The following is a 72,089-nucleotide window of genomic DNA, read 5'->3' as shown; positions in this document are numbered from 1 at the left end:
CACACAAATAATTCCTTCAAAATAATCAGAGTCAACAGAGCATTTGCAAGTGATTAAGGAGAATTTAATTTGATTGTATGCTGCAGTCCTAAACAAATTTCATACTCACCTGAGTTTGTTTCACAGCAAATCAATAATACTAAAGACTTTATTTGAACAGGCAATATATAGTTTCCTTTTCCTGTTCAGTGTGCATATGAAACTATCAACTTCAGTTAATGAGAAATTTTTCCATAAACATTGATGGGTGGAAATGTTTTCTTTGCTTTAAAAGACTTTTCCATTTTGTGCCTGGCATCAACTAGCAGCCTTGAATATCAAGAGGCACTGTCCAACTCCAAAGAACAGTTTTCATGCTTTTCAATAGTTTTTGTATTCAATTATTCAGGTATTCAGTGATTCAGTACAAAGTAAATTATTGCTAGTCTGTTTTCAGGTTTCATTGCACAGCTATCTGTAGGATTAAAATTTAAGAAAAAAAACCCAAAACACCACTATAGGCATTAAATATCCTTGTAATGCCAAGGCTGAATCAAGTAAAATAATGAAATGTACTGCAAATGTAATAGCATATGACTACCACACTCTACTTGGGCACAAACATGGCTACAGCTTGTGTCTTTTTTTATCTCAGGGTGCCATTAATTCCTGCACATCAAGAAGTCCTCAGAAAGCATCAATATTTTAAAAGACTTTCTTAAGGAGTAAAAGAAGCAAAATAATTTCTGAAAGGTGCACCTATGTCATTGGCTAAAAATAGTCGAAGAGGGAATGCTGGAACATTCTAAAAATTCCTGTCTCATTGTCAGGGAATGATTTGAGTTGATGAACTATTTTGCACTTATGCCTTCGAGAACAACGTTTTCAAATGGTAGCAAGTAACTCACAGAAAGATGGACAAATAGACATACATTCAAATATTTATACAGATGTAACAGAGGTTTAAATTATTAAAAATATTTGGAACAAACATTTCATTCGTGATAAATTGGAATGTGATTGTCCATCAGCTAAATAAAACACTTTGAGAGTGCAAGGAGGAGCAATGTGAGCCACTGCCTGAGTCTTGTTTTGTCCACTGCCTCTGGCCCTGCACCATGCACCTGTGTGTTTTTCCTGGACCCCTGGAAGATAAGCTGTCAGCATCCCTGTCTCCTGGATGGACTCATTCTGCAGCTTTGTCTTTGGCTGTGTGCCTGTCCCTATCTGCTTTTCCTCCAGGCTGGGTTTCTGGGGATGACCCCAGAGCATCCCACACCCCCTTGTCTGTGCCTCCTGGTGGATCCATGGCCAGCAGCCAGCTCTGCCTGCAGGGCTGGGCTCTGTGGGACCTCATCCCATGGGGAGGACACGGTCCCAGCCAGAGCCACCCGGGGATCCTATCTGCTCTTGAGGAGCAGCTCTTCTTGCTGCTCCCTGATGCACATATTAAAGTTGCTCTTCCTGAATCTGTTAGAGCTCTTGCAAAGAGTGATGAGTATTTTTATCATTATGCACCAGCAAGTACAGGATTCATGAGAAGATTTAAGCACAGAGAAGTCATGTAGCACTCTAAGCAAAAAGGTAATTTGTATATCCAGAGTGGAAAAATGAAGCATCCATATTTTATGTCAACTGATGAACAACAGTATAGGCAAACAATTTTAAAAGTGATATAACCGGTGAATTTCACCTTGTGCATATGACTAGAGCTTGAGTTTGTACTTCTTGAAAAAGAAAGGGGGATCTCAGTAAAGAGCCTCTCATGTATTATTTATGCATTCTAGAAGCACTGAGAATCTGGAAAATATTTTTAATTGTAATAATTTATGAGATTAGTAGGAAGAAAACCTGAGTGTGAAAAATTAATTTTTTAATGTTTTGTTTTCACTCATTTCGTGTTAACTGATCCAGATTGGCTATTATAAACATAAGCTTGGGTTTATAAATATATAACAAAATGAAGTTATCTTCAGAAGAATTCCTTTTAATCTGCATGTGTATGCTTTTTAATGGGTAAATACCCAGTGTGTTCTAAACAAACACGATTCAGCTAATGCCACTCACTTTCCCTCCCTTAATAAAATCCTTATGCACCAGCACCTGCTTCTGACAATGCAAGCATGATGAAGCACAGCTGGAATTCACAGGTTAGTGAATTAAAAAAAAGAAATGCCCTAAATGAAATGGAGTGAGTGTTCAGTGTGGCTGCAAAGGGGATACTATCCTGCAGTTTATTGCATTTCGAGCTGGGGAACACGGCCTTTATAGCACTATTACCAATGAATTTTAAATCACTCTAAAGTTCAAACTTCACTGAAGCATCACATTGTATGTTGAAATCAGATGACCATTTTGCCTGGCAAATGCCATCTATATTTCAGAAAAACATCCATGTTCTAATAAAAAATGAATTAAAAGACATGGAAACTTCAAGCACCATTTGTCATCTGAAACTTATGCTCATTAATATGCCTCAAATCTCTAACTCTGAGAAAAGCTAAGTCAATTCCCAAATTACCATAACATTCAAAACTAAACAGTAATGCATTTTAAAATGAGTGTATTGAAAATTGAATGCCAACTGAAAATAAATGATGGTACCTTTTAAAATTAAATTACAACAGACTTTTTTCTTTGTTCTTTCCCCTGTTGTCATTTTCAGTTAGTCTAGCTGTCCAATTCTTACCATATTTACCACATGACAAGAAAGGCCTAGAATATAAAGACAAAAAATGACATAATTTTTCATAATTAAATACTTCATAACAATCTTAACTTGGCATTAAAAAAATCAATTAAATAAAAAGGAGTTTCTTAATTTTTTGTTAGTTCTTCCACTACATCTACCCCAATGAAATTGCACACATATAGCTGTTTTTTCATTTGACCTTGTACATAAATATTTTTACTTAATATTTCTCTGTGGACTATTTAGAAGGTGTTCACAGCAAAATGTATAAATTTTTTGTAATCTTAGTATACATTCAAAACCAAACTCAGAAAACATATTTCCAGACAGCAAATTGGCAGAACAAGAGTTTTTCACTATAAAATTTTGGTGTGGACAGGGAAAAGTAACTAACTATGGAAAATAAAATTTAGTAAAATGAGAATGAGATCATAAATTTCAGGAAAGTGGACAGGTTCTTAAACTCTAAATGGGAGAAAGTTACATAACAGATCCATGAAGTTCCACAAATATTTTCTGCATTTTTAGTTGTTTACATTTTCTAAACTTCCTCAGCATTTATACTTCTTGCTTGCATAGAGCATAGCTCTCACTACATTTCACATGCATAAAGCAGTAGTCTGCAAAGTATTCCAAGAATGAAAATAAACTTTTTTGATTACTATTTATAAAAACTGCTTTGGTCAACCTTGTTCTTCCTGTGTTCTTTAGACACCAGTTCTACCTAATGGATTGAATCTGCTATGCAACTGCCAGTTGCTGTTTCCTTGGTGTCATAGTTGAACAATAACCATTTTAGTCTATTTTGACACCTTAGCCTATAATATCTTTATTTGGCATCCTTTTTTTTTTTTTTTTTGTTGTTGTGTCCACATTTTTAAATGCAGCTTCTAATTTCACACTGGCAATTTATTAAAGGTGTAAATAATTGGAGGATTTATATGTCCAAATACCTGATTGAAAGAAACAAATCATGTAGTTAAACCCCAAATACTATTGATTGTGACTACAAAATGAGTGATTTAGTTGAATTCCCTTTTACTTTTTTGACTCAGAAAATCAAGATGGTATTTTAAATAAACAGAACATGATTTTTGATGTTTAGAGCTTATGCTTCCACATCAGAAGTGTCTTTTTTTTTTTTTTGGCCATTCTTAAAAAATGCATATTTGGTCTGTCTTTGTGATAATTGTGCCCCCCACACTCTTAATAACAGAGAATTTCTGAGATTTTAATGGCTGTACAAATATGATGATAGCACTTTCTTCACTTTAGCCACAAGTCACAAAAAATACAGGCACAGTCAGGCAAAGTTGTCTCCTGGTAAAACTCTCTTTTTTTCTTTATGGGAATTTTCCCAGAAAAAGTCCTGTGAAGTTGAGATCCTGTAATAAAATTTAATTAAGTAAAGTATATTTTAATTAGAAAATGTCTTTCTATTTATTTTTTTTTCTCCCATTGTCCTTCCTGTGATCACCTGTGGTGCTTCAGCTAGGATCTGAACTGTATCTTGTTACTTTGTATCTAAGACTGCTTTTCTGAGCAGAGTTTATTAATCATGCTGAATTATGGAGATGATTGTTGTGTACAAACATCGGGTATGAAATATTTTGAGGCCAACCCATTTCCCTTGTCAACTCATACAAACAGCTTGAATCCAGGTCCCCAGAAGTAAAAGGATTTGAGTGCAATGATCCTCTGGGTTACTCGGAGGCTGAAGTAGATAACAGCTGAAAGACATTTATAACCATAAGAAATGGTAGACAGACCATTTTCCTGCATGTGTAGTGATCACTGTGAAATAAATATGCACAGGCCATTTGGTAAATATAAGGTTAATGGGAGACAAGTCCCAGAGTCAGCATTTACTGGTTGAAAAAAGGTAATTGTCCAGTTACAGAATTACTGAAATGGCTTTGGCCTTACAGGGCATGCCCTGGGGAAAGGTCACAGGATTGCCACAATAGATTAGCTTAGAATTTGGCTTTCTATATATTATTTTGACAAGAAATAGGCATTGGAAATTTCATTGCTCTCCCGGTGACTTGCCATATATTCACAAATTCTGAGAAAGTATTCTGGCTTGGCTCTCCTAGGAATACTTACTCCAGGTTGCCAGTGCAAAAGTAGGGCTTCAAACATTACAGATAAATTTTAGTCTCTGTCCCATACCTTCACCAAATTTCTGGGATTGTAGAATTTGAACTGTGGATCTTACCCCTTCCTAAAAAATTTCTTACAGGAAGTAAACATAAAGGATTTTTTTTATTTTAAGAACAGTAAAATGCAACACGGGGCAAGAGACATTCTTCTTCTATTTTTTTGCAGTAAGTATTACTGAGGAGATACATCAACAAACCATAATAAAAGTATATAGACCTCACAGCAAAGATGATAATATCATTATTCATACATCTTTCAAAATTCTACATCTTGAGGATACAGGTTTTAATTAATCATCCTTCAAAGGTGTCTTTAATTGATGAAAATGCAGAAAAATATTTTCACAACTATTAAAATGCAGATAAATCACATTCATTATTTTAATTTCAATTGCTGCAGAAGGGCCTGCCTACTATCTGGAATAGTCTGACATTGAGATGAAAATTCTCTTTCTAAACTAGAAATCTCATAGTGAGGGCAACAAAATCTAAAAAGCAACATGTACAAGATGACATGTACAAGGAATATTACTGGGTTGAAATGAAGACACTTTTCCCCTCCATGTCCTTCCACAATTTCATATATAATTAAAGCTGATGTAGGGAACACATCATGGCATTTTTAAACTAAGCCCCGTACAATCATGGGAAAAGAGCTTAAATTATTATTAATTCTTTGCTAAAACTTTCAGCTTAAGATCTCAGCTCTCCAAAATGTACATGCATATTTAATTTCATGCACATTCTGTTTTGTAGGTTTCTTCCAAAAAAGCCACATCTGTTAACAGGTAGGCCATGTTTCCCTTTCATTTCTAGACATAAGAACAGCTCTTAAATTTTATCACACAGGTAGACAAGCAGTGCTACAGAGCTGTTGCCAGTCCATAGGATTTCAGTCCTAAATACATTTAATCACAGAAGAATTTCAAGGAAGCCAGTTGGTAACTCAGTCTTGGACTTCAACCACACTAATGTTCACATGTCTCCAATATTGTATCATTTGTTTACAGCACTGCCAGTCAAATTAAAGACATAATGTATTAGTTCCATGTGACTCAAGCCGCTTAAACCAGGAGCAAACATTGAGCTGGTCATTGCACAGGAAGGAAGGTGGTCCCTCTGCTGATGTGTGTTTGGTCTCAGACACCTTGCTGCTGCAAGGTCCCTATGATAGGAGGAGGCATCTACCCCTCCAGGAGAGAAATATTGCATTCCAGCTATAGCTCAAATAAACAACTTCTGACCTATTCTCATGCAAGAATTTAAAACAAAGGGTTAAATTGTTGTTTAGAATTATCCAGAGGACTTTTCCTCTAAAACAGCACATTCACTCTGATCCACAACTAAAACAAACTTTCTTTGAATAACCTTAAGCTAAATTTTTTATTCTGTCTAATTGTGATTAACAGATACCTTCTGTTTCCTAAGTGTTTCTCTGCAGTTGCACTTCCTTGTGCTCCAATTAAAGCACTGCCCATTTTTCTTTCAGAAACAGGTAATGAAGATCAACTTCAGATGGAAAGAAAAGATCATACTTCATAAAAATATGATAGTCCCTGACTGTGTGTTTTTTATCCATTTAAGATGTCAAGTAATTGGAAGAGAAATCTTTAAAAGACTGAATTTTAATAGATTCACAAAACTGTGAGCAAAAATAAAATGAAAATATTGAAAAAAAGTGGAAATTAATTCTAAAGCATGTATTATTTGATAATCACATGAAAATTCAAATATATTAATTTTTAAATATATTCAATAACAATTTTTTGTTTTACTACACTTTTTATTTACCATGTACTGAAGTGTTACTCCAGAGTACAACATAGAGAGGAAAATAAAAAATAAAATAAAAATAGACAAAAGAGAAAACCTCTTGATTGCAATGATATCCCAGGCCTTCCACACACTTCTTTTTCAAACTCTGACCAGAAAAATGTCAAAGTTAATGTTCAATTTTGTCAAGAAGTAAATTCCATTATTTGGCTATTGAAGAAGGCTACTTAAGTAGGTAATCAGAATAATTAAATTATCTTCCCAATATTGCCTGTGCTATACAATGTTCAGTAGTATTCACTTAGGTCAGATTATCTACATGGACATCATTGTGCAGGTCTACTAAATATCTTTTGTTTGTTTGTTTGTTCTAATAGAAAGAAGGCATCCATTGGTTACAAACTGCAATGGGCTGTGAAAACTTTTATGCCTACAAGGTGTTGAATATTCACTTAGCTATAGACATCAGTGAAACTCTTAAGAGAAATTTAGAATGCATAATAGGTAGCAGCCTCCAAGCTGTGTTCTGTGCCTGCAGCTGCAGTGCTTTCCTGAACTGTGTCATTTTGCTCTGCATGATGGTGTTAGTCCAAAATAATGTGGAAGAAGAGTTTATCAGAAAATACAATTTCCATGAGCAATCATTTTGTTCCTACTTTTTCACAAAGACAAAGAACATCCATGGATGTAGTGGCATTATCAATGAACTTGCCAACTGGAACTTAAGGATTCACAGTTTATTCCACATGAAAGGAGTAAAATAAAACAGTCTGTAAATATAAAACAAGCAAGAACTGAAAATGGATTTCCCATATCAGAACTCTGCATGAACATAAAGACATTTCTTTTTTTTTGCAGTGCCTGAAAACCTACAAATTCACTCAGGAAAATACTGCCCTTCATCCATAACATGCTTTATAATTAGTAGTAGGAGTTAGGATTTAAATTTTAGTTTCAAGATGTAGCCAATACAACTAAGAAAAGTTATTAAGTAATCTGGCTTCTGATAAACTGGATGATTTGGATCAGCCACTTAGTGTAGCAGAAAACCACATTACTTCCCTGCAGCTTCTCTAGCGGCACTGCTGCTGCAAGTTCAAGCACTATACATGGAAATTATAGAAATGACAAATGTTAAAGCACTAAAAGATTACTTTTACATTATATGGGACAGATTACTTAAATATTACATAGAAAAGGTGAGACAATTATCAAATTTCACAAGATTAAATGGAAATTTCCAAATTCCAGCTTTGAAATCACATCATTCTTAAGCTAATTTCCATTGTTTTACAATAAGTAATTGTATTTATTGTTATTATCAGGTGTTTTACATTTCAGAGTGCATAACACATCTGAGAGTTATGGCTTCCAGCTTTACATGGATTCCAATTTATCATCTCCTAATTGCCTGCTTGGAACAAAATCAAGGCAATTTCCCATCCCATCTGACCGAAATAGCTTTCGTCGGCCTTGATGTTCAGGGTCCGGTGTTTGAAAGAAACATATTGTCAGTCAAAGAGCTCAGCACAACAACTCTGCAAGGTACATGAAAAATGGCACTTTGAGCCAGTTGGTCTTCAATTAAAAAAAGAAAAAAATGGGTAAGTGAAAGACAGAATAGAAAGTGAAAAATCATTTTTAGAATAAACGAAAGTGTCTTCTTAAGAAGAAGTACATGGAAATATCTTCATAATAGATATTTGATGTTTTTAGAAATGTAGTCTTTCAAAGCAGTGAGTAAAATTTCTTTTGGAAAAAAAATATAATGCAATGCAATTAATATTATTTTTGTACAAAAAAAGAGAAATAGGAGAAACCCCAGTAATTTTAAGGAAAGAGGAATAAGTATCCATTATCTCCTTTCAGGGAAGAGCAATAGTAAAAAGAAAATTTAAGGAAACAGAGTGTTTCCCAAGCAAAATGGGTAACTCTTGAAAAGGACACATCAAAAGAATTAAAATCAGTTGAGGAAGACTAATTCTTTAAGAAACTGCACGAGGATATCCACATCAAAAGCAATTCTCAGTTGCTTAATGTTAAGCACGTAGCAAAGGGATGTGCTGCGTTAGAGCTTTGAATGTCCATGCCATCCCAAAATCATAACACAGGAGAGATACAGTGCAGTTGCTTGTGATAAAGATCATGTTTTACAATGCAGGGGTGCATTCCAAATTGCTTTATGATTCAGGGGAAAACAGTGAATCTGAATGTCGTATCAACACACCAGGCAGCTTTCAGATGAAATGCTCTCAGCCTCTTACAGCTTAAAACTGTCAAGATTAAATAAGCAGCATTAACAGCAATTTTCCAGTGCTGGGGAATACTGGTCTCATTAACATGATAGCAGTAACTTGAGAAGATTAATTATAAAAAGCCATTCACATAAAGGATTTTTTAATGGCATACAAATGAATTTATACAAATAAAAAGCAAAACTGTTGCTCCTTTGTGAATTGCCTTTTGGAGAGCAGACGTGCCAATGGGGTATATAAACACTGCATATACTCATAAAAATAACTTCCAGTAGTGTTGTGTTGACAGGGAACCTTTGGAAACCATGGCTACCAGGCTTACTGAAGACAAACAGCAGAAGGCAGATTGAAACTGTTTGGAAATAGCAATCTCACCAACTGCAGAATAAAGTACACATTTCTGCCACAGTTGCTGTCTGTGCAATGTGACTATCGGTGCATGTGCTCGGTGCCTGGCAAGCAAACTCTTTAGGGTCCAGAATGAGTGGAGAAGTCCAGAACAGAACTACAAAAACAGCTTTTTCTTTTTAAGTGTGATAATCATCATCTCTTTTTCCATATCTTTCCTGAGTTTGTCCAAACTTTAACATTTTTTCTTATCCTTCGGTAATCCTGATGCTTAAGCCTGGCAAAGAATTCTTTTTAGGAAAGGACATACCTTCCACTTTGTTTTCCTTTGTTTGGTTCATTGTTTTTGTTCTTGTGTGGTGTGTGTTTGAGCTTGTAGGTGGTAAGGTTTTCTCTCCCTTTTTTTTTTTTTTTTTTTTTTTACTTTACTACCAGATTCATTATTCTGCATTAAGCTGCACTGAACTACATTTGTCATCTATTAGTCCTGTTACTGTCTGCATTGTTCCTCATTAATTATTATTCTTCCTAATTTAGAATCACATGAAAATCTTGCTTTCAGAGACATTATCCAATTCATTTATATGAATAAAATTAGTAGAGGACAGATCACTACTGCTTGCAATGCCAACTCACTAATAACTTCTGTCTGATTTAGGAAGGAACATCTTCGACTTCTTCTTTTGTCCTCATGGAGAAATTCACTTTACTGAGTTTCCATGCTGTATTTCTAGTGTATTTTAGAGGTTAACCTTTGAAAGAGAACTTACTCAATAGGTCCAAAGCTGGGTCCTGTCACTCAAACATACCTGCTGCACTACACCCTTTCCTTTGTTAAAAAAAAGCAAGAATTTTCAGAATGCAGAAGTTGAAGTAAAGAGAAAAGGAATTTCACAGAGTTAGTGAACAGAGGAGTCTTAATTTCCTTGGGATCATAAGTTCCATTCATAACATCAAACATCATACTTGTAATTCAAAAACCAGCATTTCCCATCAGTTACTTTAACTTACTTTACCTGTATTAATCATGTGAAATAATCATTTTTCAGCATGGCAAAGTTGGTAAACTTGATATACTGACTTGTTTCACAGGCTTTGAAACCAGACATATTTTGGTCCTGCTTTCCTTTGATGCCACGCTGTGTTTTAATTAACTTAGTCACCAAACTTACAATTTCCTTCTGTTTTCTTTAAAGAAGAAAGATGTTTACAGATTTTAAATAGCATAAGTCTTCTTGTGAGTTTGCCTTATGGTTTGCTCTTCTAGAAGTACAGATAAAATGGAGCTCCTACAGAAAGAGGCTTCCTCTCCTCCTTTGTTAGGTTAGGTCCTCATTCAGAGTCAAATAAATTTTAAATGCAAATATGAAGAAGTATTCTACAGTGTTGCAAAATGCTATAGGTTTTAAAGCTGATCTATATTTTGAGGGCAGTTTTTATCCTACATTTTGCATGAGATGAAAAACAAATTAATATTAAAAAAAGAATTTCTTGCTCTTTCTAGGAATTTTTTAATACGAATAAAAAAAAAACAAAACAAAACAACCCAACAGATTATAAAAGTCTCAAAATTTTGCCTTTTGCCTAGATATTTTTATTTCAGTTATTATCTACTGCAAACCCTGGAGTCTGTGTGCTTCATGAACACTACAGGCAGCTGTGAAGACACAATACAGGGAATATAAAGAGTACATGAATCTTATTGTAAAGCAGATATAACAATGTGTTCGTGTAAATATATGTATATGACATGGCTAGCAGGAAAGAAATTAGAAATTACTAAGTTGATGATCAAAGTCAGTAAGGTTCTTTAATAAGTGAAAACCTGAGAGTAAATCATCAAATGATAATTTCTAATCTATATCATAAAAAATTAAGAATTTTTTTTCTGATCACAATGATCTTTGTTTTTTAAAAATACCTTTCTGTTCAGCTTTTACTGAAAGTCAGACTGTAAAACTCTCACTAAGAAGTTCTTCTCCCTTGAGCTCATTTAAGTTATGTGGAATTCACCATCCTTTAAAAAATCTTGAGCTGTATTAGAAAGAGAGGTAGATTTTATAGCTAAATCTTGATTTCTGTGTATTTAATAAAGTTTTTTCCAAAACAGCAAAATAAGATTTTTTAAATTCATTTTAACTTTTATTTACAAGCAATGCAGTGACATAAACAAACAAGATTTATTCATACAAATACTTAAACACAGCTAAAAAATGAAGCAGAATATCAGAAATACAAGAAAAATAAATTCTTAATCTATTAGTAAATTGGCAATTGTGAATTTGATACTCAGGTCAATATTTCATTTTTACTGTTCCCTCTTTGAGCTGAGGGACAGATTAAACCAATCTAAAGATAAAACTCTTGCAGTGGTTAATATCAAGTAATTTCTGAAAATATAGTTGTTCCCAATTCCCAAATTAAGAAGAAAATCTGTTATAAGGGCAGGTACCTCTGAAAAGGTGTCAGTCATCAATAATATTCTTTGTCCTTGAGTATATAAATGAGTGAACCTAAAGGAGATCTGGCTGGAGATGCAAGAAACAGGAAAGAGGAAAAATAAAAAAAAAACAAGGATGGATGTGAGTGGTTTTCAGCTCTAGAAAGCAGCAAATATGAAATCCATGAGAGGATTTCCACAGCCTGCGTTCTCTGAGGCATTAGTAACTTCAGATCAGTGATTTCTCTGCACCTCAGATTCCTTGCTGTGAAATAGGAATGCCAGCGCTTCTCCAGGAATGCCCTAAAAATACTATCCTCATTCTTCAGTCATTGTTTCATCCAGTAAGTGGTTCCACTTGTAGTCTCTGGGCACAAAACCCATTAAAAAATGCCTGCTTTTGTAGGTGCTTTAGAGCCTGTTTTTTACTGAAACTGAAAAGGATTAAAACATTTGTGGCCTTTCTTGGTATTTCTAATGAAGCCAGCTCTGAGAGAGCTGGGCAATGTTGCTTATTTCATGACACAGGTCACTCTTCCTAAGGTGCTTCCTTATTTTGTATATTAAGAAAGCACGCCAAAAACTTGGGATGTGTTTTTGAGGATGCCTGGTAGAATTTTGTGTTTCAATCATAGCCTGGTCACAGTAAGATCTGTCCCCATGTCATGCACTGATTATGTGTTTAATTCAGGTCAAGGAGTTATTATTCTGCTTTTGTTCTGACTAGGTGAGAGCCACTTGTCATTTAGCAGAAGTCAAAGCTGGTGTTCCAAAGTAAAGAGGAACTAGAAGAGATGGAACATTCAGTTCAGTCTAAAAAATGCAAGACAAAATTAAATACTAAAAACGGTATTGGAAAGAGTGTCCATTTATTATATTTTATCTTTTTTATTTGTTTTTTCACTTTAACATTGTCAAAAAATCTCATATCTGAATTTCCTGAGAATAAAGAAACAAAAAAAAAGATTTATCTTCTCTGTGCCTATCCTTTAGGATGGATCTAATGTTGTTGTCTCCCTTTTTAACATTTTACAATCCCATTTTACAATGTTTTCATATAATTTTGATTACTTTTCTCTGAACCCTGATAGAAAGAAAGGCTGATAAATCACCAGTGGTATCGATCACTGTTTTGACATCATCAAAATAGTTATTAACTGCTGCAGGAATAAAATTAATGAAAATATGGAAGTTTTATACTGAAAATGTTTTAGACACTTTGGTCTTTTTCAGAATTATTTGACACTATATGCTCTTTATCATCACCAATAGTTCAGAGAGTAGTAGAGAGGCATCATCATTGGTTCATTGGTAAGTTTTGGTACTCTATCTGATGAGAAAGAATACTCTTCCGGGTTTTTTTCCCTCTGTCTATAAAAATATAATGGTTTCAATTTTGCTTTGAAGGCTGTGTGGATTGTCCTGGTAGTGAGGTCAATTTCAGTTTCCTGAGATCCCTGGAAACATGATGAACATGTCTTTTAAAGGTAGTTAATATAGCTGCTGCTATGCAGTATAGCAATTTATTCACATTAAATTTCATACTTTTGTCAGAATGGCAGTCACTTCAGACACCTTCAATATGAAAACTATTCATTCTCTCCTCTCCTTACTTCAGCTCCTGACAGCCTCATTCTTATTACCTGAAAATATAAAGCAGGGAGGTACTTTTCCAATGGTCTGCTTAGGTGGGTACAAAGAAATGATCAGGCTTCAGCTTGACAATGTCCTTATCTGATGTAACAGCACACTCTATTCTCTGCTGTTGAACCAACACAGCAAATGATTTTTTTGTGTTCTTCTTTCTCCGGTACTTGAGATTTGCTTTTGCTTTTTGAAGCACAAGTCTGAAACTGGTGATCAGATCCTCCCACAAAGCCCCTCTTCTACAGTTTGAATCAGTCCTATTTGGGTGCTGTGCAGTCTGCAAGAATTTTGACCCTACTTGCCCCTAAATATTTGAATCCCTGTTGAAATTAGAATCTGACATATTACTTATGGATGATATAATAAAATGAACAGCCTCTCATTTCTATGGGCAAATAATACTCTCTCCCAGTCTCAATCTAAATCAAACTGCAGAGTCACTAATAAAAGTCATGACTCACAAAGTTAAGTTCTTTTGCATTAATCTTAAACTCTTTAGGAGTTATTGGAGTCTCACATCATTAAAACTAATGTCAGTGGTATAGTCTGCAGTAACTATCAAATTTACAGCTAGAAGATAAGACTCATATAAAAGAAACCTTTCTTTACAACCATATTAAAGATGAAAATATGTAGATACTGTTTACATTGCACAGACGAAGCAGGTTTACAGGGAAACCCTTCATGCTGTAGGAAATCTATTATGTAAATAGTCACTGGGGTTTTGTTGGCATTATTTTGCCAATTCTGAAAGAGACCTAATGATATGAAAAATATCCTCTGTATAGACCTCTGATATTTTTACTCATTTTATTAGCACTTCTTGCAGCAGTTAATAAATACTGCATACTCTGATTCAACAGTGTACAGCATAATTAAATGTGTTCTACTAAAGCAACACAAATAAAATGAAGCCCAATTACAGCAAGTGTAAAATCTGTCCTAGGTCCAGCAACAAAGTATAGGTAACAAGGCATTGTCCGTGAATTTACTGTGGCTTAAGGACTATATCATCCTTAGGAAGGCAAAAAATCCATCTGGGAACATTTGGAGGTTACCATCTGAAACACACTGTAGGAAAGGCTGCCTGGAAACCCTTCATGCCTGTTAGATCTACAGCATGCTTAATTATTCTCTCAGCAACTGAAGAGGCCTTTTTACTGGGAAATAAAAAAAAGATTTTCTTACAATGTAAGAGGCAGAGAGGATTTTAGTCTGGCTCTTGACAAGTGTCCCAGCTCACTTGGGGTGTATGTTCTCCATGCGGGCTGACTGGGAGAAACTGTTCCAAGGGTTTTTCACCTACCTCTTTTAGTTCTTATAGCTCAGGAAAGGCGTAACAGGGGGTGGTGAAAAGAGGCATCTCTCTTTTACACGAATTGTAATGTCTCAACTGCCAGCCAGCAGAGGCTGGACTGTTAAACTTATAAATCAGAGGTAAGATTTTGTGCCTTTCAGTCACTGTCCCAGAAATCTGAGGCTGGATTTCATCTCCTCTTTCACCAAATATTTTGGGGCTTTTTTTTCATTCTAGTGGACTATTTATGAAAACACGCTATTATTTAAAATTTATATTGGTTAGAAATTAGTCTGCATTTGTGAGGTTTAGTGACGATTTTTCAGATTACTAGCACAGTACATATGCTATATATGAAAGAAGTATGTTCAAAACCACTTGGGAGAATTTTTAAGGAAAGTTCTTAATATTTGTAAGTAAAATTTTTCAACTAACATTCAATTATTCATTTTGAGATTCAAAATTTTAAATGCCCACAAAAATTTCATTAAAAATTCTGGATATGATCTGTGTCTAAGCAAAATTCAAACAAACACACACAGCCTGAATAATAGTATTTATTTCAGATTAAACAAATATTTTGTTTAATTGAAACCATTTTAGTTAAAAAAGTCAATTTTCAATCTGCTCAACAAATATAGAATTAGGTTTAAGGAGACTTTGAGGTAGAAAAGTGCTTTAAGGTAGAATAGGAAAACCATTTAAGCTAAAATGGGAAAAGCTTTTATTTGCATAGGATGAATGTTACTTAGTTAAGGAGGCTTTTAAGTTTTGCTCTAGAAGCAGAGAAAATCCAATCTTCTTGATAAGTGCCTTTCCATTTTTATCTAGTGTTTAATGCAAACATCATATCGTCAGCTGCTGTAAACCACCAAAAAGACTACTCTTTTCTTTCTTATAATTGTTTGAAGGCAGCATTTGAAATGAATAACCAAATCACAGATTTTTTTGGGTTGGAAGAGACCTCTGGAAATCGTTCAGGCCAAGCCCTCTGCCCAGGCAGGGTCACCTAGAGCAGGTTACACAGGAACATGTCCAGGTGGGTTTTGAATGTCTACAGAGAGGGAGAGTCCATAACTTCCCTGGATAGCCTGTTCCAGTGCCCTTGGTATAAAGAAGTTCTTCCTCGTGTTGAGGTGGATCTTGTGTTTTAGTTTATGGCCATAGCTCCTCGTCCTCTCATGGGCACCATGAAAAGATTCTGGCACCCTCCTCTTGCACCCACCCTTGAGATATTTATAGTGATGAGATCTCCTCTCAGTCTCTTCCAGACTAAACAGGCTCAGTTCTCTCTGCCTCTCCTCATAAAAGATTCTCCAGTCTCTTAATCATCTTAATCATCTTTGTGCCCTTCACTGGATCCTCTCGAGTGGCTCCCTGTCTCTTTTGTCCTGAGGAGCCAGAACTGGACACAGTTCTCCAGGCAGGGCCTCACCAGGGATGGTTAGAGGGAGAGATCACCACGTTTGACCTGCTGGCCACACTCTTCCTCATGTGCCCCAGGGTAGTGTTGGCCCTCCTGGCTGCATGGGCACATTGCTGGCTCATAGTGTGCTGCAGGCTTGACAAAACATTTATTTTACATCCATATGTTCAGTCTAGGAAACATTCTCTTAAAAGATTCAATTTAGCTGTACAATAGACACCAGTTCTTTTTTATGAATCTGGTGGCACAAAGCGAGTGCAGAAACAAATAAAAAAACTCTTTTAAAGAAGCCTTTACGTTATATAAACATTGGAATGACCAGAAAATCTACCAAATTAAAGCAATTCCTTTTCCTTTTATAGCTTTGCTATTGCAGAAAAAAATAAGTCTACTAAATTGGCAATAATTTATTGAGAATTGCTGCACACAGCAGTGTGTCCTCAGTGAAGTCATTAAAGGAAAGCTAAAACAATTCTTTCTTTTAACTTTCTTGTTTTGAGGCCAAATCATTCCTATTATTCTTTCAATTTTGAGATTTTTTTTTTTACTTGCTTACTTTTACTGGAAAGCTGCCATTAATTTAATTGCTGTTTGAAAAATTACCAGGAGATATAAACTTATGTCTGTTTGTCAAACTCCTTATGCAAAGTATCTATGTGTTTAAGGATCTATGTGTGCAAGTACCAGTGTAACCATATTTACTCCACATTGCATAAAACTCACATTTTCTGATACAAAGATCACTACCACAGTGATGAGTCTTAAGCTTCTGAAGAGAGTGCTAATATTATGTTAAGTTACTCTGAAAAAATGTATTTTCAGGTCAAATGGGCTAAGTTTATCTAAAAATATGGTGGAATACATGGTAGGTCATAGACTGAATTTTAATGGTTGTTATTGTCAGTAGATATGGACTCAGGTCCTGTCTATAAATATGTTATATCAAGTTTAAAAACCAAATGTCTCTATTAATTAAAGTTTTAAATGGTAGTTCTCTTGGTTGGTTATAGATGTAAACATTGAGATCTGACAGAAAAAGATATAATAACAGCATAGATATCTGTTGTTTTATTACTTTTACTTTTATATGAAGGTCATGATCAAGGAGAGAGTACAAGAGAGTACAAGAAGTCAAATACCATATTTGGCTTTCAAAGTCCTGTTAGTTAAAAAAAAAATCCTAATTTTTTCATATTACCTGTCTCATAGATCATATTACTGAAATTTTAATTGGCTCAGTAGGAGTGAGTCTACTTACCCCTACTCCTTGTCTTAAAATGGAATAAAACTGAAAATGATTTTGTGATAAGTGAGTTAAATATTTCATTAGATATTTTAAATGGAAGTATAAAGCTCTTATAAGATTAGCTAGACTCATGTATATATTAAATCCTATACATATGGTTAAGATAACTAGAAGCAGGGAGTATCCCAAAGTAATCACTATCAAATTAGTTAGGGAAGATATTTTGCTTTCTTTGTTGATAGGAATAAAGAATGCAGAGGTCTTTAAAAGACAACTGTTTTTTTATTTACAAAGTAAATTTTTAGGCTTCTTAGATATTAAGAGAGAAGGGAACAAACAGTTATTCAAGACATTATTTTCTCAACCTATTCGTTCATGGAAAGATGTTATTGGAAAAAGCAAACTTTAAGGAGCTAAAGGACACAGAAAAAATGCAAGCCATACAGGACTGCATTTTCCTGAGCTGAGAGGAAACTAAAAAGAACAGAGTACATGGAGCAATGACAGTGTTTGGTACTAGTTGACAATGACATGCAGAGCATCCTAAGCAATAGTGTTTATCTCACAGAGCATCTGAATTATTCATAGATTCCAACAGTAGAATAAATTTATTGTCTCCTATAAGAGATATAAGAGGTTGATAAACTGCTTTCCTGACCTTGAAGAACTTTGTTGGCACATTAAGGGACTTTGATACATAGCAAGGTGCAGACACTCACTATGATTTGTTAGGTGCATTCTGCTGGGACTGCACTATCAGGTGAATTGAAAACAAAAAACCTCTCTCAAGAAAATTGTGGGGAAAAAAATGTGCTTTCCCACTGTCTCTGTGGTACTGATGACCAAAAAATGAACAGGGGGGCATTTTTAAAATTTGGGATTTTTTGACTACTAACCTGTGGAGAAAAGAAGATGGAATATTTTCTTTTTTGTTTTCTGCAGTCTACATACTTTCCACTCTGGTACAAATGGTTATGACCCATCTTGCTTTGCCCACCATTCTTTGTTCTGTGGGGCACACTGGGATTCCAACACATGACAACAAGGCCTCAGAGATTTCAGAACTAAGATCCTACTGGTATGGAATGAAGGACATGCTTCTCTATTGTAGTACAAATAACCTTCAATTGTGGAAAACAGGAAAAAGTTGATTGAGGAAAAAATTGGAGCACAACTGAAATGTTGCTTTCAACGGATAAGGAGAAAGAGTGGCATTAATTACTGGCAACAAAGGTTGTTTCAGAGCATTTATCCTAATATCCTCTCTTCCATCTCTATGTCTTTAGCCCACTAGCTTAATAAGAGAATCCTTTCATTCTCTCCTGCTTGGATAGGCCAATACACCTTGCAGAAGTGGTTAAATTACCTGTTTTTCTCAAGCTCACGGACTCAAAATTTGTACCTGCAGAGGCAGAGGCATCAGCACACAGGGCCTCCAGAGATCAGCAGTTTGCCTCACAAAACTGCCATCTGTAACTCTGAATAATTAAATATAACTGATAATCAATCAGGAGCATATGCTTAGCATAACAGAAATTGAACTGTCGCTGAAGTCAGGGAAAAAGCTGCTTCACTGAGGATTAAGAAGATTGGATTTTGGTTACCTGCACACTATATTGCATGTGAATAAAGAGGATTTTAGTTTCCAGTATAAGTAGTCTATTAATCCTAATAAATGCAACCATTTTTCCTACAGAAACATTTTAACATGAGTTTAGTGCTTTTACCTCATTCTAATACTCCTGTCATAAAATAGCACAAAAATAATGTACCATCTTAAAAGAAAACCACAGGGCTGTCTTGTATAAGCTATTGAGAAAGATTTATTGTTTTCAGCTCAGAAACAGCAAGAAAAACATAAGAAGGTTAAGGGCTGAACTGAGATCACCTAACTCAAGCAAATGAAAGCCAAAACAGGCAAAACAATCCTGCTTCTGTGGCTTGTGAGAAACCAGTTGGATAAACATGAGCAAAACAGTGATGCTTCCTTAAGACAACATATTTTAAATAAGTGACTCTCCCTTCCTTTGCAAGCAGTTGCTTGTAGTTCAAGCAAGCACTGGCAACAGCTGGGACACCTCCACCTCATTGCTGCTAACTCAAAAAAGTGCAGTTTTGTTGTACTTCCATCTTCCTGCTTTCTCTAGGAGGTGCTTACTTGGATTGAAAGAAGTTACTCAAGACCACCATTGTTACTACCTATGGGAATCCATACCTCTAAAAGATGGGAAGAGTACATGGCTGGAAAATTGCCCTGCAGTCAGCTAAGGACCAGTATGTTATTTATGTGCATAAATACACCCCCTACAGACTCTATAAGATGGGGGCTTAGTCAGTTTTGGTAGTTTGTGTTCACAGACACAGTCCTGGTAATACTGCATGCCTGAGCCCATGGTGCCTGGAAATGCCATAGGGCTAGTTATGTATGCCTCTGATGATGAATAATCAGCAAGGGATTGACAGAAAGCATAGGTAATTTTGATTGAGTAGACTCTCTGAGTTCATATGGACAATTCACAAGCCTATTATACTTGTTTAATGAACATGAGTAGAGTAATAGAGATCATTCATTAATTCACTACATTAATTGAAGCCGGTATTGTTACCTTTCGTCTTTGTTTAATTCTGCCATTATCTGACCCAGCTTTATATTGTTGATATATTTAATACTGTGTGAACTGTTTCATGTTGACTTTTTGATGTATTATAAAAAATTCAATGCAATTTTATTAAGAACAGGACTGAAGTGGGATAAACAGTAACTCCATCTCTAGTGCTATCTATATTTTAATTTTCAGTGTAAAATGTTCTGCCTGACCTTTTAGAAAGCTCTTTTACATTAAATTAGGATGCTCTATTTCAAACAGTCAATGTTCATACTGGCATTTCTAATAAACCTTGAAAAAGGAAAATATTTATAATTTAAGCTTTTCCATCATCAGATTCATTCTGCAATTGCAGTCATTCAATGTAAAAGAATAGATATATTCCAAGTAAAAGCAAGAAAAAATGGCTTGTGAAACTTTAAAGTTTTTCATCAGATAAAATGAATGGGAGTTTTGAGCCATTAAGATCTTTCTTAAGTTTCTTTCTTTCTCTGACACTTTCAGTTCCAAACCTGAACTTTGGTGGCTACCAGGATAGTATGTGAATTTGCTCATTTATTCATTTTTGGATAGTCCCAAGCCCTGTCTTTGCTTTGGCGGAAAAGACTGATGGCATGTTAACACTTCTGAGGTTATTTGTTCTTAAGTACATCTTCTAGGTTATATGTCATAATGACAAGCAGCCAGCATTGTAGGTGCCAGAAACATTACAGCCCTGTAGCAGGGTTACAGTTCATAGACTAAATCAGCTCAGAAGATGTATGGGTGGTCCAATGATTGCTGAGTGCTCAGTCCAGGAGTTTAAAAGAAAGAATCAATGAGCCACAACTGTGTAAAATAGGGGTCAAATATGTACAGCTGAGGCTCCACATATATCAGATAGGGCTATGTTTTATCTTGCGGTGTGTAACATTTGTTACTAAAATGTGGCTGAGAAACACTCTATTAAAAATAGATTGGTATTAATTAATTAAGATTACTGTCTTCCCTAGAAGACAGCAGGATAGCAATATCATTCTGATCCACCTTCAGCATATTGCTATCTATCTCAAAATCTAAGTACCAATTCAAAATTACAGAGCAGATATTCGATCAAAACTCTGTCCTCCACTGACTGCCCTTTGGTTTTTTTTCAGTAATTTTCTTGCCAGCACAATCTGCTCCAGCAGTCATAGCTTCCTTGCTCCTCTATATGCATGACTTTGTGTTCCAGTGGACAGTTGAATCTATTCCAGGTCTTTATAACTACTTCTGGATTGATAAATAATATTCTTTCTCTGGTGCTGATTCAGTTTCTTTGATGTGAAAAGAAGGCTTGTACTGAGTTAGCGAAACAAAACCCAAAATTATTGCAGACCAGTGAGAATTCAGAGAGCCTTATCAAGCTCAGCAAATCTAGCTTACCTCCAACACACAAAATAATTTTGGAGAAAAAAAAGTCAGTTAAAACATCAAAATCCCTAATTTTCACATTCTGAAAGATCATGTCTTTATTGGTACAAGTCTATAAACATACTTATGGTGACGCCCTGTAGGTTCCATCCTCCACTTCTGGAGCAGCCTAAACTGCTTCAGTCTTTAACACTGAGTTGCTATTTTTCCTACCCTAGGCTGGGGATGCTTTCAGAGAGGAATTTGATCTCAGATCTACTTTCCAAACAGAGATGCCATAGCTTGTATCATTAATACACTTTTGAGTGTAACACCTGGCCGGGTGGTGGTGAGGGTGCTTTGAGGATACACAACTGCTACAATGAAATTGAGCTTTATGAATCAGTGTTTGGGAAATTGAGATAGGAAGAACTTTAACCTAAGAAATGGAGAGAAAGAAGTTGTGGAATGTTAGTGTGCATCTACTTTGAGTTTTAGCAAGAAAAAGAAAACACAGATAAACATGAATCTAGAACTAAATTTAAGCAATGCTACTGAGGAAGGAAAAAAGCAGCTGGGAGGTACTGATATTAATAAGAACAATAGTAAATATAGAAAGTCTATTTTTGAAAGTTTCATATTTAATCTTGTAAGAGAATTGGGTATGACCATCAGTGCTGCTGTAGCCACTTCAAAATTAGGAAGGCAGAATATATAAAAAAGAGGGTGGCCCTAAACACTTCCAGGGATTGGGCATTCACAGCTTCTCTGGGCAATGTAATTTCATTAAAATAACTTTGTTACATGGTCACTATAAGAAGGAATAGATCCCCAAGTCTTCTAGCTCTATTTGGAAGAGAGATAGCTTACTTGGCATATTAAAGGAATCTAAAGTTCCTTTTGTTTAGTTTATAAGCAGGTCCTATAATCAAAAACATTGCCTACTTTGTTGAAGCTTCATCTTTTTATCCAACTTTTATTTCTTTAAATCCAATTAAATAATTTGTCAGCAACTGGATCTCAAAACATTCAGTATTTTTTTCTTTTCTTTTATAATGGGTGACAAACTTATGTAGGTGGAATAGTTTTTGTTCTGTTTTGTTGTGTTTGTAGAAAAACCAATCAATTCAGCGTACTGCAACATTAAACAATACAAATAGTATTAGGATGTGGGCTTATGCAACCCCTAAAGATTGGGAAAAAAAATCCTTGGTTTTTAAGGATAACAGATGTTATTTAAGACTATTTTGAGTGTACACCTTGTCACCACCAGTACTAGTTCAGTACTCAGTGCTTAAAATCTTTATTCTTATTCACAACATTGAAATGCATGGCAGTAAATGTACCTTTTCCTCTACATTAAATCCTATCTGTTTTAGGATCAGATGGGTATCCAGTTGATGGAGAATACAGAGAAGACACAGCTACTGAATGGCCTCTTTGCTTCAGTCTTTACTGCTAAGATAAATCTGCAGCAATCCCAGGCCCTAGAGACAAGAGAAAGTCTGGAGAAAGGAAGATTTTCCCTTGGTCAAGGAATATCAGTTTAGAAAACATTTAGGCAAACCTGCCATGCACAAAGCCATGGGCTCCAATGAGGTGTACCCATGAGTGCAAAGGGAGCTGGCAAATGGTATGGCTAAGCCAATCTCCATCATCTTTGAAAGGTCATGGAGAACAGGAGATGTGTGTGTGGAGGAAAGCCAGCGTCATTCCAGTCTTCAAAAAGGGCAACACAGAAGAGCCAGAAAACAACCTGCCAGTCAGCCTCATCTCCAACGCTGGAAAGGTGGTCCAACAGGTCATTCTGGGTGTCATCTCTAAGCATAGGGAGCAAAAGCTGTCATCAGGAGTAGATAATGTGGATAAATCAAAAGCAAAATCAGGCTTGACCAGTCTGATAGTCTTCTGTGATGTCAAAACTGGCAGGCAGATGAGGGGGGAACAGAGGATTTTGTCTCCCTTGGTTTTAACAAGACTTTTGACGCTCTCCTACATAACATCCTTATAGATAAGTTCAGGAAAAATGAGCTGAATGAGTGGACAGTGGCATGGATTGGGAACTGGCTCAGAAGCAGAGCTCAGGGGGTTGTGATCCATGGCACAGGGTGTACAGTGGCACAGTGGCACAACTTATCCATCAGTGACCTTGATGAAGGGACAGAGTGCTCCCTCAGCAAGTTTGCTGATGATGGAAAGCTGGAGGAGCGACCCAAAGGCTGTGCTCCTATTCAGGCAGACCTGGAGAGCTCGGATGGAGAGTTGGGCAGAGAGGAACCTCACACAGTTCAACAAAGCAGTCCTGTGCCTGGGGAAGAATAACCCTGGGCACCAATTCAGGCTGGGGCATGACCTGCTGGAGAGCAGGTGGAGAAGGAACTGGAGATCCTGGTGAACATGTAAACCACGAGCCCACAGTGCCCTTGTGGCCAAGGAGGCCAGTGGTGTCCTGGAGTGCATTGGGAAGAGCACTGACAGCAAGTCAAGGGAGATGATCCTGACCCTCTACTCAGCCCTGGGGAGGGCACACCTGGAGCGCTGTGTGCAGCTCTGGACCCCTCAGGACAAGACAGAGAACTATTAGAGTGGATCCATTGGAGGATTTTGAAGATGATGAGGTTTTGGAGCATCTCTCTCTTATGAGGGAAGGTTGAGTGAGCTAGGGCTGTTTAGCCTGGAGATGACTGAGAGGGGGCCTCATTATTGTATACAAATATCTAAAAGTGGGTGTCAAGAGGATGAAGCCCCACTCTTTTCAGTGGTTCCCAGTGACAGGATAAGGGGAAATGGTTACAAACAGAAACACAGAAAGTTCCATCTAAATATGAGGAAAATCTTTACTGTGAGGGTGGCTGGAGAGCATTGGAACAGGCTACTCAGAAAGGCTGTAGAGTCTCATTCCCTGGAGATGTTCAAAACTCACTGAGACATGATCTTGCTCTAGGTGAATCTACTTTCCCAGGGGGTTGGGCTAGATAGTCTTCAGATGTGCCTTCCAATCCCAACCATCTGTGATTGTGACTTCATTCAGGTCTGGAATATAATTTTGAAATATTGGATATAGATTGGATGGGCCTTGAGGCTTAAGAAAAGAAGTGCATAGATAATAACTCTTCCATTAGACTCTTTTATGACTCATTTTGTTACTTTAGCTACTAAGGACATTTTATTAATGTGTAGCTTTCAGTACGACATAGAAAACCACTATGAATTTTACCATGGGGTAAACAGTCTTTCAAGGACAAAAATAAAATAAAAAAGAAAGCTTTTTTATTAAACCAGAAAAGACAGCCAAACAGGTCAACACTGTTATGCTATTACAATGTGATTAGGTCTTCTTCCAAGAAGAAGGAAGTATTCTAATTGACCAGGTGATCAAGCTTTCAACCATGAAAAAAATGCTTTTCCTTTTGCTGGTATATCTCAAAAACATAATCTTTTGTGTGAGATCTTCACAAGAAATATTTTAATTAGTGAGAGATGAATGTTTAATGTTTAGTGAATCCTTTAGTACTGCTCCTATTTGACAAATGGATATTTGGATAGAGCTGGCTTGATTCATCACATATAGCTAAATGTTGAACAGTCAACCCCTGAGTCTATGCTAATAGTTTAGTGTTCCTATGAAGCACATTGAGATAGAAAAACATTCCTTCCAGAGAAAGGTTTTTTTCACTGCTCTAAATACATATTTTTTGATAAAAAGCTTCTGGAAATGCTTTCCTCTTTCTCTCAGTAGACTAGAAGAGAAACAGATCTAAATTACTCAGTTCAGGTTACATGCCTGACAAGATGACTGTCAGTAGGTGGAACTCTCCCAGGAAAGCCAAATCCAAGGTTTATAAGTTTTTTAATTCCACGTAAAATCAATAGATGACAATAAAATAAAATAACCTACAATAGTTTCTTAACAGAGTCCCACCTAGAACAGCAGTGAAGATCCAAGGCTGCTTAGGGATGTGAAAATGGACCTCTTCAGGCCAGAACTGGCAATCTAGTAGCCACAGCATTTGCTCTGTAGACTTTCTAATAGAAATCATACAGATCTATATGAGGAAAACAAAAATTATAGTGTAGCTTTTTCTTTGCACCTGACTGGGAAAGACATCTTTTGAAAGACTGTCAAAAAATAACCTTTCTCCATGGAATTATCTGGATTCGTTGTGGCATTTTAGTGTATGGTGTTTTGAAGTGTACACAAAGATCGTTGTTTCTGACTGAGTATGGACCACAGTGAGCTCCATTCAAATTAACCCTAGTAATGGATTATATTTGTGTATAAGACAATAAAAACAATGCACGAAGAGGTACACAAGTGAAAGTTTGCTTAGGAAAATATTAGATCTTTTCTTACAGCAGGTAAACCAAATTTAGTTGATTAAGCAGGAGAACCAAATACTACTCTTTTCTTTCAGTTGCAGAGAATCTACCATTTCTGCCTTTAGCTGCAGCAGTTGTGTTGCTGTAAGCTGTTAGTTTCTAACAGTTATTCAGTCCTGTTCCCAGCTGAAGCAATTATTTCAGCATGGGAGCAAGACTGAACCCAGCTGCTTAAATTCCTTCAATTTTCACTTGGTCTTAATGCTCACAAATTTCCACTGTTTCAATATAGAAGCACACAATTTATTAATATGTTTTTGAGCTGGGTCTTTGATAAGGACCTTGGAATCTGGCTCAAGGATATTCAAGCTTAATGTAAGGCATCCAGCCCAACAGGCCAGAAGTTAAACAAAGGAGTGAAACTAATTTTAATGAAATCTAACAAAACTTTTCAGATCCCAACCAAAGATACTAATTTAAAGGCGTGCTTTTCTGACAACTCACAGGCACAGTGATCTTGTTCTGCTTTTTCAAAGACACTGAAAATTAAATTGCTTTTGCTCAGTTTAAGTATCAAATCACATTTTATGCTTAGCAGAAGCTAGAACTTGATCACAAGAGCTCATTTAATATAAAAGACATAAGAAAGAGGCATGAGCTCCTATACTCTAAAATGCTTTATAATACAGTCCAATTAAAAAATATTAGGTTTTATGGGACAAAGAAATTTCTTAATGTAAGAGAGTAGGAGTGAGAAAAGATCACTGGACTCTGCATTTCTTCTTACAGCAGCCCTAAAAATCATGCTTTTTAGTTATGCATACTTAAGGTGGGAAATCATATTTCTGACTGATAAGAAAGTTGAGGACTTGAAATTATTCTCACACTTAGTTAAAAAGAGAGATTTAGAGCAAAGAGACTAAGAAATAGCGAGGTCTGAGGGGTGTGATGGAGGGAAGGACAGTTGGTGTGGTTCTGCCAGAGCCCCAGTGGCTTGGGCATTTCAGCAGGCACCTTGTCCTTGACAGAAGGATAACACCAGCAAAATTCACCTAAATCCACTGTCTGCACTCTGGGGCACATCTACTGCGTGAGCCACATTTTGCAGAAAATAGCAAACATGAAGAGTCCTGTGCAGCTTCAATTCCTTTGATTCCCTCAATTTCCACTGCTGCAATTGCTGCATTTACAACTGTACATTCTGGTGTAGCAGTAAACATACTTGCATGCAGCCTTGTAGAAACAACAACTGGGGTAGCACCAGGCAGGCATTCACAAACAATTACACAACAAAGGGAAGGCAATAAGCCAGTCTGAAGACTTGGAATTAAGGAATCACTATCAGAGCATCCCAAGAGGAACTCAGAGAGGTGTCCCTGCTACTCATTTTCTGAAGTAGAAGGAACAAGTCATTTCTAATCCCTCTATTGACTGCCATCTAGGGGCCCTAAGAATTTTATAGTGCATATCTTTTGTGCCATCAGCTGTATTACTTTGTGTGTAGGGAATATAGAGAGGAAATTTTCCTTTTCTGTCACCTTAATGGTCATTGATCCAGCAGATGTCAGAGGCAGAAGCCTTGTAATTGTAAAGGTTACCCTAGATAATAAATTTTAAAAAATAGAAGCTGGAACACTTATTTAGAATTTTCTCTTACTTTGCAACCAGTGTACAAAGTAAAACTATAAAATAGATGTGATAAGTATCACCCATGACTTTATGCAATAAATTTGAACTACTGAGGCATTAACAGTCAAAGAATAGCACAGATTTTCCTGAGCTCTGAACATTCTCAGCTTCCTCTGACATAGCCACAACTTTTGGATAATTTTTACTTCAGAAAATTATTTCTTATATTTTGATGTAGTTTTCATTCACAGGGCTTTGAAACACCACAGCACTCACTCATCAAAAAAAAAAGACTCGGTTGTCATTTCACACTTTTCACATAATTGTAATCAATTTTTTTTTGACTCTTTTGGAAAACAAGAAATTTTGCCTCTTGTTTTCTGAAGACTATTGTGCACAAACTACCCCAGCTCACTGAGCTACTCCAGGAGCAATTTCCCTAGTCATTAAAGAGACAGTACTGCGCAGTTTTACTCAAGACCAGAGGAATTGTTTTATTTTTTGCCTCCAGCGTGATGTGTATATATGTCCACTCACATACATGGGTATCCTGCATGTAGTTTTCTTTCTCTAAGGAAAATATCTGACTTTCTGCTGGAAATGATAAACTTCAAGTTATCAACAAATTGAGGAAGTTACGTTTAAAAAATAGGAACTTAAAAACATCAGAGTAGCCTTTTGTGAGCATTCAGAGGCTCTGTTTGACAGTGTGCAATTATTTTTAGATAAAAAATACAGCTTTACAATGCTAAAAGACTTGTTATATCTAAATATTTCACCTAGTTTTCTTTTTTTTACCTTTTCTTTTATTTTTTTTCAGATGTTGTACAGGATTTAGTTTTAATTGGTTGTTACACTGCAGTTCTACTGTGGTCACCCAGAGATCTTTGTAAACATGTTACAGCACAATGTTGCATTCATTTCAGTCATTAATGGAGGTTGCTTATTTGTTTTGCTACATTTTGAGGGAAAATTAAGTGGGGAAAAAAGTGCAAAGGAAACAGTGATGGCTTTTTAAAGATCTCATTAAAAAATAAGCATCTTATATTCTACCTTCCTCTGTGATGTAGAAGGCAACATATTTTAGGCAAAAGACTTACCTTGACTTCAAGTCCTTCCTTCCCTGACTAATTAAGGCTCCCAACCATGGGGTCCAAATACACATGAAAAAATCAATCAAGATGTATAGGTGCCTCATATATCACCATACTCATAAACAAATTCTGGTGGGTAAAAAAGAGCTTTGTTTTTCTCTTATGGCTCTCTGCTTTGACCCAGACAGGGAAAGATAGAGGGAGAAAAATGGTATCTTCATAATTCCTGGAATTAGTGCCTCCCAGAAGATACCGAACTTAATTCCATTACTTTCAATCTTTTACTTCAAAGCCTGTAAAACCAATGCAGCAATTCATATAGTAAAAGGGAAAATTTACTGTGAATGAAAATGACAGAATCTGGTGCTCAGAACTGAGTAGTTGTTAAGTAAGGCTGTACAAGACACAATGCCCTGCTTGAAGCCTTTCTTCAGTGAGCTTTTAATGCAGGTGCCAAGTGGTACAAAATATTTTCAGTCTGAAGACATGGATTAAGGGTTGTGAAACTTTAAGCCATATTACAATACAGGGACTCTGCACTCAAAATATCCTATGCTGTGAATACAAGCACCAGAATAAAAAGAAAACAGTCACATGTTTTTAACAATTTTTGAGCAACCGCTGACTTTTTTGCTGTCTCAAATTATTGCCTAAAGTCAGATATTTTTCCTAAAGCAGTCACAATGTGGACAAAGGGAAATCTTTCTGTATGGTATTAGAATGGGACGAAAAATGAGGATGTCCTAGTGGGGTTACAACTTGTTATGTTGATTGAGGTGAGACACTGAAGTTTTCCTCTATGGTTTTCTACCCGAAAATGAAAGTTATACTGCTTGACTTTTCAATACTGAAACTACTTTATATTAGGTATTGGTATCTGGATAAGTGAAACTGGCACAGGGAGTACATAAACATATGAGCAAATAAACAATAATAAGTACAGTAATCTTGAAACAGTGTTCAGGACACCACCGAACAAAATTACAAAAGTATGTGGCTACTTGTGCTTCACTTACTTTAAGGGCTGGAGGTGCATGGGTGGCTGTCACAACCATGCCTGTTCTCCCATAACAAACGTGTCTTTGACCAAAATGATAATTTTTTTTTCATGACTTATAAGCCAGTCTATGTGCTTCTGTGTAGGAGGGAAGAATTACTAGGCAACACAAACTTCATTCAGACTTGGTGAAAAGGTATTGCTCATATTCTGGTGAGTTGGGCAAGCAACAAATATCCCTTCCCTTGAGGGCCTGCTGACAAGTTACACTGTGTTTGCTTTTCTGCACCATTTCACTTAAATAAAACTTTAAGCAGGTGATTTAGTTCCTTAAGAGAGTCTCGGAGAGAAAGATTATTCTGGCAGGTGGTCCTTGTTGCCAGCATGCTTGATTGGTACAGTAAACCTATTCACTTATATTTGTGGGTAACTTTCCAGTTTCACCCTCCCTAGAGTACTGCTCTTTCAAGCACCACTTTTACACCCTCTTATGTAGATGGAGTTCAGGCTGGCTAGGACTCCTTTTGCATTCTTGTGTTTAATTTTAACTGTACAGTAAATACATGGATAGAATTCTACCCAATAATGAAAGCAAATATTCCACTCTCAGCTGCCTTAAGTGTTCTTCAACATCAACAAAAGGCAGCAGATGGGCCTGTTTACTTATTTGTTTTAAAGAGAGGGAGAAAGCAAAAGAGATTGTGTGATGTTTTAGCCTGTGTTTTATGGGGCACTGGGGTACAGATGTTGTAGTAAAGATTGCCTCAGATTTCTCTACCACATAAACTGCTTGTTCTTGTTTAAAGCAATACTTCCACATGTGGATTTTTTATTTTCCAGTAGGAAATATTTCCAGATGATTCCTTGCAGTGTTCCTCGGCCAATGTTTCATATGTTTAGAGAAATATCTTGTCTGTGGATTGCTAATCCCTTAAAGCCTCTGATACACATTCTGTGTTTGCCAAAGCTGCTTGTTTCGGGTCAGTGCTCTCTCGCCCATAATTACAATAAAAAACCCCAATCTCTTTGAGGCACCAAGGTTTAGCTAACATTAATAGAGAAATAAAAAAGTTAAAACTCAAATGCGCGACTGAATGCACTGGACTAAGTATGCTGCTCAAAGGCTGTCAAAGATTGGGCTCTGCTCTGGACTTGGCTTCATTTTTGCTGTGTTTTGGTTTATATAGTGACATTAATATTCATGTCTCTAGAATAAAGAAATTATTTGGGATTTACTTTCAGCTAAACTTTAGAACTGCAGTTCTGTTTGCTGGCACAGCAGATGCTTGGAGAAAAAAAATAAAAATGGTATTACTCTGACAAAGAAAATACCAGCTGGTATTTTACTTTGATCCTGGATGTATTTAAATATATAATAACTTTTTTCCTTTTTCTGATATACTCCCTTTTCTCCATCAAGTCCATTATTGAAGATCAAAGGCTAAACAATCAGTAAAGGCAAAAATAGTGGTATCTGTCTGCCTGAACCTAACTGTGTATTTAACTCACAGCCAGATTTTAAGTGAGTTTAAGGGACTTAGACACTTAAAATTAGTAATGTATTCATATATTGTCTTGCACCATCCATTTTGTGCAGAATCTCCTTATCTATAATGTAGCTGTTCTGTCTGAAATTAAGCATGTCTCACTTGATATGGTTAGATATGGTATACAAAGACCTGTGGAGAACTATAAATCAAAGCAAAATTCTGAAGACAGTACATACTCTCTCATCTCTTTCTCTATAAAAATATCACCCTAATATTAATTATCTATTCTTTTTCTTACTCATTTGTGAAAGATGGGAAGTCTTCAGTATCTAAGGGTAGTCAGGAGGCCTGGAGCCTAGAGATCAAAAAAAAAAAGAAGGAAAGATAAAAATGAGGGCAGGGAGAGAAAAACCATGAGATCTGGACCAAAAAAAAGTAATAAAAGAAGGCATTTATTTTATCTAAAATATTTATTTTTACCTTTTTTGTTGATAACATGAGTTTTATGTGATGAAAACAAGGCTTTCTAGATTTCTGTTTTATTAAAGTATACAGATAAGTTTCTCTGGTATGCATAATTTTGTATCTAAATGAAGGATTTTCATTTGAAATCAACTTTGGCATTGCAAAGAATTTTTATACAAACTTTCTATCAGTAATGAATCCTAGATGCACTGTATCTTTCTGCACTATCTGCTCCAAGTTTTTCCCCATGTGGTGAAATATTCATGGCCACCATTGTAGTTGATATCTCAGTGGGTGATTTGCCCAGTGTCAGGCAGGAGACATGAGGCAGAGCCAGCAAGAGCAGGCATTATCCCAGTCCCACATTTGGTAAGTTTATTTTCTTCCCCCTGATTTTATTAACTTAATTTCTTTGGCAATCCTCTCCCGGGTCAGCAATACCGTTAAATGAACAATTGTAACCTCTGAGATCTTTGCCCATACTCCCACAAAAACTTCATGATTACTGTTTCCAGCGGACAAAAACCAATCTCCTGCTTAGCCAGAAGTTAAAGCAGAATCTTGCTTGTCATAAGATAGAGAAGACATCTGAAGAACAGGCTGTTCTCTGGTTGTCAGTGTAAGATGCTTGTGTTTCTGCCTTTCCTCCTTTTCTCTTTATTTAGACCTCATGTATGCACCCATCCAAGCAGAAGATAGAATAGTTATTTACCAGAAAATTGAAAGAAAGGCGTGATGTTACCATAGGAAAATAGGGTTCAATGATTCCACTTAGAGCAGAGTATCAGAGAGAAACAGCAGTCACCAAGGCAAAATCCTCAGCTCTGGTGTGATCTTCTGTAAGCAGTGACAAAGGCAGAAGTAATGGCTGTGTCAGTGGGGAGAGGGAGGAGGCCAACACTTCTCACAGAAGCCTCCTCATGCATCACTGTCAAGCGGGCTGGAGAGAAAAAGAAGCAAATCCTCAGTGTGAAATTGTTTCTCAGACCCAAGCAGGGGCAGCAGCAATGCAGACTGCTGTTCGTGTAGCAAAGGTGGCAGCAAAGGGAGCAAAGGTAACCCCATGGGAACAAGGTCCTGCTGAATCCAGTTAAACCACATCTGGGCAGTGCTGGTAAAAAACTGCACAGCGTGAAGATGGAGGAGAAGGATATTAAGTGAGAGTGGAGGAGAGGTAGGAGGGAGAGGGTAAGGTGGTGCTTTGGGAAAGAAAGCTCTTCATCTAAATAGTCCTGACTGATTGCAATGCCCTGCTCAGCACATGCTGCAGTGTGAGAGGCAGGCATCAGGTGTGGCACTCATCTATTGGTAGGGACCAGATCACATTCTGAGAAATGAGGGATCATGTTGGGACCAGGTCACACGCTGGTACGCTCACACAGTAAATGAGCAGCTGTCAGAACAGCCTAAATTACAAAAATAATCAGGAGTTGGGGTTCCATGAAAAACATTTGTGTTGGTTTTTGTTAGAACTGCCTCTTTGCAAAGCTCTGGACCTCCCAAGCAAGGGGGAATGGGCAAGGTCAGTGTCACACCTGGGATTTCCATAAAGAATGTATGGAATAGCAAGTCTATGAAGGCTTCTGTCTTCTTTAGGCCTGATAACAGAGGCAACTCATGGTCAGAAACATGGGGGCTCAGTGTCACAGAAAATGACAGAATGATCTGGCTTAAGCACATCCATGCAAAAAAAAAAAATCTTTTTTTTCCTAAATTATATAGGCCCTGTCTGCCTTGTAAGTAACAATTTAGAAATGAGGGATGGGTCTGAACCTGCTCCACATCATTTCTATCCAAAAATTCTGACTAAAACAAAAGAAGGGCATAGTTCAATATGGTTTTCTGTGCATATTAAGTGGACTAACACCTTTGAAATGAACAAGGCAGACTGTTCAGTCCATCTCAGCATTTCTCTGCTACGTAAAAGGATCATTCACTCACAACTCTGCAGGTCTTCATTTAACTTTATAGTTTATTGATATTTATCACTATTCAGTAGCCACAATTTTGATGCATACAAATAAAGGCAAGCACATAATACATTGGCTTCAAATAGAATCACTAATGTTATGCAATTTTTACTGCCCTCTGTTTAATACTGGCATCCAATAAATAAGTGTTGCTAATCATAAAAGTAGACCTGTAATTGAAATAAATCTCATTTCCATTGAAATATAAATGATGTATTTATATGAAGACTATGCTGTCCTGTGGGACAAATTATTATATACAGTAGGTTGCAGAGTAAGAGTGTAAGCTCCATGGGGGAAAAGTGTCAGGATGCCTGCCAATTTTAAAATTATGGAAATGTAGGATTTGGCCAGAATTCACTATTAAAATATTTATTGTGCTAGTGTTTTTTAAATATTTTTTCATTTCACACCTCTATATGCCCAGCCCACTTGTTTAATCATGATATTTTTGTTACTTGTATTTCTTGTGGATGGAAAAATCTGAGACATAAATTCATGAAAGCTCCTGCTTTCTTTTTCAACAAATTAGTATTGGTTCTAAAATATAAATATCACTATGTTCAATTACTTCGATAAGCATGAGGAATCTATTCCAAATTAAGTGCCGTGTCCAGATTTAAAAATTTGCGCTTATAAACTTAATTTCTTCCATCAGTTCATAGGCTGACTCTTATTAACTCTCACAACTAAATATGTGAGCCAGCTGACTAGGAGAAATCCTGCTATTACTTTTGTAGGACAGTTATGAATTTGTTTTGCTGGGTGTCTTCTTCCTAAGAGTTATCATCTCTGTTTCAGTAGCACTTTAGATTTTGACTGGGTTACTCATTCTGCCAAATAACTGTAACTGACATTAATGAGTTTTATATACGTTTATGTACACTTTATATACATGAAATAATCAAGTTGTAACTACACTTCATATATTTGCAATTATGCAGTGTTATTATCAAGAACAGAAATTATCTTCCTTAAAAAAGAAACCAAAGAGCAAAACTCTTTTTGCTTTATAAGCCTGAAAAGAGAACAACCATGAATATAAACTAAAAGTATAATAATAATGAATTTTAATACAACACTTAGCATTCTTCTAAAAAACATAATCATAAATCCCATAATAATTTAAGCTATTATCCACCTAATTGCAGGTGAACTAAATGAAAGAAAAAGTAGAAGTATATTCAAAATGTAATAATTTTACATGCTGTGAATTAAAAAAAAATTATGTTTTTATCCTGAATATAAAGGGGAAGCTTTTTTTTCAATTTTATTTTGTACAGTTGTAGATTTGGGGAGTGAATAAGGTTCTATATGTTCAATAATATAATCTTTATTGTATATTGTTAAAAACAAAAAAAATACGATTGACAGGCACAGTTTGACTGTGAGTTAAAAATATTTCCCTTCAAAATATTAAGAATGGCATAAACACACCTTGGTCAGAAATATTTATTTAATAGCATGTTCAGGAGCTGAAAGTCTGGAAACGTAGCATGTGATAAAATGGCAGTTTCCATGGTAACCTTGATTGTTTTTAATAGCAAGGTGCTGAGACATAAAACATGACTTGATTGGCAGCTGCCCTAAGGCATGAACTCCTGTAACATAACTAAGTGCATTTTTGTTTATTAATATTAAGCAGCAAGCGACTTTTTTCTTTGCTGCTGTCACGAACTGTCTTTACAAACGGGTTTCGTGATGGTTGGTTCGTGGATTGACCTCAGGGTGCAAAAAAGAACTGACACGGTGCAAGGGGGTTTGCAATGATCATCAAAACAAATGCACCTTTATTGAATGACCACAGCAAAATGCAATTGAGGGATTAAGGGAGAGAAAGAGAAAGAGAGAGAGAGAGAGGGGGATACAGCTACCAGTCCAGTTGAGGATCCACCTGTTACGTCAGGGAGATCTCAAAATTTCTAGCTAACTCAGAGGTTTTTGTTACGATAACTCTGTTGGAAATTGCGAGGGGGCAGAAACAGGTGCAATAAAGAATAGATGTAACAGGTAGTCCATGTTCTCAGCAGTAAGCGAGAGCCATTGTCTTCTTGGTCCAGTGGTCACAACCTGAAGGCAAACATCTCGGTTTGGTTCCTCCCCCACACACCTCCCCAGGTCAGGGCTTTCAGTCCCAGTCCTTGGAAAGAGCGAGGGGGCCTTTCCACGTGGGGGTTTCATACCTCAGTCCTAGATGGAGAGGCTCCTTACATCTCTGTCTGTCACAATAGTTGCAAACGAGTGCAAGGGGTCTTCGTGGGGGACCACCCAAAAGCTCAGGAGAAGTTCAGCCAGGCCAAAAGGTGGGACAGCTTCCAAGGCTATTGTTGCAAAAAGGGCACAGTGCCCCCTTCTTCTCACTGGGCTCAGTGCAGTATGCAGCAAATACACCTGTGAAAACAAGAGCTTAGCAATGCTCTCAGGGCCCTTGGCGTGTAACTTTCTCCTACAAAGCCAGAGATTTTAGACAGGGAGGTCTTCTCTTCAGTGGTCCCCCAATGATGATTGTGAGGCAGATGAGGGATATTTCAGACAGACTCTCACAGCTGCTAATCCTACCACTAGATTTTCAATGTCTAGAGTTTTGTAATGCACTTTAAACCAAATAATAACCTCTTATAAAGCAAAAATTCGAACTCTCCTGAGATGTGAAAGGTAGCAGTGTTACTGCTTTTGGCCTATGTTTGCAAAGGTTTGGAGAAATGAGAGGCTTGCTATTCTCTGTTAGCAATTAATTTTTTTTGTATTGAGGGTTCCCCAGCTTCAACATCTTTAGACACAGGGGTAAATTTCTCTCTGCTTGCAGAATAACAATAATTTACACTCATCACTTCTTGTTAGTCACTCTCTCTTTCTGTTTGATCCAAATCTCTGTTATCCATATGGTGCTGCTTCATTACAATTTCTTCCCTAGGAACATTCACATCAGAGAGAAATCAGCTGTTTTATAATTGCAATTCTAACATCACATGGCTCAGTACTCTATGTTTTCTCTGCCTGGGTATTGACAACAAGGTATGTGGTGGAAATGGTATCTGCCCTGAAAATGAATTACACACGAGCCACCAATGAAAAAATTTGATAGATGCATTTTATCTGTCCTTACTTGGGATGCTGTGATTATGAGAGTAGACATTTCAAGCCACACCCAGGGAGTGCTATTGAAGTGTCTTACATGTCTTTTGCTAAATGGTTTATACCATTAAGTCATGTTTTTTGCTGAACCTAAAAGCAAAAGGAAGGGAGAGTGGAACGAGCTGTCCCCTCAGCTGTTCCTCAGAAGGCCCTGGATCCTTCCTTGGGCACAAGGTCATCTCCTCTCAAAAAGTGAGCCAGAGGTTCCATTCCTCTTTTTAACTTCAGCTTCAGCCTGAAAGAGCTTAGGGAGGTGATGCTGATTTCTCAGCCTGTGCTCTCTGCTCCTCCACCAGGCTCCTCACTGATGGCTACACATCAGTTTCCTGCTTCAGACTTCCTCTCAGAACTAAGGGTTGACTTGAAGCCTGCTTTGGTACCAGTACTCCAGGCAAATTGCAGTTCAGGCAGCTCAGACACACTCTTCTGTACATGTGCAGCCATACTTCAAACTTATTTCTGCTTCTGCTACTCGAAGCTATCTTTGTGACTACACAGTGAAGGCATTTTTTTATTACTTTCTCTACTATTTCTCAGATAATAATAATAGTTTGTTTCCTTCTTCATTCTTAGGTTACTTTATAGCTCTCGCTTCATGCATCCAAACTCTTTTAAATCAGAGGAACAGCTTTTCTACCTGAGTTAATGACATCATACACTGAGTTAGAAACTGTGATATGAGATCTACACCATCTTGCACTGCCTAATAGGGTGTCATAAAATCATCCTGGTGGGAGCGCTTCTCCAGTTAAGTTTCACTGCTTACTTTATTATATCACCAATCTGAACAGGTCCACTCCTGCAAAGTCATTGCATAAACTCTCCAGATGAAGGATCCTGGAATGAAACTTCAGAGCTGAATACGTCCAGCATAGTCCTTATGTTCTTTTCACACTTTGCTTGGCTTTTCTTAATGAAGTCAGATACAGCTGTAGTTCACAACTTCTGTCCATTTCATGATCACTGAGAGAATAATGTATTTTTTCATTGATGTCACCAAACCCTAAAGAAAATCTATGCTTTATACTCAGTAAATATAATCCTGAGTAAAGAAAAGCCAATATAATGGTAATAAGAAAAATACACCAAATGCTGAGAGTAAGGAAGAGAGGTCACAAGAAAAATAACATGAGTTAAAATATATTGAAAGACTATTTTAAAGGCAATATTCACTCTTTGACATTCACTCTCTTCAGAATCATCAGTGTGAAGAGCATATCAATATATTTGCTGATACAATCATCATATTTGCTATAGAAAAAGAGTGTTGTTTCACTTTGTGTTGGTATATGACCAAAAGGTTTATAATACACACATCAGGGTACAGCTGAAAAAGATGGCATGGTAGTTCAGGGCCAGACTGGCAGGTGTATATTGCTCTATGAGGAAAGAGCTTCTTCCCCTTCTGTTTACCACTGTTACACTATTCTTAGTAGTAGTGATAGTTTTCAGACTGTTTTTTTGCTGGAGAGTGTTAGGGTAAGGGACATTCCATTCATCATTAGAAATTTACATTTGCTATCATGAAGCAAGTTGTTAGGTAAGTTCATTGCTGCAATATGTCTGGGACCAGAAAAATCCCAGGTTTATACTTTCTATATAGGGAATATGCTCCAAAATACCTCTGTGCTGAGGGACAAAAGAATTTAAGGTTGTGCTGTGATCTGGGCATGCTGTTCCGCATCAATTTCCCTTGTTTAATAGAAGAGAAATGCAGATCTGGGGGGCACTCCAGGTGAACAGTAATCATGGCCTTGTGTAGAGTATAACAATGGCACTTTGAGTAGCTTCTAAATTATTATCATGCAACTGAAATTGTTCATTTCAATATTTTCTTCATCCACAAGACTCTAAATCATCACTGATTCTAATATTCACTGATGTACTTGGTTAACAGAAACTTCTTTTTTTATTGAAATCGTGACATCTCTTTGCATATATCCTTCAGGGGGATTAAGAATGGCCCTCTTCTCCTCTGTAGATGAACAGAAAGTTCTGGCTCTGGAAGGCTGCTTTATAGGGTTTACAGATGTTTGTACATGACACAGCTTGATCTTGAAACTTCTGATTTGAGAGTAAAATATAGAAATATTTGAAGAATTACACTGACCAAACTTTAGAAGACAAATAAAAAAGCAGAATGAGGATGAATTGTCGAATGTTTCATCAGTGTGCTCTGTCTATCCACAAATGCAAAAGCAATTCAACAAAACTTTAGCTGATTAGTGCATTGGTTTATTGCTGATAAACAGTTTCACTGCCTTGTAATTCTCTATGGACATTCTTATTCCTAATAATAACAAATTACATCAGCTGAGAGCTGTGTTAGTTATCTGGGAAGTATGTCTTAGGCTATGATGTTTTCTGAATAAAATTTACCCTGCAATTAGGCTGTTAAAGGGTGGGACCAAGGGCTTCTATAACATCTGTGGTTAATAATGTGCTGAGGATTGCTCTTACAAATAATTTTTTTTTCTGCATAGTACACTATGAATATGTATATATGTATTCTTAATATACATACATACATATATATGAATATCAGATGTGTGTCTGTCAGTCTGTGTGTGTGTGTAATGTATCTACACCCTTTGGAGCAGTGGATTGTCAAGATGTGTAACATTTCCAAAGTTCCAGTGGCTTAACATGTTCCCTTCAGACAAGACCATTCTGAAGAAATTGACTGTGAAATAAAGAAACACAAAATTACACTTTATTCCTGAAAGAAGTTACAGACTGGGGAAAAAACTGGTGATTACAGTCTCAGTGTTCTCATCACCCATATGAGCACTGGTCTCAGCTCTTTGTGCTTTGTGCTTTACACCAGACAATTCTTCTAGGTGTCTCCACTGACTATTGTATCATGATCTTTCGAGCTTTCCAAACAGAAATGGAGTCTTTTCCCATATTCACTTTTCCATGGGGGAATTTCCATACTACAGCTCCAGCAACTCCATATCCTGAACAGAGCCATTCAAACCTAATGGTCCTTTCAGTGGCAAAGTATTTTTTCATTAAACTTCAGTCAGGAAATATAGATGGTCTCTGTGGGCTCAGCTAGAGCTGCTCAGACACAAGCTGCTCACCAGGTGCCCTTTCAACAAGTTCAGGAAGTTCACACAAAGCTCAAATGCAAGTAATGACCTCATATAAATTACTAAGCCTGGGGAAAATTGACACATATGTTTTAAAATTCTTTCTCAATCTTCAAATAATTATTTTCTCAGACTGAGCGTGATTGGCTGTTTTTAAGTTAAGAAACAAAGAAGCAAAACAAACAAAAGAAAAAAGCTAAATCCACAGAACTACACCTGTCTTGTCTTATAGAATCATTGGGTATTTTATTTTAGAAGAGACCTTTGGAAATCATCTACAAACCAGGTGACCTTCAAAGGAAGGCTGGCTTCAAAGTTATATCTTCCTCAGGACCGTTTCCACTTGAATTTTGATTATTTCCAAAGACAAAGGCTGTCCAGGGAGCTCTTGCAATAATTTTTTTTTTTCATTTCATGTTATCAGAATTTGCCTCACCAAAACTTGTGCCAAACCCTCTAATCCCTTCACTGAGTACCTGCATATAGTCTGGTTTCATTTTTTTTCCGCAATCTTCTATTAAATTCTATAGAACTGTAATTAGATCCACCTCTTTGGTCTTTTATTCTTCCATCTAAACAACTGGAGCTCCCTTAGTCTCTGCCCATATGTTATGTGGTTCAGTCCCATAATCCTGCTTTATTTGCATTTTCTCCAGAAATCTGCCTCATAAAAAAAATCTTTCTTTGTATTTTTATCAATATTTTTCTGTTCACGTAAGCTAAAAATGTTTCTCATTCAGCTGTTTGATTCAATTTGCTTGACTGCCAGAATGCTTTCATATACAGGACTCACCAGCCCACCCTTTTTTTTCTTAATTCTTCTGCCCTTAGCATGCACAAAACATTTTAAATCCAGTCCCTTCTCTCCCTGAGAAACCCACTGGTGAAAAGACATAGAGGCTTTTTCTCACTACTGAGTTGCTGTTTATTTATACAATAGGAGCTATATAGCATTTGGGTAAAGCTATTTGACAAAGCTACATGATATTAATATTAGGCTGCTCAGTGAGCTGTGGAACTGGCTGTAGTCCATCAGCCAGCTAATTAATGAACAAAAATATGAGAAGTAGAGAGCACTTACTTCTGATCTTGCAAAAGGAACATAGAAAGGAAGGGAAATAATAATAAAAAAAAGCTCAAAACCCCTTAACATAAATTACTTTTGTATCACAGGTAGTGTTTACTACAGGATATACTGAGGGTCAAATTATCCCAAATTACTTACACAGAAGTACTGTGTAAAATTGACAGCTATGAAAAAATTCTGTGATGAGATCCTTTCCTGCCATGCAGGTTTGATATATTTTCTTCCCCATATTAGATATAAACCTGCTTTCTACACATATTGTCCTAGATTTACAATAATCCTGGAAGAGTTTCAAAGATCTGATGCAAACCTCACAAGAAATGTAGTTCTGCACTGGCTTGGACTTTTGGCTCCTCCCATACATTTTCTTTGGAACAGAACTGACTTTATTAGTCCCAGAAATCAGAGAAATTGGCAGCCGTTTTCTTTTTTTTAGAAAAAAGATACAAAAACTTCATATTAAGTTCATCTTCTGGACCCATCACACATGATAACTTTTCTAGATGCTTCCCCACAGAGCTGACAGAAATCATTCTTCTTCCACGTGTCTTCAGGCTACAAAGCAGTCACCTCTATACTGTGTAAAAAAAGAGAGAAATTTCATTGCCTCACAGGAAGGCAAAATAATAATGAGGAAAGGATCTTACATGTTATTAACTGGGAGAGAAGATATAAATAGGATGTAGGTAGCAGATGAGCAAGAGTTATTTCTTCCATTAAGCAATTAAAAAATACGAAATAACTAATAAATTATATTTATTTCTTAAAAAGACAAAAGTGAATCGTGTTTGAAAAATTTTTTGGTTTTTCAAATTAGAATTAGTAGAACAATATATTTCTTTTGCCGCTATTATGATTTTTTTCTGCTCATCTTTGACTTGTTTGTTATTAGCAAAAAGTAAAGACAGACATGGTTTATTAGACAAAAGCTTGTTAATGGAAACATGTAATTTAATTAACATAGCTTCCCATGAAGACATGGGACACCTTAGTTTAACTGGTATCCCAATATGGTGCAACCTAAGAGACCAGCTTCAGGTCCTTGCTTTACCTGACTCATTTTTCAGCTTTGTAGCTATCACCCAGTCATGAGCTCTCACTGTGATTTTGTGTATAAACACACAGAGGTAAGTCATAGAGTCAGAAAGATCTATATCCAACATGGCTAGCACACAAATGTTATCACAGACTGTCATTCAGGCATCAATATCTCAGTCTCCAATGGCACAGCATATCTTTTATGCATTAAATTTACACTAATATATTAGCAACATTTTGTTATTAATTATTAATTAATCAATGCATCCACTTGTTGTTAATATCATGATCTGGAATGATGGAGGTTGAAGGTCAAATCTATTTTTTCAATAAATTTCACAGCACTGTAGAGTAAACTTGTAGAAAGAAGGAGAACATGTAGCACTTCCATTGTTTTCACGTCTCTTTAAAGTGTTTTGCTTTCAGGGCAAGATTAGACAAATATTAATTAGCTAAATATTAACAAAAGTCTCCTATTTTTTTGTACCTTATTTTATACTAGGCATCTTCCAGTAAACAGTCAGATCTTTCATTCTAGGAAAGTTAAAGGAAGTGCAATAGAAAGAGGATGCAAGCACAAATCCCTCCACACTGCTAGCCTAGAATTTTTAACACTGTAGATTTTATAAGAAATTAATACAGGTTTAAAAAAAGCCTTTAAAAATACTTGAATAGGAAGCTTTCATCTTTGAATAAGATCCCTCTCTAAGCATGTTGATTATATAATTCTGACTTGTACATCCAGGTTCTCTAAAGACATCCTCACCAATTTGATGGAGTCTTTAGACAGCCTACCCAATGAATTGAGTAATATAATTTTCGTATTATATTCAATTTAATAATAATCTGCTTGCAGATGGTCCCACAGCAAAACAGAGTAGTTAAAACACAAAACCAACTTCTAGTTCTGAGAATTGAAAGAGCCTGACATTTTTCTTTTTAAGTAAATATCATATTTTAATTGCTGCAGCCCCAAGGTAACCATAAAGTCATGCACTGACAGCTCATGTGGATTTTATGAGGCTGTTTACTCTGTTGTTCATGAAAAAAAGTTTGTTTAGCAACTGCTGATGCTCCTGATGCTCAGATCACCTGTAAGTGAGAAAGGATCTTCCTAAATAATGAAAAAAGTATTTAATATTTTACCTGCAATGAAAAACCTAAGAAAAAAATCTGAGCATAGAGTCAAAGTGAGGAGTTGTTAATAATATAGGGATGGCTCAATTATTAGGTTTGTTCCCTGGCTGTGTTATTCACCTCCCATTTTTAGTGTTATTTTTATTTCATTTGAGAGAAGCTGTGGGTACCCCATCCATGGAAATGTTGACGGCCAGTTTGGATGTGGTATTGAACCCAGTCTAGTGGAAAGTGTCCCTGGTTGTGACAGGGGAGTTGGAATTCTGACCTTAAACATCTCTTCCAACCCATAGCTTTCTGTGATTATGTAAATAGAGACATTTTCCTTGGCTGCAAAGATGGACTACGGGTACCTAACATATTCCATTTTCTAATTTCTCAAACTTTACCATGAGAGTAAAAATGGTTTCCAGACCTTTTTTATTAATTTTCCAGGTTTTCAGAGCTTTTTGTAGTTTAATGATGCAGGCCTTACAATATAAAATAAAGCCATGAAACCACTGAGTATATGTATTTTAATAAATGTTGTGTTCAGGGAATTTATGTTAGTGTGAGGATCAATTTCTAGACAGTATGTGCGTCATCCAATGGGCTTTATAAATTACATAAACTCCTTCAAATCTATGATGTAATCTGCACTCTGGCAAGCAGTGATACTAATAATATTTTTGAAGATGTGATATATAATTTTTAAAAAACAAGTATTTTTAGAAAGTATTTGGATGCTGTAGCAGCAAACAGCTAGTAATAACCTGAAGCTCTATATTGAGATATTTAGTTGTCTAATGTAATGGGAATGTCCCATTTTAAACTTATTTGAAAGAGATAATTTTAAATTTCATTATGTGCTTTTCAAACTAAGATTTGGTGTCCAATATTTCATAAAACAGGTTCTACCTATTCCAGTTTATCTGATTTTTTCTCCTAGCTGCTTCTGTTTTCCACAATTTAATGGCAGATAGCTCTATTTCTACTTAATAGAATAAGTAGTGTCCATACCTTTCCACTTCAAAAAACACATCTTCAGCTTTCCTAATCACCTGAAACCACAGTCACTTATAGCTAGCAAGCTGAAATATTACAATGGGGGATATTTTCTAAGGCATAAAACCCTCAATTACATACCATTTAGAGTCAATTGGTATTTGAAGCCTTTCTGCTTATGTATATGTTTGGCATTATTAACTCACATTCTATTCTATTTAATCCCATGACGTTCAATTAAGCAGGAAGGATGTGGTAGATCCCATTCGTATGGAGTAAAGGACACATTGTCCTTGCAATATGAGACTCCAATAAAGTGCTGTGTAGATGGATTAATAGATTTTACCTTTAGTTATTCCACCATCTTGGCCATGATTCAGAAATGTATAGAAGCACATGCTGGGATTTATGCTCATTTCCTTCATATAAAAGCCAATGAGGCATAAGCAAATTCTTAAATAAGGTCAGAGAGACCTTAATATAAGAGACTTTGTGAATTACTCTTTCAAAAATAGAAGAAAGAAAGAAATTTGCCCAACTTCAGTATTTGAGATGTCTCAAAGTTTAGAACTACACATATAAGTTAACCTGGAAAAAAAAAAAGAATTATTCCCAATTAGTAATGAAGAAAACAATCCATATTTTTACTATTAAATAATAGACTGAATTAAAAAAATGAAAACTTTGGAAATATCAAAGCCTTTAAAACTATTCTCTTCCTAAATGTAAGTCAAGCTTCTTTAATTATGACAATTAAATATTTATTTAATTAAATTATATATTATTGCTTTAAAAATAATGAAAGCATTCAGATTGTAAAGAAATTACTTGTTAATCTTGCAAAAATACCCAAAGTCCTTCTTGCAGCTAATTATTACCTTTTTTGAAATCCACAATCATTATTAAGAAGCCAGAGGTCTGGGATTTCTTTGTTGTTCCATTATCTTGAAAGGAAATTATATATTAACATTCGTTTGTGACTTCCCAGAGAATAATCACACCAGGGGTGGGAAGGAGGACCTAGTGCTCCAGTAGTTGCAGGCATGAAGTATGGTAACCTTTTGTCTCTGAAGAAAAAGAAAATGATGCTTTCAAAAAAATCCATTTTTAAAAAGCTCTACTTTTAAAAAACATTAAAAATTTTGTACTGTGCTATAAATGGACATCTGTTCTATAAGCTGTACCTCAACAAGATGACATTGGTTGTTATGTCAAATCTCAACAGGCCACCTTTACTCATGTTCTGCTAAGTTAAGAAATGTCACTGTAGCAAAATGAAACATAACCTTTAATATTTCTTTCTTTGATCTGGGCTTCAGTGAAATGCAAGAGAAATGTAAGAAATCCTTGCCTCTCAGTGGATTTGGTTTAAGCCAGCCTCTGTCCTTTAGAGCTATTGTCAGCTGGGAGTTTCTCCAAGCAGAAAGAGAGGTTATTTTGTGTTCCCCTTTCAGTCTTTGTCAGAAGACAACAAAATTAGATTAATATATATACCTGTCTATTTTGTTAATGCAGAAAGCTAGAATGCACGACTGTTGCAAGTCTTGCATTTTATTTAATGCCCCTGCCTCAGATACAAACATCTATAGTTTTTCTATGGATTACATGATGGAGCTTCACATCTCTTCAGGGCATGGCTTCAACACTGACAGCTATCTGTCCCTACCAGGAGTCTCTCAGCTTGGAGTACCTCTAGAATTTCTGCAGAACTCTTAGTTACAATTCAGGAAATACAGATATCCTAATTTGGCTCACAGATCACTTGAAACTGTGCAGAGAAGAAGTTGATAAACTCGGTTTTGCTGTTTCCTTGCCATCACCTCTATTTAGCATAACAGTATGCTAAGTGCTGTTAGTTTTCTTCTCATAGAAGACATTCTGGGTTTTAAAATGGAAATGAAAAGGGAAAATCTCAGCCAATAGTTTGTAGAGAGCCTTCATCCCGCTTGTTCTGCCTATCCTATTTTCCTTTCCCTTTTTATGGATACAGTAGTTTTATTGCACTACTTGAATGAAATTTCCAATAATCACAAGCAAAAATAAGTTAATGATAACTGTGGAAAAGAACCTGGCTAGAGGCATATGGCTCTCAACATGCCTCTGAAATGCTGCTTTGCCAAGAACATGATATGTCTCCCCAAAATACCTGCTTTTTTTACCTCATGAGTTACAAAGAACAGGTTTGTCTTCATCCTTCTCAGATTAGTTTATAAGGACTACAGAAGTCAAGGGGAAATAAGAGAACTGGTCCAAAAAAACATTCACTGTTTTTTTAATAATTTACTACTGTTTTATCTTCAAGAATGTCTTCTACAAAGAATGGGATTTGTTGTCACAAAGAAGTTACTCCTGTTCATTGAAGATTAGGTGGTCCCTGTTAATACTCTTCATTCACTAGACACCCATAAAAAATATTTTCCCTGATATGAAAATCCTAACAACATGTCCTGTTCCAGATTTGATTGGCAGAATGGACTGCAGGAGCTGTATCACAGAGCATCTCTTTCAACAGGGATATTCATATGCAGAGATGGGAGACAGAGTGGCTCTAATTGCTCAGCATATCTGGAAATATTTCATGTGCATTAAAAACTGGACAGTTTGGCTTTTTCAGGAGGAATTAAACAGATTAATATTTTTTTAGCCTTTCCTTTCCAATTTTTTTCTTTCTCCACACAGCTATTTATAAATAGGATCCATAATCCGCATATGACATGTAAATTGTAAATGTGATCACCATCACAAAAAATGGTTAAAAGGCTCAGAAGTGCTGGGATATTTTACTTTGACAAACAAAGGCTGCATGGTTCAGGGGACAGGAACCAGAGCAAAAGATTTTATTGCACTGTGTGAAAGTTCTGACCAATCCTTAAACCCATGGTAATACCTTCCGTGGTAATAAAGAAGCCAAAGACTTTTGGTGGTGTACAAATCCTGCCAATACTGAATCAAAGCAGCTCTTCTATTCACCTTGTCATTTCATGCAGCTAATTCTTCATTTCAGCAGCTACTTACAGGTTGGCATTTGAGGTTTAATTGATACCTAGTGTGCTGCTGGAATGTAACGTCTCCCTTAGTAAAATTTATTCTCTATTATGCTCAGGAGAAACATTTTTATAATTTACTGGGCACTTCTGGGAAGTGAAAACATTATAATTGTCACAGAAAAGACACATGCAAACATGTTTCCCTTTGCTTAATTTACTGTTGTCATGAACAGACTTCTCAACACATTTGCAACAGAGTAAGATTCCACAAAGGAAGAAATAATATTTTACAGACAAAATAAATCAATGTCACTCTGCTGATGTTAATGCATTTTCATAAATCTACAGGAGCTAAGAATCTGTCCCACAAACCATCTGTCACTACTGATGCCTTGACTGTCCAAAAATGACTGACACTGAATGACCTGTTAACTTTAAGTTATACTGGAAGACACCAGCTAATTTTTTCCAGACCTAACATGTGCTTAAACGAAGGCAGAATTATAATGACCCTGAGAGAATTTTCCTTTATTTGTAATCCATAAATTTTCATTTTGATAAATACCTGATTCAAAATCATGTCAGAGAACATACCTCAGGAGAGGAAATTGGTTTGTACAGTATAAAGATGTTTTAATCATAAGTTTCCATTCAATTTGTTTAAATTTTCTCAAAGACTGTACTTGGTTGTCTTCAAAAATAAGATAATAAAGATCAGAAGTATAACATAATATGTAAATCCCACACCTCTTAATACTGCTTGCTGCATAATTTTTCCCCTTTAGGATGAAATTATCATTTTGCTCAAAATTCAATGTGAATCTGAAATTAGTAAATAATTGCTGACATAAAAATTTGGTTTTCATATTTTGTAATGTATTGTAAAGAATGTTTCTCAAATAATTGCGTTTTTGCAACATTTATGGATGAAACTCCTTAAGTTTAGAGGTGTATTTTAAAAACAAATTCTAAAACTTAGAAAGCAAACGCAAACTTATTTTTTAAAATATTTTGACACAAAATATTACTACTATGTAATGCAGTAATTTTTTGCATAAATATATAAATTATTTTAATAATAGTAATTAAAATTATAAAAACTCTTAACAATCAGCAAAATTGAAATTTGAAATAGAATTTTTGTTAATTTTTTTATCCTATTTTCTTTTTCCCTTTTTCCCAGTTCAGTGTACTAAATTAAAAAATTCTTTTTTGTTTTTTTGCATTCCCCTTCAATTCAACAAAAATCAACCAACTCTGCAATAAAACAAAGATCTTAAAGAAATAATAGTTCTTCAGTGACATAAGATGGATGAAATAAAGGCAAAATTGATTCTCAATTTATGATCTCACACTACTGATAGTGTGAGAATGTAATTTATATCATAACTCTCATAAAAATATACTGAAACCTTTAATTAATTTTTTTTGTTGTTGTTTTCCAAGAGAAACAACACTTAGGAAAAACCCATGTCTGCATGTGCAGGAATGTTTGTGATTCTGCTGGTTTTCTTTCTTTAGTTTGGGAATGGGAACTCACAGAAAACTCTGGTAAGGGGCTTGAAAACTTCTGGTGTAACACTGTACTCAGTTCACCTTGGCCAAAACTTTTGGTAACATATTTTATCTTTGTTACTTGTGTTTTTTGGAGTAGCGGGTGATGTGGGGAACAGTGGAGATTGTGTTGCAGGAATTCAATGGACAGAACAACACAAACATTTTGTGGGCCATGGAAGAGCTGAAACCTTCCTCTTATACAAGAAAATGCTGCTGGTAGGCATAAAATAGTTTGAAAACTACCATGAATTTGCATATCATATTGTTCTCCAGTTTTTGATCTGTTTGCCCACTGTCTTTCATGAGGATATTAAACTCTTTCAGGAGTGTGGTTTTTTGACTACTAAAGCACACAGCAGTTTATGCATTATTTTTAGTTCAGATAATTAAAATTCATGGAATTGGATACTTAAGCAAGTGTGTTGTTTTTGCTGTCAGGTGTCCATATTCTGTCCTCATCAGTGGCATAAAAAACTACAAAATCAGGTCAGGAAATTGAAAACTGAATGTAGATCAGTGCAGATACAAGGACATCATGTACATTGCTCATGCATGTGATGGCTTTCTCAGAACAATTAGGGATCTGGTGTCCAGGATGTCACAGGTATTACACGGGCTGTTAATGGATAAGACAGACAAATGCAATGATGGATAATGATAAATGCTTCTGCTTATACTTGATGGTCTAAAAACACCTTTGTTGGACAGACTGGCATGAATTGTACTTTGAAGAAAGATGGAAGTTAGCTTTGTGTCAACCACTTCCAAAATTTATTTTGGAGCACCTCAGCCTTGTCAAAGATATCTCAGGTTGTGTCACAGCATAGCACTTCCAGAAGGCAGTAGTGCTTCGACACAGTAAGGATAACTGGAAGGGTCACCAATCCATAAAGCAGCAACAAAGCAACAAAGAAATGTTGCAAAGAGCATAATTTAGGGAATGACTGTTTATAAGGTGTTTTCAATAATATCTGGACCACAATGGATCTGTTTTGTTGATTCAGTCATGCTTGACATGCCATGAACTCTCCACTCCTGTTCCCCTCCTCCACTGGCTCTCAGAAACACTGTGCCTAACCAACCTGATTGTACAATGACCAAAAGGTCATCAAATCTACTGAAGAATCTGAGCTGTGCAAATAGACAGGGAGAAAAGAAGGAAAACAGCAGAAACAGAAAGTTGTGTACACTCAGCATAAATGGAGAAACAGACCATAAGTAGGTACTGAAGGAGATAATGCAATTTTCTGCCAGCTAACATTCCAGGAGAGAAACCACCAGCCTCAAAGTTTGTCCTTGGAGACAAAACAGAATGATGGGAAAGAAGTTGCTTGTAGTTAGGGCACTGAAGGAAAGATGGTGATGTAGCAAAAATAATATGAGACATTAGAAACCTTGTAAATTTTTTACAAATATAAGAAACTCAAAAAGTAAGAAGAACCAGGGTTTCTTGGTTACTTACACTTTACATAATAAAATTTGGTCCAAACTACAGATTTAAAAAAAAATAAGGCAAGTTATGATTGTTCTAAGTGAGCTGCAATATTTCAATCTTCTATAATGGCAGAGAAAAATCAAGAGCTTCAGTCTTTAGGAAAAACACATGCATATACATACCCAAGGGATTACAATGTAAAAGATTGTAATGCAATTAAATAAACATGCTTACTTCAAATACTCTTCAAAATTGAAATGGAAGTGATTTTTTAGCTTGGGATTTATTATATTTGTTTGGGGCTTTTTTTAGGTCAGGAGACATGTTTTTTTTTGGGTATGTTATTATCAATAGTGAGTTTCTTTTGCCATAAAAACTGTTTTTTAATTTTTCTCTTTGAAAGTTCACAAGATGTTGGGACTGGAAAAACAGGTGAAATCCAGGATCACCTCAAAGGTTCCCATCCAGTAAATAAAGACCATTTAAACATCATTTCTTTGCACATAACAATTGCTCTTATACAAGTAAATCAGTTATAAGTATTGCCTGTGAGACTCAATGTGCCCCAGTGTGTTCCAAAGCAGTTGTGGGCAGGAGCAGACAAAGCTAAAACATACCCCTGTCATGAGGCTGATTGATGTACCTGTTGCTTACAACTGAGTCATGTAGTCAAGGCATCCTGCTCAGGTGGGTCTACAAGGCCAAACCTCACAGCTATGTGGGCTTTTTATTTACTTAATATTCCCTTTTACATGGTACTTTATAATTACCCTGCTGCTTTTGCAACAGGAGTAAAGTTCAAATTAGGGGAGCAGTTCTATTAAGAAGTTCTGGGTACTTACCAAAGAGAAATTATATTTGTGCTTTATAGTATATATGAAAATTTAGCACAGATGTGACTCACAGGAGCTCATGAAAAGTGAAAACTTATTTTTATCTATTAAATCAGTGGTAGGGAAAAAAAAAACAAACCCTTTCATTCCCTATGAATTTGCAGTTTACTTTAGGGGAATTTGCCAGTTGCAGACATAAAACCTGCAAGGAAATCTAGCTAAACAATGCTTGATTGCTACAAGCACAGAAGCCTTTTCTAAACTCCTGAGTGAACTTGAAGTTATAGATTTGGCATTGTTTGCAGACCACTAAATATTCCAGGTCCCACTAGTCCTGTGCTGTCCAAACCCTGGTTTCCACAAATTAGATTCCTAGTGCAGAACTCAAAGCAGCAGAAGGGAAGGGAGGGAGCAAGGACAGACATGTGACTGAAATTGTGGACTTCTTGCATAAAAGAAAATTGGAATGTCAACCTTTGTCTGTTTCCCAAGACAATAAATCTTTGAATTAAATGTGTTCATGAGCACTTGAAATGAAAAGCCAGCTCTGCTTCCTCTCAGCCACTTCAATGAAGTACAGAAGGGAAAGAAAAAAGATCAAACAGTAGGAAGGCAAAAAAAGCTGAACAGTCATATAGACTTTGGCACACAGAAAATTAAAACCGTTTAAAAATTGTCTTCACTTAATAGCAACCCAAACTGTTTGAAATAATTGCTGTTCAGCAACAAAGATAAAGATACGCTACTTCACATAAATATCTAATGACTTGAACATGAGGAACTAACTATAATGGGGTGTCATATTAAAATATAAAAACCACTGATGGAAGTTGCAGAAGCAATCCAATCTCTAAAGTTCCATTTTATGGTGAGCTGCAGGTCTGGCAATTAGTGATGGGTGCAAAAGCATTGTAACTCACAGCAAACCTGATAAGTACCATTGTGATTATCCTTTTTAAATGCAAACTGCTAAGAGGACAACTGTAAGTGTTATTCAGAAAGCTCTAGTGCCCAAGCATCTTTTTAAATGTCAAAATACAAGTAAATTTTGAAAAGCTGCATAAAATATTTTCTAATACCCTAAAATAATGTCTTCTGGAGCTTTCAAAGTAACACACATAGAGAATGAAAACATTTTAGATGTTTATCTTTAGGGGCGTTATCATCACAGATGATAAATTCAACTTCATATTCAAATATTGGTGACTGAATAAAGGATGCAAGCCTTTCCAATGTGGAATATAAATATCAACTGGGGAGAAAAATGCAGTATAGTACAATGATGTACATATGGATTTTATCTCAAACATTTATGTCGAAAATGGATATGTGTAAACCAGTTTGAAATAATATATGACATAAAGATTGTTAATATTATGGAGTTATAACTAATGTGTTCAAATATATTCATATTGTCATTTAACTTCTTTTCTTACTGATGATAGGAAAACAAAAAAGAACAATGGAAGAAAAAGTTTCAGGTCATTTCATTCTACTAACATTCATTAAAAAAGAGGAAAAAAAGAAATGTGTAGCTCTTGGTTATTTTACCAGCTAGATTTAAAGTAAACCTGAAGGAATTATTCTAATTGGATTATATATTTACTTAAAAATTAAGGAGTTGCACCAGCACAGGTACTTCTTCTTCCTGAGAAGCTCCACATGTTCAGGATCTTAATAACAAAAAAAAGTCTTGGGTTATAGAAAGAAAAGAAAAAGTCTGCCCTTCCTGTTCAGTTCTGCTTCTTTTCTGTATGTATCCATGGGAAAGCATACTCATCTGTACAACCCTTATGCTGTGATCTTGGCAGAATTCCCACCACTAAAGAAATTCTGACAAAGTCAACTTTACTTTTTAACCAATCTAGACTGTAGAGGAATCACCTGTATCATTGAGTTAAATACTTCCAAATGAATTACTCTGATTCCTCTGGTAAGCTGTGCTTCATAGCAAAGAAGTATACTTAGAGGAGGTGGATATGGTTTTGTGACTTGAACCACCAATATCAGGACTCATAAATTACAGCATTTTTTCTCACTACTGTTACCACAGTGGGGGAAACAGGGCATGAGTACTGTCTTCCATCTGTGGTTTCATTTTTTTAGATCTATTATCAGTTGATGTAAATTAGAGATGCCTTCAGGTCACTTTAACTCACCATTGACACGTTCATCTTGCTTACAATGACAGCAGTCAGAAAAGTGCAAAATAAAATTCAAGAACAAAGGCATTACTTGCATTGTCTGTGGCTTAGCCATTACCTCTAGGTCCAAATCCTCCATGATTTCAAGTTGTTCCTAAGTGTATTGCCCTCAAAACCTCTCTGCAACATCTTCTTTATCATGCAGCTGTTAATTCAAATATTACATAGAAACAACATGATAAGGATTAAAAACTTTCATGAGGTTAAAAAGAATAAAACTTCAGGAAAAGCAATACAGTTCCCAAGTCTTGTCTGATCTGAAAGCATACCATTCATACCATTTTTCCTTTTGCAAAGTGTAGAAATTTAAAGATATCCAGGATGGACTATCAGACAAGGAAAAGTAGTCCCTGCTCTTTTACATCAATATTACTTCATGTATGTAATATCCAGCTCCTAGTATTAAGAAGTAGTTTGGAAACACTCAGTGTACACATTTATCCCTGGGAGCTGAGATTCCAAGAGTTTGAATGGTTAATGAAACAGTGTCAGATTTCCCAGCAGCCATATTAAGATTAAACTTTCATACCAATATGACACAAAAGCATCAAAACTGCACTCTGACCTTCATTCATGTAATTTAGTTAAAGTACATCAATCTTCTTTTCTTTTCTTGGTTGAGTGGAGATCCTGCTGTTTCATTTTAGGAGCAATTTGCCCATGGTGTATTAAGTAGCACATTATGTGTTGGTGAAATGGAATATTGTGAAAAAAGAGGGATAGCAGAAGGGAATGTACCTCGTAAAAAAAGTGTTTTAAAAATCTATGAATTACCTTTTCTGTGCTCTGCAAGACCATTGTCTTTGCACCCAGTCAAAGACAGTATCATCTAATCAGATTTTACTCAGAATTTCATGCCTCTCCACTCCAAGAGGAAAGAAACAGAGACCAGTTTAAAGATGATGGCTGAGATTAGAAGGAAAAATCAGTTATCAAAGGCAAGACTGAAGAAGGTTGAACTGCCTAAATTAGAAAATGGAATCTAAAACCTGAAGCTTGGTGGCTGCCTGGGTTTCCTAGACATTGGTATTTTGCAATATCTTGTTTTTCAGACCTTTGCAGGTGAAGCCCTACCTGCAATGTACCTCTTTGTGAAATTTAAAAATAAATTCTACTCAATAACACTGACTTGTTACAGAAGAACAAATATCCAAAATGTAGACTTAATGGCATTTTTTAAAAAATCAATTTCCATGACTGCCACCCAGTTTTCCACAGTAGTCAACTACAGAGAATAAAACTCTCCTTGGAGGGAGAGGATGCAACCCCAAATTTCCTATCTGCCAGGTGAAGGCTCTATCAGAAGGAAGGTCCTGAAAGTGTGCCCAGGTTTCTGTGTATGTGAAGATACACTTGGCTTATTCCTTTCTCTCTCTTGTTGAGGATAATATCAAAAAGTGGTATTATTAATTTGTGATTAAAATATATCTGATATTGCAATATTATTTACACTGTTTATAAGGTCTCCACAATATGATTTCTCACTTTGTTTTATGTTCCTGACATGTTTCAGTCTACATTTTTAATTAGATTAAGTAAAGCACAAATTTAACTAGAATTTAAAAAAATATATATCCCAAAGTTGTATTCCATACTTTTGATGTTTTGTCTCCAGTATTCAATTCTTATTTATGTAGAAAAAAACCTTTGACAATGGGATTTGATAATCAGTAACTTAGGAAGCTTTTCAAAGTAGAAAGGCCAGACTTTCCAGGTTCTGTGGTTTCATTAATATAAAAATATCTATGAGTATTATACAGATTATTTAAAATACTAAATTCTGCACTCGTAATTCATCAGACTGCAAGACCTTTTCTTCCCCATGTGAACTTCAGTACAGTTGTCCCTTTACCCTCTACATTGCCTTCATCATTGTGCTAAGCAACAAGGTTACCTTGTGACCTTCTTTTCGAGTGTGGTTGTACATTAAATAAATGTTAATTCATCCCAGCATCATCATTCTAATAGATTATAATGACCCTAGGTTCCTTCTAGGTTGAAGTGAAGACAATTGTTTTACCAAATGGTTTATTCCAAGAGTTAATTATATTGTGAATCCTTTAAGAAGTACAGTAAAACCCTTCTAGCAATGCAAACCTTTTGCACAGGGTCAGACAACCCTAATTGTTCATCTTCTACACCAGTGTTAAAATGCTATTAGTGCAAAAATTGTAACTCTGGCTACCTTGCCTTGTCAAGGTATTCTGGACAGGGAATGGGCCATATCCATGCCACTATAGTAACTCTTGGTGGGAAAACATTTAGTTGTAATTGTAGCTTTCAGTCAAGACCCAGCAGGCTAAAGCTGGGTCTTGAATTTAATTCCTAAATTTCGCACGTTCTCCCCTCTTTCTTTCTGTAAGGACTGTGGCAGTGAGCTTTCCATCCTAGTCTGGCTTTTTTAGCTTTCCTAAAACATATGACAAGGTTAACACATCTTCCCAAAATTTTCTGAGAGAAATTAATATTGATTGGGGTATTCTTGCATCAGGTGAAAGCTCAACTATATTTTGCTTGGCGTGCATATTTTCTTAATTGTTACTTAATGTGGGAAGTGGAATATTCACTTTAGTTGGGAAAAATATTCTGTACAATTTTGTTTTGCACTTCCAGTAGGCTAAAACATTTGAAAAGAAAATTAGAAAAAGAACAGAGAGGAAAATATTTTGAAAATAATATCAAGCTCAAAAGGCTATTTGAACACTAAAAAATACCATCCAAATTTTACTTTTTTTAGCTGGGCATATTCTTTCCCTCTTAAAATAATAAAAAATACATCCTTGAGATAGCTTTGTATTACATAACACTAGCTTTTCCCAAGCTTTCACTAGCTTTTTTCTTTCTGCCTTTTAAGAGCTATTGTGGGCCATCCCAAGGTAGACAGCTCAGCCTCACACATCTGCTCATTCACACAAAAAGTGAAAGTGAGAAAGTCTGTGGATCATGATAAGGATACAGCAGTAGGTGAAGAAAAAACAGTGTGTGGATTTGTTTCCAGGAGAGTAGGACTGCATCAAAGGTGATGGTTACTCAGTAAAATAAATGAAATAACTTCAAATGTCCTTTCCTTCCTTCCCTAGGCTTTTTTCTTTTTTGGCTGAGAACTGCATCATATAATCTGGACTATTCCTTTGGTCAGTAGGAGTCAGCTGCATTGCCAGTCTCCTCTCATAACTCCTTGTGAACCTCCACCCCACACATACCCTCCTGCACTGCTCAGCAATAGCTACAACATTGGTGTGCAATCAACATTGTCTTGGTCACAAATCAAAACCGGCACCATACAAGCTGCTATGACTAAAACTAACTCTACCAATGAGAAAAACAGTACAAGACCTTATTATTACTGCATTTGATTACAATTAAGGTGTTGATGAGCATTAAAAACATTAGAACTCTACCTGAACATCTACAGTGTTCCTCCAATTCCTGTAAGGTTCACTGAAAAGATTTACAAGGGCCATATCCATGCCACTATAGTAACTCTTGTGGGAAAACACTTAATTGTAGTTGTAGCTTTCAGTCAAGCAGTCTAAAAAAGCGTAATCAGATTCAATGTTCTTTAAATCCTAAATCCAGCACAAGAGAAAAGATCCTAAGAAAGATATATCTATTCTATTTACTTCCTTTCAGCCTCTATTTGTGAGATCTTTCAACTCCATTGCCAAATCCAGCTATCAAAGTGGTCTTACTTCTTGGGTAGCACGTTAACTGATATTAACAGGCAGGGCCTGTGAGTGGTTTAATATTATTAAATGTATTGTCAGATAAAAAGACTGAAACACTTAAAAGTTCTTTGCTTATGGCTTAAGGCTGAGTGGGATTGACCTTACCTGTTTAAGCTTTTTAGGGTTTTAACTTCTACATCTGTGTGGGTCACCCTAGGTTTCAAAGGATAAAATTAGGCTCAAAGCTCAGTTAATTTGACCTATTTTGTCAGTATCACTCCTGTGTACTCTAGGTATTTTCTTTAGGATGAGATGAACCAAAGATGTTCTTTCTCTCATTTCACGATAAATCTACAAGGTCTAGATGAGAGACTTGGATGTAGTTTACCACACTCAACCAGAAAAATCCAGATGCAAATCATCTCATGACTGATTTTATTCTAGTTTTGACACCAACTAACCCTGCCATCTAAACTACTTTAAATGCTGAAAGACTTTCATGAACACAATGGTTTGTCATGTAAAGTTGTCAAAGCTCTGAGCAAAAGTTCTGAGATATTTTACCTACTCACACTCAAGCACAGACCACAAAAGGATTCAGCCAAAGAACAGTTTTTGTAGGAGGGTATAGCTAATATCTTAGAGTCAAAAGGCCATTAGAAGCTGGTAATTTGGGCATATTAAATGACCACAATTAAAAAATTAACCCTGATATTCTGGTGAAATAATATCAATATGAGAAATTTTAACAAGCTCCTGCTTTTTTATTGAATCAGTACTGCCTTATTCTGTGTTCCACTAAAGTAATACAGGGAATCTCCTAATCATTGCAGACCACCATTGCTACTTATTAACCAAATGTTGTAAGAGTAATAGTAATAGTAATAGTAATAGTAATAGTAATAGTAATAGTAATAATAATATTTTCTTCCAATGTTATTTATGCTGGGAGAAATTCACTCATTTAAGATTCTCAGCAAGATATTTCTTTGCACCTTGAAGATGATTTCTAAGTCCTTGACAAATATTCTGGGAGATAAAGGGTATTAAAACTGGCCAATGATAAGAGATGAGATAGGATGCTGAATCCTCTGTTACACAGATTTAGTGGTTATGGACTTTAACAGAAGGGCAGCAGCATTTATTCTAGGAAATTCTGTCTCTGACAAACAAAAGACACTTCTACAGAAGATAAACTTTTATTTTGCTGTAGCTGAAAAGCTGCCTCACTATGACAGCAATAACTTTCTCTCTAGGATGAATATGTTTCCTGACACAAGCACCTAGACATTCCTTGTGATGGTAGACATGGTGAAAGAGAAAAGTTTCATAGTCTGGGTTGTTTCCTTCCTACATACTTCACCTTTCTTTGAGGTGTTATTAATGTTGTAATAATGTATTTAATATTATTCTTTCACAATTTTTGTATCTACTGCATTCACCCTAGCTTTTCCACTAGTCATGAAACTTCAAGTGTCTCATGTGAAAAACAATATAAGTGTATAACAAGGCAAAGAGGACACCAGTTTAAAGAGGAAAAGAAGATGAAAAATAAGATGGAGTACAGCAAAGCTTCATCACTATCTCTAAGTCCATTCAAAATATGGTTGTACTACCTCTTGGCTTTAGTTAGCTTCACAAGCTTGATTCTCCCTAGTTATGCTTAAAGGCCTGAAAAAGTCCTTACATTTTGCCTTTTAAGGTTTGTACAAAAATTAACTGACTATACTGTCAAAGCTTTACTAATTTTTGGCATCATTACACATTGTGTCTTTACAGAAAATTAGCAAGAGACTGTAATCCTGAAAACCTGAACCACAGAGAATAAAAGTTTTTCACACTATTTGGTAAATCAGCTAATTAAAAGTGCAGAAATTATGGATTTGGGAGTGGTGACATCTGCTAAGTATGACTTTTTCTTTACATTTTTTTCTCCAAGAATGTCAGGAATGACTGTGATACATTTCAGAGTCATTCAGTTCTTTGTTCACGTACCTTTGTGTTGCTTGTATTCAATTCACATCTAAAATTCACAAACACAATGTTTAGAGATTTACTTTCTTTCAAATAAAACCTGAGAATAGAGAGAAACAGATAATAGCTTCAGGGAGGTCAGGAAATGATCTGTCAGTAAGTATAGGCAAAAAACAAACTGCTGTTAAAACTGAGAGTGGATGCAGGTCATCAAAATGATACTCTGCACTGTTTGACTAGTTCTCCACTCCTTATAACGGGAGTTTAAACACATATCTGGAATGCAGACCACTGTTTGGAGATAAGCAAATTTAGGAGTCTGAATCTGTAGCTGGGAGAATTCTTCTAAGGTGTTTGTCTAACTTTCTAACCCATCTCTGGTAGTGGCTGTAATGGGTGCTTAGCTATAGAAAGAGTTAAATACGATGAGAGTTCCAGAGGATATTCTCCCTGTCATCCAGTGTTGGGGTCTCTAGTTGGTCAGAGTGACCCCAAAATGAGTTAGAAAGTCTCTTTTCCCAGCCCAGGGCTCAAAGAAGGAGTCAGGGCTCTTCATTTCTCGGTCTCAAGGTTGTTTATTGTATCTTATCTATAAAATTCTTTCTCCTGTCCTGCCAAGGTCCACTCAGCACAAGTCAGCAGTCCAAGGCACTCTGCCTGCTGCGGGGCGGTGTGATGTCTTTATACTAAAAACTATGTATACAATGTTGTTTACAATTACTTTCCAATACCTATCACCTATGTTAGACAGTGAGTTTCTACTCTAGACCAATCTAAAAGTGCCAACATCACAGCAGAAAATGGAGGCCAAGAAGAAGAAGGAGAAAGGCAGGACATGCCCACATCCCTCCATCTTGCCCCCTGAACCCCCATTCTAAAAAGCCCCAAAATCTATTTTTTCACCCCATGATAAATCATTCTACTTAATTTGTTGTGGCTTGCAGATCTTCATCTGAGGTTGGTAACTTGCTCCACAGGTCATAATCAAAACCACAGGCATTTTGGGCTCTGAGACCCCTGGCAGGGGTCTTGGCTGCTCAGGACAGCCAGAGGGATGTCCTGGGTCCTGACAATCCAGTAATTAATAGCCACTGAAATTTCTACTAAAATTTACCTGCCTCCTTTGTTAAATACATCACTAGTAACTATTGCCTTGGTCTACTCTTGCCAGCAAGTCAGACCAACAAATAATTCTTCTAGAATTTCGGTTATCAGCACAGATACATCAGCCTATACGACTCTTCTAGATTCTTCCAGATATTAACCCATACAAATAAAGGGGGGATTTATTATCTGTGTCTTTTTCATGTATTTTTCTAGCTTAACTTTCAACTAAAACAGTAACTGCCACACTGAGGACAGATTTTCATCTCTTGATCTTCCGGATAACTGTTTTGACTACAGACTGGTGCTCTTGAATTTTCCCAGTCTGATACAATTAATTTGCCAGTCTTCATTAAAGACATTTTCTCCATGGAAAAAGAGTATTCCCTTTCTCTCACACACAGGGAATTGTGTGTCCTTGTTTTATGATGCTTCTTCATTTTCCAGCTATATGCAGAGGTAATCCAACCAGCTATTTTAAATTCAACAGCTATAAAATTAGATGGGATGAATTTTTTTTAGTGCAGCAGAATGACTCCTAGGAACGTTATGTGAAAAATAAGTATATTTACAGGTTCTCAAAAAGTCTGCAGCCAGAGCTGGATAACTTATGCAGATTTATGTCAGATTCTTAGAGTTACATGCAAGAACAAGGTTATAGCTTTTGAAATCCTTTCCATGTGTAATCTCACAGTTGGAGCAAATCAGCATTTGCAAACAAAAGATATCTGAAGCATGATTTGAAGACAGAAATCTTTTGCTGCAGTGCATGCTTCCACTGTTTTTTTATATGCCTTAATTCACTTTCTGGAAATCCACACTAAAGGAGGATACAAGTAAAAAAGAACAGAGTAAACTACATATACTAAATTCTGGCATTCATAAATAGCATGATTAATTGTAATTATTTTGCTGTAAATTTGGCAAAAATAGTTAATATACATAGAAATGCCTGTTAGAAAATCAGGTTAGAAATAAACACATTTGTACATTGAAGAAAGTAAATATTAAAACATCTGAAGTAAGTATAATTATATGTTTATATAGTGCTCTCTACTTAGTTTAGATGAAGTATTACTTAATGTTAAACTGCAAGCACTGTACTAACTACACATAATAAGAACTTATTCAAATGTTATGGCTCCACCTTTGATAAAATTTTATTGGAAAGTTTCTCATAAAACTCATAAAAATTTATAATTTCTTGGACTGTAATTTCAAATAACAGCCTATAGTGATTTTTTAAAATGTTAAATTAGAAATTGTCTTGTAAAATTAAACTGCTGCTTAATGCATAATAATATTTCATTTAAAACTTCCAGCAACATGTTGTAGTAGTATTTAAATAAAGAGGAAAAGTTATTAAAAAGTTCCTTTGCTGCTTTTCAATTTTAAAATGAATTGCCTTCCTCTTAAATATGCGAACTTTTTTGGCAGAATGCTTAAAACAGAAAGCTAATGGAATACAACTGTTCAAAGTTAACAGAGATGAGTCAATAGTGAAGATGACTGAACCAAAACAATTGACTGGAACTCAAGAAAAAAAAGAGAATTTATGACATTTGGTAGAATAGGTAGGAAACTCGGGAGATCTACAAGGATGTTGTGAGGCTATGCAGGGAGAAAATTAAAAGGGACAAAATTCAACTAGCTGGAGAGTGCCATAAAAGACAATAAAACTGTTTCTGTAGCTACATCATCTACTAAAGAGGGTCTAAGGACAATGCCTCTCCTTTAGAGGATGTGGGAAGAAACATAGTGAGAAAGGATGAGGAGAGTTTGAGGTACTTAATTCCTTCTTTACTTAAGTCTTCATACTAAGACCAGTTGTTCTCCAGGTGCCCATACCTTGTCCTGTCACTACACACCTTTGTAAAAAATCCCTCTCCATCTTTCTTGTAGGCCTACTTTAGATATTGGAAGATGCTGCTTGGTCTTTCAGGAGCCTTCTTCAGGCTGAACAATCCCAGCTCTCTCAGCCTGTCTTCACAGGAGAGATGCTCCAGCCTTCTGATCCTGTTGCTGGCCTCCTCTGAACTTGCTCCAATAAGTCATTCTTATGTTGGGGGCCCCAGAGCTGGACACAGTGCTCCAGGAGGGGTCTCATAAGGAAAAAAAAAAAAAAAGATAAACAAAGGGGGGAAAAAAAATCAAAGATAAATTTATAAATTTACAGCATTCCCTGTGCTGCTTATTTCATGAAGATGGAGCATGTGAGACAGACACAATGTAAGAAAAGCTCTGATAAGGGAACGTTAAATTTAATAGATGGAATAATTACTCTGATTCACTAACAGTTTCTGTTATTTATTTCCATTGTTTATTTACCCCTGAATTTGTGTTTGTGCAAAGCAATGCCAGCCAAACTGATTCTGAAATTTTCAAATTAAATAAATCACTATAATACCACCCTGGACAGAAGGTTACAGATACTGGAGGAAGCTTAATCTGAATCAATAGCCAGAAAGAAGAATTCACTCATTTCTTTTTACACTTAAATGTAGCCTGCAGTTTCTCATATGGCTGGAAGAAACTGTGGGTGGCTGATAAGTATCAGGAAATTCTCTCAGCTTGAACCGTTTCTCAGTGTTTTGCAAAACCAGAAGGATATAAGCACTGAAAAGAGTTTTGTGGTAATTCATTTGTCTGCCCTTTTCAGAGCTAATTAAACACAGAAACTTTCCATATCATCTATCAACTGGTTTTATTTATTTGCTGTAGAAAATAACCACATCAAATATCAAAAGCAACAAATGACAAGAAATAATTCAGCATTCCATGTGCTAAATCTGAAATGCACGTTAATGGAGCACCAGCAAGTTTGACAAAATGCCATGGCGCAATTATTTCCTAATTAGCTAGTGTAGTCAAACATGTAGGATTTACTGCTACTTACATGACTTTTCATTGTAGAACTCAAAAAAGAAAATGATAATGGCTTCATGCTGTAAAGAGATTCTCTTGGTTTTGGTTCATCTGCTTAGATAGTTTCAAAATGACATTGTATGCTGAGGCCCCTCATGTTTAGTGTCATTTTTGATTTAATTTTGAAATCTCTTTAGAGTATGAAACATAAAATGACAAAGACACTGAATTGAATAGCAAGTGGATGTTACAATTGTGTGTTACAATGTGCTAGCCAAGAACCTAATGCCAAGTCTTTATTGTAGATCACATTGATCTATAATTACAATGAACTGTTAAGCTTTTGTATTCACAGAGTATTTGGAAATAAATCAATGCATCATACAGAATCAGTCACAAATATGTGAAACAGAAAAGTATTTCTGCCTAGAAATGTTGTAAAGGTAGAGAGATTATTCTGAATTCTTACATATATTTTTATATTTAAAACTAAAAATGAAAAAAATTATTTCTTTCCCCTTTTTTAAGAAAAGGAAATATTTGCATAAGTCTGTTTAAAGAGAAAAAAATTCTGAAGCCTTTTTTGAATTCTGAAAGGAGTGATCTAATGAGATGTATTTTTCAGCTTGAGGAACAAAACCTACAATTTAAACTCAACAGATTGATCCAGGTCAATCTGAAGATAAAAGGCTGGCATTTTAAAAAGTGTCTGTGTTCCCAAACTGAGAGCACACAAGTATGTTGAGAGAATAATACACTTAAATTCTATTGTGACTTTTTGACTGAGATCTGGAAAGCATTTTACCAATAAAGTTCCGTATTTCTTCTAACGTGGAAGGAAGGAACATTGGAGACAATTTTAACCCACTGTGATACCTTTATTTTCTGCAGTTCACAGCTTATGTTTAGTAACCCACTAGTTATGAAAAGTGTATTGTTTTATCCAAAAAAACTATGTAAAAACAAACAGAGTGAACAGGTGTGCATTGGATTTTTTTTTTAATGGTAACATTCTGTCCTTAGATGAAAGGGGGTAAGAGGTTTTTAATATCCCCAGCATGGCAAGAACTCTGCTTTGGAGATCTTCTTTACCCTGTTGTGTCAACCAAAGAGCAGAATGTAAGGTCTGCATAATGACTCAGCACAAGCATGTCAGCTCCTAATAACCCCACACAGACACCTGTGGATTTTCTGATAAATACTGGTATGACACTATTTCATTTAGCTTAATAAGGTCACACCACAATTTAATGCTTAAATACCTATACAGTTACAAAGGTAATATACACCAGACCCTATTATATGTTAAATGAAGACTTTGGGTGAGGAAATTCAACTGTTTGCACTCTGCCATCTAAATGTACCTCATCAAGCAATTTATAATTGTACTTGTTTTATGTAAATTAAAGCTGTGCTTTTAAATCAAAAACCAGTGGCATAAAATAGGGTCTGGTGGGTTGAAGATCCAAAACTTCTCATTTACGTCATTGCGTCATTGCATGTATACATGTAGCGTCCACTTCTTTCAATCTCCACTTCCTAAAATTTAATTTTCAGAAAACCACTGTTGAGATTCAGAGTACGTGTTGTATACTACAGAGACCATGTAAAACAATGTATATTAAAAAAAAAAAAAAGGGAAATTCTAATTAATAAGGTTACATATCTAGACAAAGATGAACACTTGTCTTTACCATGGCACAGAAACATGGAGTCAGAAGGGGAGTGAAGACCATGGAAGCATTTGTAGCGTCTTCTGCAATTTTTCAAGTTGGCAGCAGTCTCCTGTTACAGAACAGACTCTTTCACAAGCATGTTTTGAACAAGAATAGTGTGACTCAGGTCAGGCATTCCTCATTCAGAAATAATCAGAACAGGTCAAGGAGAAGACAGAAGAGGCATACAGAAGAAATGTCATCACCCTCAACTCTGCTGCGGTGAGATCCACAGGTCTGACTTCAGTGACCAATTCCATATCTCACAGAACTGAAGAAGATATTGCACTTATGGTGCCCATAGACTTTGAAATCTTCCTCTGTAAGTCTGGCTGGTGTAAAGAGCGATTTCAGTTAGAAGATACAAGCTGCCTACATATTCAATGGAGAAAGACAACACCTACCTCTTCTACAGTGTTTGCATCAGCCCGTCTCAAAGTCCTTAAAGTTGATTGGGTTTTTTCTTTCCACTATGTCCTTATTTTTATATACTTTTTTCAGGGGTTCTACTCATATTCAAACATGTGCATAAAGCTTCCTGTAATTTAGAATTTTGAAAATGTACAGATAATTTTAGAAAACCTTCTTCCAAAAGGCATAAATTTGCCCCACCTGGATGCAGATGTCCCTGAGGTGAATTCATTTTCTCACTATGCAATCTTTAGCAATTAACATAGTACCTACCTGTACACTTATTGATTTGCCATTTTGTGTGAAATATCCCTTGCAAAACAGAGGAGTGGTTTTAAACTTCAGTATTCTTTATACACTGAAAGATGTACAGACTTTCAAACTGACAGTCACACTTTTATCTAAAGGAGTTAGACATTTTTCCACCAATATTAGCTTCAAACAAAAAACACCAATATTATTAATGTTTTTCACCAATATTAGCTCCAAACAAAATGATGCTAAAAAAAAGCAGCCTGTTAACTAAGAAGACAATGTGTTATGGGCCTTCAGAGGATAAACTTTTCCTTAAGAGAGGTTTTCATGGACTGATTTCTGGAAGAGCAGACCATAATTTAATTACAGAAACACATGATTTGAAAGACCTCCAAGATGCAGCTATCTACAATTTAATTGTCTATACTAAGCCTGAGGCCTAGGATGTCTGCATAGACAGTGCAAAAACAATTCAGGAGAGCTATGTCCATAGATTTTTGAATGGAAAAAAAAAATCCCTTAAAATGGAGGCAAAAGGAATTGCAAATTGTTCTCTGGAGATGCTCTCTTCCCAGAATGATTACACAGATGAAAGTCTATAATTTAAGTACCTATAATTAAATAAAGTAAATCCCTTCTTCATTGTCTCAAAATTTTAAAATGTCTTCTCTAACATATGACCAAAATGGCACTGGTCCTATCACTTTAATTATAAAACTTTATTCTTTAAAGAATATTGGTTTATTACAGTAAAACCCAGTGAATTGGTGCTAACTTGTTTTGAATTCTCTAAATTGTCCATGGAGTAAGAACTTTTAAAACCTTGTTTTTAAATACCTCTGAGGCAAACTGCAAATCCAGATTTCCAACTGTAGGGCTGGTCACTCTTTGGCATTCTAAACTCTGAAAACTTAAATGATAGTTCTTCTATTGAATGTGTTTGCATTTTCCACAGCAGGATAATACATTTTCCTATTTATAAACTCAAAAAAATTCTAAAGTGCTTGCCATAACCTGCCTACACAAGTGAAAGCTTATTTCTTTGTGCTCACCATGGTGTAGCTCATTTCTTGAGGCACAGAGAAGGACATTGTAAATAACATTTCAACACCCACTTCCCAGTTAATATTGAACAAACACAATGTATGGCTAGTCCATTAAAAGTAGAAAAAGGTTAATAAATACGTATGAGCTGTTAGTCATGTCTGTAATCTGCCACATACAACAACGAGAATCACCATTAAAGAGAGAAAAAAGCTGATATTACGGGTCTTGCTTCAGCTTCACTAACTGTAAAAAATGGCCCTTGCTCTTATTTCTCCTCCTTTCTATGCCTCCTGCTTCTACCTGCATTACAAAGACAGCACTGTGATCAACACACTGATTTTGGCCAGAGGAGGCTTTAGCTGAAGGTACGCGAGATGCAAGCTGTGCCTTCCGCTTGGTTCTGCTGTGAACACATGATTTACTGTAAAATGTGTTTCACAGCACCAATCGCAGGTAACTCTAGAAGAAAAAGTTCTAAGTGAATTGGGAGAGGAAGTGAGATGAAGGGTACAGGGTCAGACTAAGCAACCACCTCTGATGCTCAGCATTTAAGAGAGAGAGGGGTAAAATGAAATCATTGTTTTGTGATTCTTGAGCATCAATTCCAATAGTGAAGATAGCTTTAGTTTCAACTAACATTTTAAAATTTTGCAATAAAGAAAAAAGAGGAAAACTCCCATTTGAATGAACATTCTTAACAGCAATTCTCCATGGACTTTAGAAATGGTAGTGTTTAAATGAAATTATGTTTCATATTTAAAAGCTGAGATAATTACTGAAAGCTTAACTTGCACACTGGCCTTGTGCTTGGTCCAGTTTCCAGGCATCACTTTTTCTTTGCTGTTGACTTCTTGAAGGAATAACCCATATTAATTATTTCACATTTATATCCCTCATGTCAACCATTTATCATTGTAAGTTTTAGTCCCTTTCATTTCCTTTGAAATGAAGGAAATAAAAGCTAAGGCATTCCACCCAATTGTAAGTACTGAGAATCTTAAAATACACTTGGACCAGGAATTTTATAAATTAACTGCAAAAAGGCAGTTGTAAAAACTTGAAAGAAAAGTTAATTTAAATCATGGTATTATGTAAGTTTTTCTAACCCTGAGAGAGCTGACTCTTTACAAAATAATTTATTTTTTGATATCAAAGCACTTCAATCTCAACTTACTTTTAATAGATGGCTTTAGTGGCTGTATTTGTAGTGGCAGAAACCTTAGAGAACACATTGCACCAGTGCTGTAGCTCATGAAGAAACAGACGCAGTGTAGTGTATCATGACAGGCTGAAATGGAATTCCAGCCGTGTGAAGGTAAATTTTCCAGCTGTGCTAGCACAGATTGGAATAACTCACTCATGACTGCTGCAGAAGAAAGTGTCAGTCTATATCTCAAACTGTAGCTATCAACCACTTTGTACCACTGCCTGCAGCAGACAGGGAAAAATTCAGAAGTAACAATGTGAGATTAATGCATTTCTGTGAAGCAACTTGCAGTATTACAATATTTTATAATATTTAAATGATTTTTACTCTGAGTTTATGAACATTTAGATATTTTTTTAATGGGTATACTACTTATTGCCACAATATTTTTTTCCCCTTAGAGTGGCTGCTTTTATACACATATTCAATGTGTTTGTGAAGATTCTTCTACTATCGTGAGTAATAAATAGTTAGTTATGTCCATACATAAATGTAAAATGGGAACAGAACTACAAGAAGAATTTATACGCAGGAGGATGACACAGGATGATTGCAGAAGGACCTGGGGTATCACAAAATGGACTCTTAAAAATATCAGTCACTAAATCAATAATGCATTGTTTTCTTTGAAAAACAACAGGTGAATTTTGAGCAAGTGAACTTGTCAAATCAACAACACTGATTTTAACTAAGCACACTTTTTTCCTATTCAACAATTCAGAAGTCACACTGACTCTCCCAGTTCTTATTTCTGTGATTAAAATTCATCAGACATCCAGCTCTTTGGCTTATGCTTACAGGAAATGGGATTTCTAAATTGGTTTCCTATCTAATGCAGGCTTGGAGTAGTTTGGACTTCAAGATCAGACAAATACAAGTCTTTGAAGAGGGACACAGGAACCTGAAATGTGCAGAAATATCAAGAGAAGATACATATTAACATCACTGAGTTTAGATAATGTTTCTCTCTCCTTTCTTTTTTCCTGGCCTCATGATATGCTGCAATACACAGAATATGAGACATTACCTTCAAAAGGAAAATTCAGCATAAAAATAAACAAGAGAACTGAAGATAGGAATGATGAAGAATGCCAGAATTTGAATGGTGCCTACAACAAGTAAATAGCAGGATCCTTATTAGAGCACATATCCTATTTTTCAGTAAAGGCTATAAACTCCTTTTGAAGTAGTGATTGTCTGTTTTCCCAGCTGTGGCAGTACAAGCCCATTCCTAACTAGACTTTCTAAACTAATTTCCCTTGGAGTATTTTAGATTAAATATAATCTCAGAAATTGCCAACTTAATTTCAGTTGGTGTCTGGTTTCACCATCTCTGATTTCAAACATAAAAAATCATCAGACAAAGCAATCCTTTACTAAAATGGTGAGAAAATAGCTGGAATATAGATATGTTCTCATTAAAAATGTGTTGTTTTTATTTGACAATTTAAGAGTTTCTGTACCCATAGAATGGCAAGCATATCAGGGACAGTCTATAATTATCATCTATACACTAGCTTGGTTGTATATTTATACCTATAAATCAAAACAGAACATTTTATCAGCTGTGAAGGCAAAGGAAAATCTTCCTCTGCTCTTATGCAAGAAGTACATGAAGTGCAGACATGGCTGTCAGTGCCTCACAGTCACTTGCACTTCTCTCCTTATTGCACACACGTCTGGGTGTTTTATGTGACTCAGTGAAAACTTACAGTACCTCGGTGGTTCATACCTTTCTGTTTGTCTGAAATGAAAGGAAAATGCCTCTTCAGGTGACACTGTGCCTTCTGTGCTCTCATCCTTTTTTCCAGCACACATTTCACATACCACTAATCTCATAATTTCTGACTTTTGTCTGGTCTCATAGTGACTTTCTGTAGGAGTTTAAATCCTCTCGGAAAACCTGTGTACCCACTCAAAAATAGCACTTCTCCCCGAGTCAACCAAATTTTTCAAGCACCTAGAAAATGCCCTAGAACAAGTAACTACTAAACCTCTAGAAACTGGAATCCATACCTATTTTTACAATAGGATTTGAAGTCATTGAACTGTGTCTGTTTAAACAACATTTATTTCAGTGAAAATCTTCATTAGCTGTTTGGCAAATTCACTCAACTTCTGCCAGCTGCAGAACTGGATAGAAAATGAACCCTAATTGGACTTTGAGGTAGCAAATTTGACACTCTACAGAAAAAGAACTATCTGAAATTTTGCAGCTGGGGTTTAGGTTTGTTTTGGTTTGTTTAATTTTGATACTTCTTTCACTGCAGATGCTTTGAAACAGATGAAAATTATTTATTCCAGACCCAACCAGCTTTTCACCAGCTGTAGAAAAGTCAAACTGGGTTGAAGAGGAGATACTCATTTTAGTATTCCTCTATTTAAATTTGACTCAAGCCATCCATGAAAAATATTAGGCTTCATTCACAGACTATTTATAAAAAGCAGAAGGAAAATTGAACTAAACTGCCAGAAAGAAGGTTCATGCCTGCAGAACTCAAAGCAGTTATTTAAGAGTGATTTACAGCCCCTGGTGACAGCAAAAGTGAATAACTATGTCCTGTCTCTCTCCTTTGTATTGTTATGCATTGTCATGCCACATGAAAACAAAAGCTACAGAGAAGGAAACAATTCTCAAAAGCCTGGCCCCAGGTTCAGTTACACAGAATTGGTGTAACTACTGTGCACCCAGGTCAAAGTAGGCTGACAGTCTCAGAAGGAGTAACATTAGGGAATGTTGGAGTACAAGTTCCTATTGAGACACTGCAAGCCCACCCCCTAAAGCAAAAACTCAACCAACCAACCAAGCAACCAAAAAACAAACGAAACAAAAAACCTACAAGAAAAACCAAACCAAACTCCCTGAAAAGCAAAAACCCACATGTGACTGTAGGAAAACTCGCATACCCAGAAAATAAGCTGGATGTACATATGCAGAAAACATGGAGAATTTGAACAAAAACAAGGAAATAAAATATTTGTAAGAGTCCCAGATCCCATGGGTTTCCCAAGCTGAAACATACTTTTATAAACTCCTGAAAATCCTTGCTGCTCTCTTCTATGCTTTTTAATGTTTCATCAAGACCCTCCTGAAATGGCAGTAATGATAACAGAGTGGAAGATTCAGTGTATATAAGATTCATTATATATATATTCAAGATATATACCCACTGTAATAAGTAATGCTGTTTCAAAAAATGTTTTTTCTGGTTTAAATTTTGGCTTTGTTTTATTTTGACAAAATTTATCACTCTTCAAATGCATTTCAGAGAATTCCCATAGTGATGCCAAGATCTCTTACATGGAAATAGCCCATTTGGAAAATAATGCCAAGTGTACAGAGTAATCTGAAGATCACTATTCTTCATCTGTCCTACTTTGTCCAGTTTGATTCTCCTCAGTAGAATATATTGACATAATGTGGTGTGAGACCAGCAAAGGTGTGAGTTGCCATGATGACTAAGGAATTGCAGCACATAGCATATGAGGAGAGGCTGGGATAACTTGGTTTATTCAGTTGAAAAAAGAGAGGATGAAAAGGGGTCTGGTTACTATCTATGTCTGATGTGAAAATATTGAGAGAATGAAAACAACTATTCTTGAAGGTTTATGCTGACAGGACAAAAGACTGTGAACAAAATACTTACTGGAGGAAATTCCAGGCAAATGTTAAGAAAAGCTTTTTTATTGGAATAGATTCTCCAGAGAGGTTGTATAATCTGCATCCTTGGAGATATGTTCTAAATACAACACTGAGTAAAAATAATCTACCTGGTCCTTCTTTTTTGCAAGTCAGTGGAGTAAATGACTCTCATATATTCCTCCCAATCAAAATTGTTTTATGACACTGATTCAAGTAAAAGTAATTCTCTGTTTAGCTATTCTGCAATGCTAGGAAATGTTCATAACTTGTTCCATTCATTTGACTGAAGGATGAATTTCAGTGAAATGGAGATAAAGTCATCTTCATAGCAACATCCAATACAGAATTATTACTGCATTCATTCTGCTAAAGGGAAAGTACAGGGAGAGGTAAAGAGAAGCATAGTTTGCATCTAATTGGTTGATTACTGGTATTTTTCAATAAATGAAAATTATTTACTTCAGTTTGGTCTTTCTGGGACAAAATAATCTGTTCTGGATGCAGTATGCTCATCAACACATTCACAGGAAAAAATGGCATCATTTTGCCTACGATGTATATATTTTTCCAATCAAACCTAATATTATATTTGTCTCATTAGGGCAGTGATTTTGTAATCATGTTGTAACTCTGAACAGGTTTTCTCTCAGTGGCTCAGTCCTACCTGTCCTTATGTGTCATAACGATGCTTGTGTTGTTATCTAATGAGCCAGATCAAGCAAGCTGAAGACAAGATGAAAACCAGATGAAAACCCACCAGTTTGCAGCCAGATTATTTGCATGAACTGGATCACTGCATGAGAAGATGAAGAAGATTTTGGAAGAAAAAATGATATCCTTTCATGTCTTATTAAAGCAATGGCAGAGGTGGTCCTGATGATGATGTAAACAATGAAGATAACGTACATTAATAACCTCAGAACCTAGCATGATACTTAGCCAGGAGAAATCTTTTTTACTACTGTAATTTCATGCTTCAGAGAGAGGAATAGTTATAGTTATAATAATCCTTAAGCAACATGGTGGAGACTAATTTCTGATAATGAAACTGACTTTTGTACATTGCTCACTTCCTCCTTTCCTCCTTTTTTTCCCCAATGTTTGAATCTACTCCATGTATTTAGCTTGATTGCACAATCAGCATTCTGAAAAATCCCATTTTCTCCCTCCGTTCCCTTTCATCTTTTTACTGTCCATAAATAGAGGCAAGCCAGGAAGGGGAGATAAGTATATATCTATAATTGTAACAGTATAAAAACAACCCTTGAAACATATTAATCACTGACTAATCTTCCATACTAATTTATCCACTTGTCTGACAGCAGCTCTTTCCTCCTCTGATCTTTCCTATTCTGAGACCAAGACTTCATGATCATATTCCTGACTAGCGGATGCAGCAAATTGGTATTAGCATTTCACTACAGCTTCCTGTTTCCCATTCTATGACAACTGTCAACTTTCTGCACAGTCAGGAAAATATAAATTCTCATTTGGGAAAGGA

This window comes from Fringilla coelebs, assembly GCF_963513975.1.
Source record: "Fringilla coelebs genome assembly, chromosome: 1".
In the NCBI taxonomy this organism is placed as follows: Eukaryota; Metazoa; Chordata; class Aves; order Passeriformes; family Fringillidae; genus Fringilla; species Fringilla coelebs.
The sequence above is the reverse complement of the archived record's forward strand: the minus strand, read 5'-3'. Positions refer to the sequence as shown.